Source organism: Pinus tabuliformis, chromosome 1_1 (assembly GCF_031772625.1).
Source record: "Pinus tabuliformis cultivar Carrire ecotype Pingquan chromosome 1_1, CPIR1, whole genome shotgun sequence".
Lineage (NCBI taxonomy): Eukaryota > Viridiplantae > Streptophyta > Pinopsida > Pinales > Pinaceae > Pinus > Pinus tabuliformis.
The window spans coordinates 345,260,209-345,332,297 of NC_142297.1; positions in this window are offsets into that span (position 1 = coordinate 345,260,209).

Sequence of the window (72,089 nt, forward strand, 5' to 3'; positions counted from 1 at the left end):
AATATTCAAGCTTTGAATATGACATGGGAGTCATTGGTTGGGTGGTACGCGGAAGTCCCTAACTTGATTGGCTTTTTCATATGGTTAATAAGAGATCAATTCCTCTCTCTTTTGAAGAGTAAATCTACTTGTTATTATGTATATTAAATGGTTGTTCTATCATTTCTATTTATCTCATTATATGTTGGTTATTAAAATATTTAATTGACAGATCTGAGTATGGATCTTATCACATTTCACTCAATGAATGTCTGGTTCATGAATGTTTGACCTAATTAACGTTATGCAAACTAATGTGAGAAGGAATTGGCCCTTTGATCTAGGTGGATATTGGTGGCCACCCTCCTATTCCACTTGGACATCAAACACTGTCTCTTTCAATTTTTGAGTTTTCTTAACTGTAGCACAATTTATAATTTCTTGTAGTTTTTGGGGTTCTAAACATCTAGAGCCATTTTGAGGGCATAAATGACATTTTTAGGGAAATTAAGACACCAATAGTCACCCAAATGGATTTTCCAATTCGTTTTCAGCCTACTGTTCAAGATATTCGAAATGAGGCATTATGATAACCAAATGGAGATCGTATGGAAAAGTTACAACCCCAAAAAGTTAATGTACCAATTTACCCAAACGGGGCCCATACTTTTGGTGCTTTCTCTCCTAGGGTTACGTTTCAAGATGTTTAGGGGATTTTGTTGTTTCTAAATAATAAACAGACCTTGAAGCCTCATTTTACGGTAGTTCCGAGGGATGTAGCCACCACATCTCTTCTTAGAGATAAGATATCATAGCCAAAGTTATTTTATTTCCATTTTGTTTGTAAGGATATTTCAATATTCTGATATTAATGAAATGAAGTGTTATTTCTATTACATTTTTGTATTTATGGTTCTATAATTTGTTATGTTCCTATTTAAATTTTGGATCAGTGGTATCAAAGTAGTCTTATCTTTCTATCTTTTTCTTTGCATGTCCCCAACGAGGTCAGGGTATAAGGAGTTAGGGCTCGATTTGGTTGAACCTTTGCTAGACCAACCTTGCAAACATCGATGGCCTCCCATGGTGAAAGAAAATAAAATAGAGGGGTTAGGAGATATTTTCGAAATATTTCTTGATGAAGCCCTCGAGCAACAGACGAACACGATGATGGATAAATTTTCCTATATCCTTTGATGACTACCCATAGGCGACACATCCTCATCGAGGAGCCACTCCTTTCAAGGTACAAGTTAACTTTGATATTCCCATATTTGAGGGCCAAATAGATGTAGACACGTTAGATAAATGGTTGAATCAATTGGTAGGATATTTTTCAGATCATGAATTTTCCAATCGGGAAAATATTACTTTTGCACTTCTCAAAGTTGTCCCACACATCAAGGACTAGTCGGAAACCTACTTTGAACAAAAGGACGAGAGGGAATCCTCACTATTTCAGCCAAACCCGCTTGGGATTCTTTCAAAGGTGTCATCAAGGAATAATATTACCCTATCAAGAGATATGAAGATAAATACATAAAGTCGACCACACTATGACAAGGAAGGGACCAAGATGTGTCGTAGTTCACAAATATTTTCCATACCCTCCACACTAAGTTGGGTATCAAGGATTCTAAGCAGCATTTGGTGCATAAGCATCGTGGTTCACTACAAAAGTACATACAGGACAAGATGGAGTTACTCAACATCTCCTTGCTCGGCACAACATATCAATACACTGTCAAGATTGACCATAATTTTAAACTGAAGAAGCAAGACTTTGGATTTGCAAATCCAAAACAAGGAAAAGGCACCCCAAAAACATAGAGAAAAGGCCAAAGACAAGGAGGGATAGCCTAGGACAACACATCGAAGTTGCAAGCAAAGAACAACACCACAAAGACAGAGAAGGACACAAGAAAATGGTGTGAGTTCCATAAGATCTCCACTCAAACGTAAGTGAGTGTCAGGGCAAGCAGTCACTGGGTGGCCTAGTTAAAGGATTCTGAATCAGACGCATGTTCCGACTTTGAGTCAGAACTCAAAAAGTGGAATGAAAAAGGAAAGTAGATCATTGATGCGAAGCTTGGTTCCACCATGGCCACAACAAAAATCCAGAGGAATGAGCTTCAAGATCTAAAGGATGGGGAACGCCTTTTCCACCCATAGATGTGGGTGAAAGGTTCTCTGCCATAGTTCATTTTTGGCAGTGACAGCCAAAAGAACCTCATTATAGCATACATCATGAAGAAGTTGGGCCTACTAATGAAATTACACCTGCATCTGTACATCATTGGGTGGCTTCACCAAGGACGAGATCTATGCATCAGACATCAGTGTTTCCTTCCCCACAACATCAAGCCCTTCACAGATGAGGTATTGTGTAATGTTTTGCGTCTTGAAGTTTGTGATTTATTATTCGGTCAAGCATACTTGTGGAAGCGACATCTTGTATATGAGTCTAGACATCACTCTTTTATTATTACATTGGGAAATACATTGTACAAGATAGCAGAGGTAGACCTGCCTACTACCATCTCTTTCAACACTACAAAAAAATGCACTAAGATCATGGGAATCCATCTCCATGGACTACATGTTAGGCCTTCCATATACCAAGCATGGCAATGACTTTGTTTTCGTGGTCGTCAACAAATTCTTTAAGATAACGATTATGGTGGCATGCAAGAAGGGTATCACAATAGAGCCCACTGCTAAGTTCTTCTTTAAGTGAGTGTGGGTACACTTTGGGATCCCAAAGTCGATTGTTTCTGATTGGGACAACAGATTCCTAGGTACATTTTGGTCATGTTTTTGGTCGATGCTGGATACCAAACTCACTAATTCCACAAATTTCCATCCCCAAAGTAATGGCTAAACATAAGTCATTAACAACATTATCATACACATTTTGCACATGTACAACTTGAAATATCCATGCACATGCGATGAAATCCCCCCCATGTCTAGCACAACTACAATAGAGCTCTCCACCACTTGACGGGCCACAACCCCTTTCAGGTTGGGCTGAGATTTTAGCAATTATGTCTGATTGATATGGCCATAGCATTTGTAGCTACTTAGGCAGATTCATCTCATGTCTAGTATCAAGCCAACAAGGCTAACAACTTCATTGAGCACATTCAACACATCCCCCAGTAGGTCCATGATATATTGTATAAAGCCAATGCTAAGTACAAGAAGAACCATGATCAGCATCAGCTACTGCACAAGTTCCATATGGGCGACAAAGTTTAGCTACATTTGTAGAAGGAGCACCTCAATGGACCCCATAACAAGCTTTGCCTACTCGGATATGGGTCATGCACCATCACCAAGATTTTAGGGGACAATGTCTTTGAGCTCAGCATTCCATTATTCTTTGGTGCACACCTATTTTTCAATGTAGACTAACTTCAGCCATATATTTCACCATTGCTTGACACATCGAACATTGCAATACAACTCACACCAGCAAAGACAAACCCAGATTGCATGTAACATGCCATAACTGGTTGGGTGATGGAGACATAGATCAAGAAAACTTTCTAGTAGAATATCCAACTATATCAAGTTTTCAAAGCCAACCAACTCCTACACTAAGGCAAGTGGCTCACCAAGGACCAAGTTCAACAAAAGTTTCCCCATCTCATGGAGGCACTGCATGCAATGGGGACCATTGCTTCCTAAGGGGGGAGGACAGATCCAGGTGGATATTAGTGGCCACCCTCCCTTTCCACTTGGACCCCCAAAACTATATCTTTCAGGTTTTCAGTTTCCTTAATTGTAGCACAATTTACTATTTTTGGTTGCTTTTTTAGGTCATGGACTTTCGGAGCCGTTTTGAGGTCGTAAGTGATGTTTTTATGGAAACCAAAGAGTCTATAAGGCCCCAAATGATTTTTCCATTTTTTTATGTGAGCTATTCTTTTATATCTTTGAAATGAGGTCTTATGATATCCAAACAGAGATTGTATGCCAAACTTATGCCTCGGGAAATTGATGTACCAATTTACCCAAACAAGGCCCACATTTTTCGTGCTTCATCTCCTAGTGTTAGGTTTGTAGATGTTTAGGGTTTTGCATTATTTCTCAATAATAAATAGGCCTTGGAGCCTCATTGTAAGATAGTTCAAAGGCATGTAGCAACAAAATCTCTTCTCAGAAATAAGCTACCATTTCCCAAGCTAGTTTATTTCCATTCAGTTTGTAATCATATTTCAGTATTCTGATATTAATGAAATGAAGTGTTATTTCTGTTGTATTTCTATAATTATGGTTATATTTTTAATTCATGGCATTCCTATTTAAATTATTAATCACCCTTCATGTTTAAATTAGGATAATATTTCAAATTCTTATGTTCAAATATGCATTCTTGACCTGCAGGTTGCATGTTTTCCATGTGTTTGATAGAATGCCAGTCCGAGTTGGGAGGAGTCAGTTCAAGCCTCTGTTCAATTTCTGGTTTATAATCTTTGTTCCTATGTCATTTATCATTTATGGAAGTTTCACTAAATTTTGAACAGAGGCCTGAGTTATGTCCCTCACGACATGGCTTAGAATTTAGGGTCGTTACCATAAAACTGACTCAAAACGTCCACAATCACATGGAGGTATTCTTATCAGTGTGACTAGAGGGCTATGGTGGCTTGCATGTCATTAAAAAGAAGTTGAGGCTCTAGGTTACTGATAAAGTGAGTTATCTTAGGGGTTGGACTCCTGGAGGAGTTGGGTTGCTCTTGGAGTTCATGTAGCACATGAGGCAAGTTAGTAAGGTCTTAAGTTGTTGACTCCATTTTCTTAAGGTCATATATGAAGTTTAACCTTATCATAGTGACCCTCATCTCATGTTTACCCCAAGAAATTCAATGAAAGTGGGTAAATGTGGGAGGAGATAGTTAAAATGCTATCAAAGCCCACAACAATGACACTCTTAGAATTGAAAAAGTGTGGAAAAAGTACATAATCAAAGAAAGCCACACATATCTGGTGAATGTGAAAATAGGGGGACAAGAAAAACATAGAGGCAAATAATATTGAAGGTAAAGGACAAGTCAAGGAGCATGAGGAAATTTACCTGAAGGAACAAGACTAAAATCAAAGTATAGAGAAAGAAATTCGAGTGAGGTTTGGAGCTGGAAAAGAGTTGAGAAACTAATAGGTAACTAGTATGTTAATTGTTAAATTTTAAGAAAGAAATAAACCCTTGCAAGTAGAAGAAACAACAAGAGTTGTAAATAATTGTAGAATTCTTAGAGAAAGTGGTAAAGAACCCTTGTGGTAAGAGAGGATGCTAAAGAATAAAACCTTCTCACACTTGGAGAGTGAAGTGCACAAAGGAGGTCCTTTAGAGAAGAGAAGAATAAGAGTTTTCAAGATGTGAGAAAGGTGCAGCACAATCCATTGAGGAGCAAGGAGCGATAAAGGGGTTCCAAAGGAAGGAAACAAGGGAATACCAATAGCCCATGTTGAGCAGAAGTAGGTATGATGTTCAATTAATAATAAATGGAGAAGAATTATTGTGGGGGCTCATATGAAATTCACAGTGGGCAAGTGGAAGCTCATCAGAAGGCAGGAAAATATATTTCTATGGATTACCATAATCAAGGTTAAACAAAAGCCACTACAGATGAAAAAATGATGCCAAGGGAAATGGTGTGAGGATAAAATTAATTCAAGAGGAGTTTGATAAGGAGATGTTTGAGCTAAAGGAGAGGATCAATTTAGTGATGGTACTAAAAAGGGATGACTAGAGGTAGAGATGGAACCAAAGGATAATGCTCAAGTTATTGGTTATATAAAAGAGTTGTAAGAGGAAAAATCTCAAATCCAAAAATATTTAGAGGAATACAAGTTACCAATTGAGTGCATAACTAAGAGAACATGAGCTTAGAGAAACTAAGTCTAAGGATGCAACAATTTAAATATTTTGAACTGACATAGGTCATAACCCTTAGAGGAGGGGAAGATGTTAATGAGACACTATTTGAATGTATCAAGGAATGTGAAGAAGGTATTATTTAAGGTAAGCAAGAATAATTGTTAGTAGATATACTAAAATGGGTTAGATGGCCTTTTGTCTTTAAAATTGGTTATTTTGATGTGAATGCAAGCTAGAGGTATCGACAGAATGTCTAGTAGAGAAGAGGAGCTACAAGAACCATTTGTCAACACTAAGGGATAGAAAAAGGGTAGTGTTGTAACTAGTTGCAATAAATATCCATGATAGTAAATGAGGAAAATGATGATGATGGAAAGGAACAACCCTCAAGAGATATTATAAAAGAGAGGAAAGGTGACAATGAGGATAAAGATGAGAGGCTAGTAGAAATCCTCTTCTATGGGAGATGTTTAGGATGATGAATATGCCCAAGAAAACAAATGGCACAAGGAACATATCTACAACTATACATGATAGATAATGAACAAGGTTCAAGTCCAAGACTATCGACATGCATAGGAAAACAAATCACATGAGGAGCATCTCTACAATTGTAATGGCTATATTCTAGGCATGGTTCAAGTCAAGTGTTGATTGGACATGATGAAGAAATTGTGTTTCTTGAATAAATCCAACTAAAATTTGATGGAGGAGAATGGAGGATAGAAAATGAGACTACAACTTTATTTCAAATTAGTTTTGATGATTTTTATGAGGAATTTAACTCCCTACGGGGGAGGATAGCTAATTTGAAGGTGCACATCTATTTCACTAAGCTAGAGCTTGAAGAAATTGTAACTGGAATATTTAGAGAAAAAAAGTTGTAAAAAGGGTTTAGAACACTCCAGCAAAAGAAATGTCATGACTGGAGGATTAATCTAAGAGAGAATTTAGATTGGGACGGAGATTTGGGTGCAGAGATTTCAAATGTATGCAAGTTCTAATAATAATTATGGGGGACAACCACCCACAATTGTCACAATATCTTCCCAAGACATGGAAGGAATAAGGGAATTAGAATCTTTCATAAAGGAGGATGACACAAGAATGTATCATAAATGTTATTAGGAGAATGAACTTCTAAAGAGGAAAACCTAGGAGGTTGGAAGTCATCATGTTTTGAAAATTAATATACTTAAGGATGTAGGTTTCATAGCATCCAAGGTTGAGTATAATGTACAAGAGGATGAAGAGGAGGAAAAAGTATTCCAAAGAGACTGGAAATGGCTTGTTAAGGAAAAATACATTCAGGAAGACTTTATTTAGTTGAATGAAGCTATGACCAATACCTTGATAGGGAGAGTACAAACATGTCTGGGCGCAATTATAGATCTTACTAAAGATTAATTTGTACTTCACGGAAGCTACATGGAAGAAGCAACCACCCAATGGTACCCAACAATTGTGAAGTTTTTGGCAAAAGAATATGATGGAAGGACCATTAGTATTTTTGAGAAAGGAAAACAAATTTTGTAAAAATAAGAAAAGTAAAAGAGGTGTGAGACAAATCTATCTCATGGAACATTATTTTATTTTCCAGAAAAGAGTATAGGAAAGGTAATTGTTTCGAAAAATTACTAGCAATTTCAAAAGGTTGAGAGCTATAATGAAGAAAAAGTGAAAATGTTTTTTTGTTGTAGGTTTGTAGAAGATAGAAGTCTACTCTCCATAAAGTGTCCAAGGAAAAGAATGTTAATTATTTTCAAATATGGAGTTGAGGCTGGAACCCTAAAGGTATTGACGAGGTTGACTATCGCTAAAAGTTGGGACTAGCTAGAGATGTCGATGAAACGATTACCATAGGAATGGTACAAGTATGAGGAAAGCACAATCAGTCTTACTACATGGATGAATGTAATAGGTTTTATTAACATGGAAGGTGTGAGACAACAAAAAAGAAGGATTATCCCATGGAAGGATAAGGGAAGCCAATAGAAAGTTGAATTCACAAGATTCCCTTGAAAAGGCAAGTGGAATGTAGTAGAATGAAATTTTGGATCTTGGCATAATGAAGTCACGACTACAACAACAGGATGATCAGGCATATGGACAACAAAAACACATTTTATGGGACCCACAAGGAGCGAAATAATGGAAAAATCATGACTAGGAGGTCGTGGAAAATTTTAACCTTGGGAGTCTAATGTAGGAACATCAATCCCAACCAACCAACATTTTGAGACCCAAAGGGTATTACGAAAAATGATTTATTTCCTAGTTATAATTAGTATAAATTAGAATTAAGAAATCATAATTTGGAGATAGGTGACCTAATTATGGAATAATATAAGAGTAATATGTAGTTTGTTTATTTGTTGATATGGTGTTTTGTTTGATGAGTTAGTGCTTTGGGGATAATAGGGAGTTTACAATTGTAATAAACATTTTCTAAGTTATTAGGGAAATTGGGGTTAGGATAAGTCTCCAGATAAATATGTCAATTCATCGCCCTGTTTATATGCATATGCATATATTTAATATACATAATATTTTTTTGACAGAGATAGAGCTTAAGATCTTGAATAGTGAGTCCACATTTCACCAAAAATATATATTTTCTATTTAATATGATTGACATGATTTGTTGTGTCTATTCATTAACAAAATATATGCTAATTTCCTCTAAAAGGGAGGAAATTCCTTTTTCTAGTAAAGAGCATAGGGAACTTGTCCGGGGATAGGAAGCCAAAGTGATGTCATTAGAGGGTTAATACTTTTCATCCAAAAAAAGGAGCCAGTCTGAGTGGATACAAGTATTATAGTCATTGATTGCCAAAGGGATCAATTCCCTTGAATCCCCATTAGAGAGATTGAATTAGGAAATCACTCATGGATGAGAATCATTAAAATCTGTAAGCATGGGAATAATGAAGGTTCATATGATATTCTTTATTGTTTTGACATCCGTGTGACTTAATTCAAATCCGCATCAACAAAGAAGGCTCTCGCGACAACAAGCATAAGAATATAATGTCCTATGAAAAGATTAAGTAATCAAAAGTAAAATAATGTTAGTTAAGCATTTTTTTCCACTTGGGTTTGTGGAAGAGTCCCCTTAGTAAGGGGTGGCATCCATTTGGATTCAGTCAGCCTTGAAAGAGTCAGGTCAAGAGTTAGTTTGGCACTTTCAAAGGGATGTCAACTCCGACCTTGGAAAGACCAGTCATTCAGTTGATGTACATAAAAGTCAGGAACACGTGGGATAATTTTGACGAGAGAACGGAGGCCCAACTTCTGACCTGATGTTAGGGCTAATTCCCCAACCATAAAAAATTCAAATATTTAAATCTAGGTTATATTTTATGAGATGGGGTTTCAAGTTAGTTTGCAAGAAAGGAGACAATGAAAAATAAGAAACTACCTAATTAGGAAATCATGGAGAGGTTAATGTGGCATAGCTGAATGGATTTTGAGTTTGGTGTGGAGGTTTGAGGATCTAGAAGAGTTTTTCTTCAAAGGATTTTAATTCAAATGGGAATTCACATAAGGGGAGAATCACCACCACGTTTTCTATGTCAATCAACCTAATATGGTATAGGGCATAAACTTTTATGTATGGAGAGTAAAACTTATAAGCTCATTAAAAATAAATTGTGCTAGTAAATTGCTTATATTTGTAAGGAATATTGATAAGGGCATGAAATAGTGTTGATGCCATGAAAATATCTACAACAACATGGGGGATAACCACCAAGTCTGGACCTTAAAGAAACTCCTTTTCCATTTGGGATAGTGGCTCCAATTGGATATAATGGGACCAATTTTCCAATCAAAAGTGATAAAATGCAGATGAAATTATTATAATGTGATGTAAAATATGGATTTGGAATGGTTTATGACTAAAATATAAAATATAAATAATCTACTCAATACCGGGGTTATTTCTCAACAGTTTGATTGTGATCTAGAATAATTTTTCTTAGTAGATGAATGCGAAATTAATCATTTACTTTAGAATTGAAAAATGATTTAAACTAAGAAATTAATTAAAAGAACTATGATAAGCTTATATCACAATCAAAATTTTATTAACTATCTTTGATACATGCCATTAAAATATTGTAACGCTTAAATATATTCACAAGTGAATTTATGCTAATGTTGTTTTGCATAATTGCATATAACACAATACATAAATAAACTAAAAACAATAAAAGAGAATAGAATCGCTTTAAAATACTAATAAAAATATTGTATCCAAAAATGCTTTCTTTCAGAAAAATTAGCAGTCTCGACCTTTTCGCCTTTGCTCCAACGATTTAAAGTAATATAGAAATGCAACAACTATGAAGATTTTTTACAAAAATAAAGAGGTCACGATCCAAAATTTTTATTCAAGAAAATACTTAAGAAGGAATGTAGAAGTGAAAATTCTTGCTTAGGATTTCCCTGTCAAGTTCTCAACACTTAAATTGATCCACCATTTCTGTTTAAATAATAATACAATTTTTTAAAAATATTAGGTTTGCACATAGCGCTTAACAAAATTAAGTGAAGTTCTTCGAATAATGAAAAATAAAAGAAACTTTCTGTTTATGGCTTATTATCCTTCACTTTTGATCTAAATATCCTCGCTTTCTACAGATTCTAAGGAAAGAATCTTCCTTTTTCTCTACACCACTATCTTCTCCTCACTGTTCAGATCTGTTTATACCTAGAAATATAAGCCATGAATAAGTAAATCATGAATCAAGACTTGTATTTTTTCAAATACAATTAAATAAAAAAAATAGGCAGGCATTTTTTATTAAATCAAAATCATATCTAAAACAGGGAAGTTATAATCAAGCGAGACCAAATCGCAATTACTATGAAATCAGGGATAAAACCTAAAATAATTGCATCACAATCAATGGGGTTGAAGAATGGCTTAAGTCCGGTGGATTTTACGATTGCGATATTGCTATCGCAAAGAAGGGATGGGTTAATCGCATCGAGATTATGTTGAAACTAACTATAAGAAGTGGTTGAAGGATTTTTCGATTGTGATATATTGGGGTAGACATAGCAGTATGAGTGATGTGGTAGGTGATGTAATGTATGTCATGATAGATGACATGGCGTCAAACTACAGGGCAGAGGAATGAGTCTTTTTGCATATCGAAATCACATTTGACAAGGGATTTTTGAATGGGTGACTTGGCCAATAAAATTGTGATAGCCATAGATGCCATATTTTATTAAACTGTGTTTTATAATTATGACGAGTCTAGGAGGATAAGTGCAGAGTGATATCATTTGGAACTTGCGATTGCGGGGATGCAGGGATTTATGAACTGGCACATATAATCTTGTGTCTGAAATGATTGCAAATCGCATTGAGAAGGGGTAGAGTGCTTATCCTTTGGCTTTTTTGATTGCATGGATGAAACGGGTTATGAAATGGAATTAATATTGTTGTTCGGTCCATCCTTGAATATTTCAATCACAATGGGCCAGTGGAGGCACATTAACCAAGGTGTGTTGTTTATTTGCGATGTCGAGAGGATAGGTCTAGGTTTTAGTTCCAATAGTTGAAGTTTGTAAAAATCCATCTAAAACTATGATTTTCATTATTATTCTATTTTAACAACCCATATGTGTTTAATACATAAGTATTTTAAAGCCTAAGTATCATCTTGGTCTCATGGGCTATTAAAATTGTTTTCTTTATGAAATAAATAAATATTCAAAATAAAAAAATGTTCTTTATTTGTTTTTTGTGTTTTAAAACTTAAAAAGGGTCCCCTATTTTTAAATAATTTATTTCATAGGAAATTATTATATAAAAATTGGGGGTTGTTGAATAGCACAACACATCATTAGAATAATGAAAATGAAATATGTTCCAAGGAAAAAGAATATCCTTAATGCCCAAAGATACAAGTTAGTTAACATGTTAGTGATAAAGTAGCTTTAGCATTAATGATACAGTGTGTACTTTTTGTTCATAGTCTAGTGGATATTTACATAATAACAATTGAATAATCTATTTGAAGAAAATAAACATGAAAGTGGAGAAAAATCACTTTACAATAATTTCCCAATACGAAAAAACATAATAACAAATGAATAATTTATTAGAAGCTAATAAATGTGAGATGGGAGAGGGGCAACATGAAGAGGAAGAATTCTTTATGGCTTTAAACGAGATAAAGTTGAAGAGTATTCATGGTGCTTCAGATTGATGAAGAAAACCCAAGTTGAAGCTTATTCCCTCTACTAGAGAATTTAGTAAGACAAAGAGAAACAAGTAACTTCTCTCACTATTTTGAGAGACTCCCTCCTACTTATTCAACATTTAGTGAAAGGCTGCTCCTCGAGGGAAAAAACATTAGAAAGAATTATGAAAATAACTAGGAAATTATCAGAAGATCTCTTTTCAGTAACATATTTCCATGTGATCCATGATATCGATAAAGGTGTAGACATGTGCGCTAATGAAGACTGTAAATTAAGAATGTGAGATATTAAAATAAATGGCCAAATCAAACCTTTTGCTATTCCTTAGAGCTAAATGGATTATCATTACGTTTATGAAGAATTGAGTTATTAATCAATTTTAGTATGAAATGTAAATCTTATATTTTAGTGGGTTAGTTTTGTAAGGTGTATACCTATAAAATCCCTTCTTTTGTTGTCTAATTTAGAGTTCCTATAGAAAAAACTGTAGTTTTTCTAGATAATAGAGCTTATGATTTTTTTTTGAAGATACAACCATGTAATAATGAATGGATTTTTTGTGGTCAAGGCCCAAATTTGCATATAAATACAAAATTCTCATTGTAGTTAAAAAAAAACATTAAATGTCATAAAACTCATCTTACAATCATTTCATAGTACAACAATCATGATTGAGACATGGTTATTAAATAAAATTTGATGGATTTTTTTTCCATTTTGTAACATCTCTAAATCTAGTACAAATGTTGAAAAATGCAACAATAAATTCTGAATTTGATTTTTCCTTGATTAAATTGAGAAAATTCAAATTTCCACATTAGAAGAGAACTTGGATGCAGTTAACTTATGTGACATGGATTGTGTCATCCAGTTTACTCAACAAATTTTAGTTGAAGGAGTTAGAGTTGAGTTGAGCATGTGTTATTTCTAATTTGTAACAATCAAGGTCACTTATCTATGGTTGTTTTCATTTAAACTAGTTCCAGTTGTTGGAGGAATTAGTGGAGGGTCAAGCTGTGTAGTGGGACATTAGTCAAGCTTAGAGATCATCTAATTAACTAAAAAATCAACCCAGGATAGTTAATGCATGTAGAGAATTTGAGTTCGCCGAACTTCGTAGAGATTCCAAGCCAGTGTAACATCGACTATAGAAGTCTTGAGTGTAGAGGTGTTTCATGCAGTTGGATGATCAACCTAAGGAATTACACAATCCATTTTGGAAAATTTCCTAAATAGTAGTGGAATAATTTCTCAAGGAATAGTGAGAGGAAATAGGAACTCAAGAAAACGAAAAAATTGTCTATAAATGGGTCAGATCTAATTAGTGAGAAGAGAGTGGTAGAGAGATAGGTTATGAACTTGTACGTTGTTCTCAATTGAGAAAATAAACTATAATACATCTCTTTTCATTTGATTAATGCAAGCAGATATTGGGTTTTTTAGTAGATTTCCTTCACCACAAGAAAATACTTGTTGGATGTGTGTTATTCTTATTGCATGAATGACATTTTTGTTCTAGATTGTGAATTACTTTCTGTGAAGCAGTAGAGTAGGTTATTGTCTTGTGATTTTAATTAAAACTTTATGAGAAATTGGAAATCTACACGATAATTTTTACATGGTGTCATATTAGGATTCACATTAGAGAAGGAACTTTGAAGTTGTTTCTCAAGAGGTTTGAATTTGAATATGAGTGTAGCAGGATTTCTTTAGAACTAGGAATATGGCTTTCAATCGATTAAGGATAAAGTATGCCTTGGAAGACACCTCTAATTTTTTTGCATGGAAAGATCACATGGACGCGGTATTGGATGAAAACATATTTCTAGAATACATCAAGTTGTATGTTACAAATCCACCCTCATAGTACAACCTTAACTTTACCCTCATCACATGCATGGCCATCATAATTATGGGGAGTGTGTGGTACTTGGGCTTAGGTGCATGGTTCCACATGAAAGGGTCTAGAGAGTTTTTCACTTGCCTAAAGGAGAAATATTTTTATATGCACATTGAGCTGGGAGATGATGGAAGGTACATCACGACTGAGGTTGGTACAATCACCTTTCAGAGGGAGTCAGACTCCCCTCTCAAGCTCAAGGATGCCATTTTCATTCTAGGCTTAAAGAAAAATATCATCTTTGTTGCAATTTTGGAAGACTATGGTTATGAAGCGATCTTCAACAAAGCAAATGAATTTTAGAGACACATAGCCATGGGACTGGTGAAGCAGATCAAGTTTCGTGTGAAGAACTTGTATAAGCTTGATGTGGAGGATTGTGCTGCATTAAGCATTAAGGCAGAAAAGGTGTGAAGCCATGATGTTGGTGAACTTTAGCACATAAGGCTTGGCTATTTTCATCACTGCACCCTGAAGATCATGCAACAAATAACCATTAGACTCCACAAAGGAGGACTTGAGTGGTAGGATACATGTAAAGGATGTATCTTATGGAAGTACACAAAATCTACATTCCATGGTCAGGACAACAAAGCACATGAAACCCTTGAAAGGATCCACTTTGATGTCTTTGGACCTTTTTCAATATTCTCTACTGGGAGATGAATGAAGCTACATCATGATCATGGTTGGTACAATCACCTATCAGAGGGACTTACTCTCCCCTCTTAAACTTGAGGATGTCATGTTCATTCCGAGCCTAAAGAAAAATATCACCTATATTGCAGTTTTGGAAGACCATGGTTATGTTGTGATCTTCAACATAGGAAATAAATTTTTGAGACATACAGGCACAGGCTAGGTGAAGTAGATCGAGTTTCATGTGGAGAACCTTTATAAGCATGATGTGTAGGATTCTGCTGCATTAAGCACTATGTTTTAAAAGGTGTGGAGCCATGATGTCGATGAACTTTGGTACATAATACTTTTCCATTTGCATCATGGCCCCCTGAAGATCATGCAACAATAACCACATCTCTCCAAAGGAGCACTTGAGTGGAAAGATACATGTAAGGGATGTATCTTGGGGAAATACACAAAATCCACCATGATCGGGACAACAAAGAACATGCAACCCTTGAAAGGATCACTCTGATATCTTTGGACCTTTCTCAATAGGATCCACTTCCAGACACAAATATTTTTTCATTTGTAGTGATGAATTCTCATGGAAGTGTTCGATCTTATTCATGCGAAAGAATGATGATACATTTTACAAGGTCATAGTGTTGGGTCCCTATAATACTAGTAATTACCCCATTACTATTGTAGTTATACCCCTTATTTATATTGTTGTGCCCCTATTACCCCCATATTGTTATTTCTGTGCCCCATAGAATCCCTCTATTGTTATTTTTGTGGCTTTATATTATTATTGTTAGGTCGGCTGGATTATATGGTGACTCCTTAGACTCCTATATATAGAAAGGAGGTTTTGTCATTTGTATCATCCAAGAATTGTTCATTTATGTAATGTAAAGGAGGTTTCCCCCTCGAAGAGGCTGAATTCTAAGGTGTGGATCTCTCTTTTCTATCTTGTTGTGAGCTGGTTTCATAACATTTGGTATCAGAGCTTTGGATTCTAGGGTTTCGCTACTCCAAACAGGTCATCGTGGCATTTTCGCTATAACGTTTTTTCTGTGACGTTTCAGAAGTCGCAAAAAAAACCTATTTGAGAAGAATTGGCGATGAACCTTGGGTCCAAATTTCAGAGCTTTTCGCTATATTTTTGGAGATATGATCTGAGGAAGTTGGCCTTTTTGCAGATTCCTAAATTACATTCAAAACAGGTGACCTGGGGAAAATCGTCATAACTCTCTCTCTGAGGATTAGATTGAAATTTCGTAAAAAGTTACAGAAAGAGGACGGACTGTAGTTTCTTGTGTGTGTGTTTCAGATTCAAAGGTTGAAACAATGACTCGTGGCACATCGTACAAGTTTGATCTACTGAACCAGTCTAAAAGCAAGTCACTGTGGGAGATTTCACATAATTCTTCCTTGGAGAATCCAATTTGGCTCAAACCTGTGGCATTGGAAAGAGGACACAGAAGGCTACTACAGGTAGCAATTTCAGAACTGGATGATCTGAAATTACAGAGATACATCATATTCAATATCAGGCTTCTATAAAGTGAAAAAAAGTGTGTAGTTTTTTTTAAATTTTTGTGTAAGCTTGGTTTAACGGAATTCAAAGGGCATAGTAAAGCATTATTATTGGTAACTGATGCCCCAAGGAAAGAAAATGCAAACACCTAGTAAGGAACCTGAAAGCTCTAGCATGACTCATGAAGAATAAGAAGAAATGCTACATGATATATCAAAATTACAAGAACAAGTGCAACAAATGTCACGCTCACAAAAGCTAATAGAAGCTAAGGTAAATGGCGTGGAATCTAAGATAAAGGGCATGGAAGCTAAGATGGATGGCGTGGAAGCTACGGTGAATGGCATGGATGCTAAAATTGATGGCATGGATGATAAGATGGATGAATTGAAGAAGTTGCTACAAGAAAGGGTCACTAATGGTGAAAAGGTAGTAAAGGAAACTCATGATGAGAACAAAAGAAATGTTAATCATGATTCCATAGACTCTAATGTTGGATCGAAGACTCACCATGTTCCAAAAATCGATATGAGGAAGTTTGATGGCAAGGATCCTGCCACATGGATATTACAGATGGAGCAATTCTTCGATCTCCATAATGTGCAAAATGCACAAAAGGTACGTATGGCATCTGTATATTTGGAACCAAATCAGTTTGTATGGTATCAATGGCTTTGTTCTCGTAAACAATTTATCACTTGGGCAATTTTTACGGAAGAATTGATAGCACATTATGAGGATACAAAAAGAAACACTTTTTTTAGCCAATTGATAAGTCTCAAACAAAAGGGTTCAATAATGGAGCACATTGAGGAGTTCCAAAAATTGAACATAAGGGTAAAAGATATTCCAGAGGAGCATAGGATTGATGTGTTCATAGGGTCTTTAAAGGATAATATCCAACATGATGTACACCTTTGGGAACCTGATTCATTAGAGAAGGCATTCAGGTTAGCAAGAAAAATGGAAAGCAAAATTATGGCAACTAGGAAGCATACCATTCACAATTATAAAGACGGAAGTGTTTTTGCCCATAGTCTTCCACAACCTACAGGATTGACACCAAAAAAATTGGAAGAAAAAAGAGCAAAAAGGGCTTTGTTAAAATTGTGATAGAAAATACACAAAAGGTCATAAGTGTGCTGAGAAGAAATTATTCTACATAGATTGTGAAGAGGAAGAAGAAAAGGAGCAAGAAAGGTCAAAAGAAGAGGATATATTCCAGGAACAAAGCCTAGATGAAGAAAAAATAAATCCGACCATATCTTGTAATGCATTGGTGGGAATTACCACTCCTCAAACCATCAAGATAGAAGGACAAATCAAGAAGAAAAAGGTAATAGTGTTGATTGATTCAGGAAGCACCCACAATTTTATTCATTGTAGGGTAGCAAAAGAATTGAATTGCTTCCTATATCCAGCACCAGAGTGTCAAGTGATGATTGCAAATGGAGGAACAATAAATTTCTCTGGAAAGTGCCATAATATCAAGCTATCCATGGGAGAATATGTATTGACTAGCCCAATGCTTTCCATTCCAATGGGAGGTGCTGATGTTGTACTAGGAGTCCAATGGCTACAATCCTTGGGTACAATAGCTTTTAATTTTCAAGAACTTTTCATCAAATTTTCTTGGAAGGAAAGGAAGTTGAATTAAGGGGTATTGCAGGGAAACCAGGAAAGATAATCAGCTCTAATGGTATGACAAAGCTTCTAAAAAAGGAGCAAAGAGGTGTAATTGCACAATTATGTTCGCTAGATGTTTCCACATTGGAATCATCTATTTCTCCAGATCTCCAAAAAGTCTTGGACAATCATTCCAAGGTATTTGAGACTCCCAAGGGTCTCCCACCTATGCGTGATCATGATCATGCTATTCATCTGATTCCAGGAAGTGTTCCTCCAAACATCAGGCCGTACAGATATCCCTATGTCCAAAAAAGTGAAATTGAACGTATGGTTGCAGAAATGCTAGAGGCTGGTATAATTCAACCGAGTCAAAGTTCTTTCTCAGCTCCAGTAGTATTGGTGCACAAGAAGGATGGATCATGGCGCATGTGTCCAGATTATAGGGAGCTCAACAAGCTCACTATTAAAGATAAGTTCCCCATTCCTGTTATTGATGAATTACTGGATGAATTGCATGGATCAATTTACTTCACCAAGTTGGATCTTCGTTCGGGATATCATCAAATCAGAATGAAGATTGAAGACATTCCAAAAATGGCATTTAGAACTCATGAGGGTCATTATGAATTTTTGGTCATGCCTTTTGGCCTTACCAATGCACCTTCAACATTTCAAGGTTTGATGAATTCAATTTTCAAACCATTCCTTAGAAAATTTGTGTTAGTATTTTTTGATGATATACTAATCTACAGCAAGTCTTGGAAGGATCATGTTGAACATGTTGACAGGGTGCTACAACTATTGGAGGAGAAACAATTATATGCAAAAAGATCCAAATGTTTCTTTGGAGTCCAGGAGGTGGAATATTTGGGTCATATTGTATCTCATGAAGGAGTTAAGGTAGACCCTAGCAAAATTAAAGCCATTAAGGAATGGAAAATCCCCACATCCATAAAGCATCTGCGAGGATTTCTTGGGTTGACAGGGTATTATCGCAAGTTTGTTAAGAATTATGGGAGAATAGCAGCACCTCTAACAACATTATTGAAGAAAGATTCATTTTCATGGACTCCGGAAGCAACAAAGGCCTTTGAACATCTTAAAGAGGCAATGTGCCAAGCACCGGTCTTAGCTACACCGAACTTCACAAAAACCTTTATTGTGGAATGTGATGCTTCAGGAAATGGAATTGGTGCTGTTCTAATGCAAGATGAAAGACCCATTGCTTTTGAAAGTCGTCCAATCAAGGGAAAGTTTTTAAGCAAAGCTATTTATGAGAAGGAAATGTTGGCAATACTCCATGCACTTAAGAAATGGCGACCCTACCTAATGGGAAGACACTTCAAGGTAAAAACGGATCATGATAGCCTTAAATACTTTTTAGAACAAAGATTATCCTCTGAAGAGCAACAAAAGTGGGTCACAAAGATGTTGGGTTATGACTTTGAAATCATCTACAAAAAAGGGAAGCAAAATGTGGTGGCAGATGCACTCTCAAGAAAGGATGAGGATGTGGAAGCATTGTTGTGTGCCATTTCTATTATCCAACCAGATTGGATAAACGAAGCAAGGGAGGAATGGAAGAATGACGAAGAAGTGTGGGCACTTATTCGAAAGCTACAACAAGATTCCAGTACTTCTGATACATTTAGCTGGAAAAATGATTCGTTATGGTACAAAGATCGCTTATACCTCTGTAAGAATTCCCAGCTAAAACAAAAGATTCTTATGGAATTGCACACTTCTCCCTTAGGAGGGCACTCAGGATTTTTAAAAACTTACCACAGGGTTAAGAAGGAATTTTTTTGGGATGGCCTTAAATCAGATATTCAAAAGTTTGTGGCGGAATGTTTGGTTTGCCAGCAAAATAAAGTTGAAACAATTAAGACACCAGGTCTATTACAACCTTTATCCATTCCAAGCCAACGTTGGGAGGAGGTTTCAATGGATTTTATCACAGGTTTACCCAAGTCTGAGGGAAAGAGTGTCATCATGGTGGTAGTTGACAGACTTACCAAGTATGCACACTTTTGTGCATTATCACATCCATTTAAAGCCAGTACAGTTTCTACTGCATTTATGGAAACAGTTCAAAAGCTACATGGAAACCCAAAGATTATTGTAAGTGACAGAGATCCCATTTTCACTGGAAATTTTTGGACAGAATTATTTTCTTGTCTTGGTACTCAGTTAGCTCATAGCTCATCTTATCATCCTCAATCTGATGGGCAAACTGAGATAGTAAACAAATGTTTGGAAGGATATCTTCGTTGCTTTGTATCTGATAAACAAACACAATGGGTCAAATGGTTGCCTCTGGCTGAATGGTGGTATAACACTTCCTTCCATACAGCAACAAAAATGACCCCATTTATGGCACTTTATGGGTATCAACCACCATCCATCACATCATATTTAAGAGAAAATTCTAAGGTTCAGGCAGTGGAACATCACATCGAACATCAACAACAAGTCCTCCAACTCTTAAAGGATAACCTCGTGTTGGCACAAAATAGAATGAAACAACAGGCAGATCAACATCGCAGTGAAAGAAGTTTTGATGTAGGTGATTGGGTATTCCTACGGCTACAACCATATAAGCAAATGTCCCTAAAGCAAGCTAAGAAGGATAATAAATTATCACCAAAGTATTATGGTCCATACAAGGTGTTGCAAAAGATTGGTACTATGGCATACAAATTGGAGCTTCCTGCAGCTTCTCGATTGCACCCAGTTTTCCATGTTTCATGTTTAAAGAAGGTTATAGGTGACAAGCTTCCAATTCAAACAATATTGCCAAAACTTGATGAGGAAGGAAAAATTATATTGGAACCGGAAGCAGTCACAGAAACAAGAACTCGACAGCTACGAAATCGATCAATTTCAGAGTATCTTATCAAGTGGAAGAACTTATCCGCTGAAGATTCCACATGGGAGGATGAGAATTTTATGCAGAAGTATCCAGAACTACTCAAGCGTTGAGGACAACACTTTTTTGAAGGAGAGGGGCATATCGGGTCCCTATAATACTAGTAATTACCCCATTAATATTGTAGTTATACCCCTTATTTATATTGTTGTGCCCCTATTACCCCCATATTGTTATTTTTGTGCCCCATAGAATCCCTCTATTGTTATTTTTGTGGCTTTATATTATTATTGTTAGGTCGGCTGGATTATATGGTGACTCCTTAGACTCCTATATATAGAAAGGAGGTTTTGTCATTTGTATCATCCAAGAATTGTTCATTTATGTAATGTAAAGGAGGTTTCCCCCTCGAAGAGGCTGAATTCTAAGGCGTGGATCTCTCTTTTCTATCTTTTTGTGAGCTGGTTTCATAACACATAGAATTCGAGGCACTAGTTGAGAAAGAAACTGGAGAAAAGGTTAAAGATCTAAGGAACAATAATGGAGGTGATTACATATTGAATGAATTTAAAAATTTATTTGTGAAAGAAGGCATTCGATGAGAATTGACAGTACCTAACAAATCACAACAGAACGGGCTGGCTGAGAGAAAGAACCATAGTATTATGGGAGCAGTAAGGGATATATCACATGACCTAGTCCTATCTCTATATTGGTGGGCCGAGGAATGAAACACAAAATTCTATTTGCAAAACTAGAGTCGTAATTAGATTATAGGCATGATTACACTAAAGGAGGATTTCTTATGGAGAAAGAAAGATGCGTCGTACTTTAGGATTTTTGGAGCCTCTATACACTGCCAGGTCTCCAAAGAATCAAGGAAGAAGATAGAGCTAACAATACAATTGTGGGTATTTGTGGGTACACAAAAATTCCCCATAACTATCGGGTGTACTTGCAATCCCTTAGAGTGACATTTGTGTAAAGGCATGTATTTTTTTATGAGGAGGAGGTGATGTGCTTCTATCTTGAGCGAGAACCTCAGATCCCATTAGAAGACAAGATTTCAGCTCAAAAGGAGGAGACTTAGGAAGTTTTGGAACAACCACAAAGTGAGGACAAGAGAATATAGACAACCGCTCAAGTAGAACCATCCAAAGAAGGATCAAAATTGATTACAGAAGCTGAGAGACTTATGCAGGATGCGAGGGAGAATGCAAGTGCTCCTTCAAATCTACATAGATAGAGATGGTCACCAGATAAATACATTGCCTACGTGGCTCTATTTACTGATCTTGTAGAGACTAAGCCATCATGTTTCGAGGAAGCATTAGAGAAACCTATATGGGTTGATGCAATGGTGGAGGAATACAAATGAATTATAAGAAACAATGTTTGGGAAGTGGTCCCAAAACTGACAGATAAATCAGTTAGGGTTTACGATGGATATTTAAGGTAAAGAAGGAAACATATGTAAGAATAGAGAAGTACAAAGCTAATTTTGTTTCCAATGGGTAATCTCAAGTTTAAGGAATTGATTATGAGGAGACTATTCTCCTATAGGAATGTACTCATCCATTCTTGTTCTAGTTGCATAGATGGGATGGAAGATCCACTAGATGGATGTAAAAACAACATTTTTGAGTGGGGTCATTTAAGAGGAGGTACAATTCGAGCAACCAAAAGGTTTTAAGACTTTTGATAGAGAGTCTCATGTTTCCATACTCAAGTGAGCATTGTACAGTCTCAAGCAAGCACCCGAGCTTGGTACACCAAGATCAATAGCTATCTCATCGGTTTGGGCTTCACCATGGTGAAGAAGATGCAAACTTATATCATATTTTATTATAAGGTAAATTTTTTATTATTTTCTTAAGCGTTAATGATTTAATTTTAATTGGTGATGAACAGTTGATTAGATCTTGCAAGGAGGAGCTTTCAAGAGAGTTTTAAATGAAGAACATGGGTCTCATTCACTACTTCCTTAGATTGGAAGTATGGCAAGGCAATGGGGAACTATTTCTCTCTCAAGGAAAGTATGTAAATGAGATACTATAGATATTCCACATGGAGAGTTGCAAACCCCATGGAGACTCCTCTAGCAACCAACTGGAGGAAGGAGCATGTCACTTGAAGTGATAATGTTGATGCTATTATTTACCAACAATTAGTGGGTTCACCGATGTACCTTGTGAAGGTACGAAAAAATATGTTCTATGAATTCAACTAGGTGAGCCAAAATATGGTTAGGTTAACCAAATTATTTTGGAGGCAAACTAACGATGTTTTACAATACCTCAGAGGCACTACCTAGTTTGGACTATGGTACATATGGACAGAGCGTGTCAACATGTGTGGCTTCATAGATGCAAATTGGGTTGGGATCCCATTAGAGCGAAAGAGTACATCAAGTAGAATTTTGAGTGTTGGGTGAGAAATGGTTTCCTACTACAGTATGAAGCAAATATCTATAGCACTCAGCTCGGAAAAAGAAAAGTGCATTGTTGCAAGTGAAGCAACATTGAGGTGATCTGCATGAGAAAGATGCTTGTTTGATTGTTTGGCTAGATGATGGATCCAACTGTGTGTTGATGAATCTAGGGCATACATAATTAAGGATTTTCTTCATTACATGATAACAATTTGTGAATTTTTTATGCAATTTTATCTTAGATTTATGTTTACTTTATTATTAGCATGTGTATGTTAGCTTCATTAAAATACTATAAAAAAAGGAGATAAGAACACAAATGTTTGGATTTCTACAAATGCCAAAACATTTCCCTCTTGGAGAGGAAAACCCATGCATAAATTATACTTATAAAGATTCCGTTAATGAATAACATGACCATGACCTTTAACACAGTTATCCTCTCCAAGACCAACACATCAATCCTCTCAACTATTACTATTGATATCTTCATGATTGTTGCACCTATGAAGTCCTCACTGCTTCATCTCTCACACATCACTAAGATCTATTGACATCTATGTTCTTCATTATCTATTTAGGGCTTCATTATCACAATCCTTATGATGATTATTTCACCATGCTTCATTGAACACTAGGATCATTACCATACCTTACTGATCATATGTCAGGAAATATGTTAATACAATAATCCTTTTTATGCCAAGACAATATGTATTTTACTATCATATAATTACATCCTTCAAGATAGTGATCCTAATAATGATCCTTTTATTAATGTCGAGAATGTGAAGAGTATCGAGATTACTATTGTCAATATTATATCTTCGACATTGAGATAAAAATATACTTCGGTCTGATGAGGGTATGTGAGGAGGTAATATACCCTTATATATCTATGCCAAGACACTAAGCCAGGTATGTAGGTATACTGTTTGTAGACAAAATCACTTATGTTCATTACATTTATGTTGTTACAGGAATGCCACAGAGTTGAATGAGATAGAACTCTCATAGAAGATCCAACCACACTGTATTTTCAATAGAGATCTTCACTACTTCACTCATTCGAGATCCTCAATGGCATGCTGAAATCATTAGCCTTCAGTTAGGCCAAGACTGTAGAGAGGGTTTCACCACAGATCATTGTCTCATCTGAATCCTTGCCTATAGCTATATCATGTTTGAAGTTGCACCTACCTACACCCATATAAGATCTTCGACATGTAACCCATATGATACCTAAGACATGCCTTCCTACACCCTATACCCATCCACATTTCAGAGGATAATGTGAGTGATTTCTGACTTTACCCTTTGTGGATAACTCAATAAGGTATTTATAGTGGTTTGTATCATCTATTTGAGCCGACGTGAACCATGAACCTTTGTGTCTCTTACCAAAGCCGACATGAAGGCTTCTTCATAGATTTCGCTTGTAAACTTGTTTGAGGGATTATGCTTGGTATTTGGAGGGATTCTTCATAACTTTATGGACTAAATTACATTTACATAAACTCATGAAGAATTTCTATACACATGACATGACTCTTTGACATAGAAATAAATCATAAATACATCAAGAAGAAGTCTTTCACCTAGTGACACTTCTTGCTCATGAAACCCATGTAGCAATAGTACAAAAATAATTTATTCCTTTTATTACATCAATTACAAGCATCATGTAATTATGAAGACTGAACCTAGTTACACTTTCTTCAACACTCCCTCTTAGTTAGGGAAGTATTCATAATGGTACTAGGTCATTCTCAATCTAAATAATTTCTCATAAGAAGAATCATATTTGCAATCCATCTGTTATGTCATCATTTCAATAAACATTGTTTCCATATAGAAAGGCCTTGACTAAAAACTCCATCTCTCACTTATATCAAAGCACAATGTTCGTGAGACCAATGATTGATAGACACACATCATCATTGTCTCTCTTAGAGCCATACCCACCTGGGTGTTCTCTGAGTATCCCCTACTAGGACTATTGTCATATTGGGTTCCTAGCCAACAAGAATATCAGTCCTCTTGCCCATGCTTGTCTTGAATTCCCTACCACATCCTCAAATAGTTTTGGATGCCAGATGATTACATAATCCTCCATTCTTTCTTCCAAGTTGAAGACAAGAATTTTGTGTCTAACTCTCCCTTTTAAACAGGGACGAGTTCCAATTTTCTCTTTACTCAGAAAACTTATCAAGTTCCTTTGCTCATTGTAACTTCCTAGAGCTCCCTCTTATCTAGGGAATCTATCATCAATGTTTTATAGGGTCTTCTAGTTGACTGATGATCCAAAACATCTATGTCAACATTTTCTTCACATGTATGGTTCAACCATCCATCACTTTCCTTCATCATGTCATTCCTTCTATCCAGGAAAGTATCCTCCTTGGATTTTCATCTAGGGACTTCCTTCATAAGGTCATATATCTCTACCTTTTATTCAATGGTGATTTACAAGGTACATGGTTATGACATCCTTCACAACTCTTCTTACATTGGCCCTACACACATGCCTGGAATTTTCCAAGAGGTCAGACACCAAAGATAAATCACATATTACCTTTTGGTGATGGTATTTTACTAGTGAAAGCTTTCTTGTAGGTATCCACATCCTACATACATGTTGACACATCTCCCAATGATATATGTTATCAAGGATCTTTATCCTTTCATACTTTCATCAGAGCCTTACATCTTTCTGGGAGATTTCTTTGTCAAGTCTTCCTGATCTTCTAGATGTTGATTGACTTTATCAAGGTTTCATACTTCATGATCTCTTCCATCCTCATATATTTCATTCCCGAGACCTCCCAGAGCTCTTAAATTATTGCCAACTACCTCATACTTCATATGAGGACATACTATATTGATTTCATCTAGTTTGACTTATGTCTTTCTGCATCCTTTCATAGAAGAATATATTGTCCCTTTTGATCACGGTTGATCTATTTTATCTGAAACCATATGACATTACAATATAAAATGGAAGTACAATCATATGTACCTAATTTTTCCTTCAGGTTTCTTTCATTAGCTTCCTTGATTGAAAATATCTACAAGCCCTTGATCTACTTCATTTTTCATGTCATTGAATCATCATCTCATGAGTTCCAAAAGTTGGAATTCCTAACGAGATATTTGTTGCCTTCCTGGACTAGGAGATCTTCTGTTGTGATTTCTATTAGAGATCCTTCATGATCTAGTATATCCCCATATGGAAAAAAATTCCTCTAACCTAGATGACTTATTCCTTTCCTTTAATCTACAACAAGATTCCCAAGAGTTATGTTCTTCATGATTACATACAAGCTCTTGTTTCCATGATACCATAGTGCATACTCTTACTATGATCATATCTGCATGGACTTATGATAGGATCCTTTTGATAGGGAGACCATCTCATTCATAATGGTGATCTATTATTCCCTCTTTCTTTGATCTTTCTTCAACTTCCTCCACCCTTCTAGTGATATGATTTTCTCTTCCATAGTAGTATTCTATCTTGTCAACCTTCCTTTACTTATTTACACTTATTTGTGTCCTATCAAATTGAATTTCTCTATCTCACAAAGAGACCGCAGATAGTTGATCGAGGTAACGTTCTTGTTCATGGACATTTGTTACCTTACTTATCAATTTCAATATCAATGGTGATTATTTTCTCATCATTTTTTTCAGATCTCGTAATTGGGATCTCATGAAGATATTTCTTCATCCTTCTTTAGTACATTTTAGATAGTATATCCTCTAGCATTTCATGCATCTCATTTCTTACTTTATAGAACCTTATGTGTTTTCATGACTTTAAAGGAGACCTTGATGTACTAACTTCACTACTTCATAATGATTCTGTTAATCCTATTGTAAGCGCTTTTGATTACCCATCCAACTGATAGATATTATTGCAATGATGAAGTCAACGAACTAAACTTGATTATAGAATAAAATATACTTACTTGATACGTGAAGACAAAATCTTCGCCTTGATTATGTTGGCTATTGTTGAGGTAGAGGAATTGATGGTTCCTTAAGATATGATCCTTGATGAAGCTTCTCTTCAAGTCCTTCAAGAATAATTGACTTGAATATCTAGTCCTTGCATCATCAACCTGAGGAGGCTTTCCATGATGTAATTGGATAGTACAACATCTGATTTGATTATTTTCCATATTCACTCCTATATGCCCTTGAATCAAGTTCAAAAACTTTAAAAGATATTTGATCTGAGATAGTGGCTATCACTGAGATGTTGTAGGTGTAGCTGTGGGAGGCATATGTTGTCATGTACCCTGATATCTCAAAATTATTGTCATTCAACAACCCTTACTGTTGCAGAATTGTTGTTGTAAAATGACTCCTTGATATAAGGTTTTATCAATATAATTCTTTAATGTAGGTCCTCCCATCCTTAAACTTGCTTTGAAGCTTGAGTTCTAATTCTTGCATATCTCATTTTTGCCCTTCCTTTCAATGATGAACCTATCCCTCTGATACAATGTTGAAGAATTTAGGGCCTACATTATTAAGTTGATTCTCAGTTACATGATAACAATTTGTGAAGTGTTTATGCGATTTTATCTTAGCTTGATGTTTAATTTATTATTAGCATGTGTATGTTATCTTCATCAATCTGTTATCAAAAATAAAAAGGAGCAAGAATACAAATATTTGGCTTTCTGCCAGTGGCAAAATCTCTCCCTCTTGGAGAGCAAAACCCACACATAAATTCTTCTTATAGAGATTTTGTTGATCAATACAAAGACCATGACCCTTGACATAGTAGCCTCTCCAAGACCAAGACATCAATCATCTACACAATTACTGATGAGATCTTCATGACTGCTACACCAATGAAGTCCTCACTGCTTCATATCTCACACATCACTCAAATCTATTGAGATCTTCAGTATGTTCTTCGTTCTATATTTAGGGCTTCATTATGACAGTCCTTAAGATGATTGTTTCACCAAGCTTCATTGAACACCAAGATCATCACCATACCTTTCTGATCAGATGTCAAGAATATATGTTAATAAAATAATCCTTTTTATGTTAAGAGAGTAACTCTTTTACTATCATATAAATATGTCCTTCAAGATAGTGATCCAAATCCTGATCCTTTTATTAAGGTTGAGACTGTGAAGAGTAGAAATCAGTCCTTCACATTAATCACACTGGAAGGATTAGGGTGACATTTTGAACCAACTAATTTTGTTCATCCACAAGACCTTTTCCTGAGGATGAAACACATTAGTTGGTTTGAAATGTTGACCCAATGCTACCGATGTGATTGATTCGAAATACTGATTTCTACATTATGGATCACAAAAGTCTTAGACCTAACTATGAAGAGTAATGAGATTACTCTTGTCAAGACTGTATCTTTGATATTAGGATAACAATATACTTCGGTGCGATGAGGATATGTGAGGAGGTAAGATACCATTATATATCTATGCCGAGATAGTAAGCCGAGTATGTAGGTCTACCGTTTCTAGTTTAGATCACTTCTCTTCATTATGTTAAGGCTGTTACAGGAATTCCATTGAGTTCCATGAACTAGAACTGTTATACGATATCCAACCACGCTTTATTCTCAACCGATATATTCACTACTTCACTCATCTGAGATCCCCACAGGCATGCCGATATGATTAGCCTTCATTTAGGCTGAGACTACAGAGGGGGTTTCATTGGAGCTCACTGTCTCATCTGAACCCTTATCTGTAGCTATATCATGTCCAACATTGTGCCTTCCTGTGCCCATAGAAGACCTTTTACCTGCAACCCATCCGAGACCTAACCCATTCCTTCCTGCACCCTATACCCATTGACATTTCATAGGATAATGTGAATTTTGTCTCTGTCATTTATGAATAACTCAATACAATATTTATAGTGGTTTGTATCCTCTATTTGACCTGATGTGAGCCATGAACCATTGTTTCTCTTACCCAAGTTGACATCACTTTCATTAATGTAATTAATTCATAATTGGAGCCGACATGGAGACTTCTTCATTACTTTTGCTTACAGAGTTCTTTGAAGGATTATGCTTGGTCTTTGGATGGCTTCTTCACAACTTTGTGGACTTGATTACATTTACATAAACTCATGAAAAGTTTCTATACGCATGACATGACTCTTTGGCATAGAAATAAATCCTAAAGACATCAAGAAGAAGTATTTCATCTAGTGAGACTTCTTTCTCATGAAACCTATGAAGAAAGATTACAAAACTAATTCATTTCGTTTTATTACATCAATTACAAAGATAATGTCACTATCAAGGATGAACCTAGTTACAATTTCTTTAGCATTATGATCTACTTTGATAATTAGAGTTGCATCAAGTTCTCTAACAATCTTGTTTTTCACAATCAATTCAAGCATATAGATATCTGGTATCACTATTTACGGTACTATTGCAATGATAAATAACATTGTTCTAGTTATTTTAACAGAGGAACAAGATGTTGACATTTTTACAAAGGCCTTATCAAGATAGAAGTTCAAGTTCCACAGGCTGAGGATAGGGGTGGCTGATGATCCCTTTTCTGCTGAGAGGGAGTGTTGACAAATGCAACAATAAATTTTCAATTTGATTTTTCCTTGATTAAATTGAGAAAAATTGTATTTCCATATCAAAAAACAACTTGGATGTAGTTAACTTGTGTGATATGACTTGTGTCACCTATTTCACTTAGTAAATTCGAGTTGGAGGAGTTAAAATTTAGTTGAGAATGTGTGATTACCAATTTGTAGCAATAATGGTCCATTATATAAGGTTGTTCTAGGTTAAACTAGTTCCAACTATTGGAGGAACTAGTGGAGGGTCAAGTTGTTCAATGGGACTTCAATCAAAGTTAGTGATCATCCAATTAAATGATCAAACCCAAAATAGCAAGAACATGCATAGAATTCGAGTTCCCTAGCCTTGGTGGATATTCCAAGGATGTGTAAGATCAGTTGTAGGCTAGTCTTGAGTTTACATGTGTTGTATCCAGACGGATGATCCACCTAAGGAATTGCATAATCCATTAAGGAGAAATTCATAAGTAACAGTGGCATAATCTCTCAAGGAACAATGCAAGGAAATAAGAGCTCAAGCAAGGAAAAAATTGACTAATTCTAGGCCATATATTCTCAGTCAGCAGAGAGATACATTATGCACTTGTAGGTTGTGCTCAATTGAGCAAAGCAATTGTAATACATCTATATTCATTTGATTAGTGAAAACAAGCATTGGGATTTTTAGCATATTACTTTCCCAAAATAAAATACTTATTTCACGTGTTATTTATTATTTCATGTCTAAAAAATTTTCTCTATATTGTGAATTACTTTCTATAGGGTAGTAGAGTAGCTTTGTTCTTTTGATTTTGATTAACAATTCATAAGTAGCTACAAATGTACACCATAATTTATACAACAAATACAACAATACAACCACTATTTTTCTTTTCAATATTTGATATATTCTACCTTCACTCTTAAATAAAATCATATGCACTAGATAAAATCCCATGACCAATTTGTAAGGCATCGCCCTCCGTATTTATTGTGTGAACTAGTGTGATATTAAAAATTGGTTATAATTCTAGAGTCTATATAACTTTAATGTCCTGACCTACCAACCATCACTTGACTTTAAAGTTCTCTACCACCTCACCCTTGGTTTCCCTTATGTAACGCTTCACGAATTGATGCATCATTAGAAATGGTCGAGAAAAAAACTCCACCCTCTATTGGAACCTTAATTATATATATGCAATAACCCATGTGACGATGTTTTTGATATAATTGTATGTAGAGTAATAAAAGGGTTTATCATAGAGTATGATCATAATACACTCGTGTATTGTGCATTAAACCATATATTCACCATTTTATAATAAATAAGAAATTTACTATGCTCCTGAATGCAAATATCTATATGCATATATGGTTTCATGACATGGATTTACCATCCTCCACATAATTCCCTTAACTAAGCATGCAAGTAGGTAACATATAATCTTTTTATCATCATAATATTAGTTGATAGTGAGGTTTTTATACTTATCCATGTCAAATCTACGATATGGATCTCCACTAAAAATATTTAATTGATTATCTATGTAATTTACTTTATTATGGTTATTGTTACATCATGATCTATTGATACATTACCAATCCTATGACAATTATGCTAGATGAAAGCTTAGTTGACTCCTTGACACATTTTTCATGCTATAATCATTCTTCACTCTACCAAATATTACTATAGTTTCCCTCCAATCAAGAATTGTTTCTACTTAATGATATATCATAGTATACTAATCCCTTGGGATTTGTAGATGTTATAAAGGGTTTAACCTACAACTTGCTTGGGCTCAAGGTTTCATTTTTTTTTCACCGGGGATTTCTATTCTCTCTATACATTTTTTGTAATAGCTACAACCACCCTCAAAAAATTTTCCTTAGCCTGTTTTGGAGCCTCCCTACCAAACTTACATAGCACGTTGTCTTGCTTTGTCAAGTACTCAAGCTTCAATGTTTTCCTTGCACAAATGCAGGCTGTCGATCACAGTCGACCCATTCCCCTCACAAGTTGCTTATCTGGACTTGGTCTAGTTGGAAGCTAAGCAGCTACACCTTGAAAATTGTGCATTCCTTAAGGGAAACCAACCTTCCCTCTAGGAATTGCTCAATCCTCTTTGATAGCTTGCTAGGCTCTAGGATTACACAATCCTGCCAGCCAACCCTCCAAGCAGGTTTTGCGCAATTCTTCCCAGCAGTAGGTTGTTCAGCCCAGGATTTGTGTAAATATGGGTAGCAGTCATCTACTTTGCCTAGAAATTGTGCAATCCCCTTGGACAGTTAGCCCAGCCCATATGCAAGAATGTGCATTTTTCCCGAGCAGTTGAGCACTCACATGCATGAACACTCTGGTTGACCAATTCCAACCGAGACCGAGGATACTTGAATTGCATTCATGCATGACTTGATCTTCTCGTAATAGCAAGAGACAACATGAAAAAGGCATCCCATGATCCAGGGAGATATTTTTAGTAGTTGGGGGTTACATGCAATGTTTTTTATAAGTTTCCCTCCAAGTGTCTCTTCTTCCTAGATTTGTGGAATGGACTTCATGAGACCAAACTTATTTATTCAATGCATCAAAGCTCATTCACTCACATCGATATTGGAGCTCTGACATCCCACAATGCATCCAAGACTCTTCGACACATCTGACTCAGCTATTCATGGGTAAGTGGCCTCAACTTGTCTTTTTCAACATTTCTATCACTTATTGTGTATTCGCTTGTGTGAGTGATGTTTCCTTAATTTCTTTGAATGCCTACTATAAATTACATGTATTCTAGCTTGTCCTAGCTCTGTTTTAGTTTTCATCGCTATCTCAATATTGTCGCATGCATGAAACTGTTTTGCACGAATGTTCGCCCAACCGGAAAACGACCTTACCCACATGGATGTTGATATGTTTTTTGAATCTTCCATTCATGTTTTTAATGCATCATTTATCACTTTTTTTATCACTTAGTGTTGCCATGCATTTCATTGACTTAGTGTTGCCATGCATTTCATTGACTTACTTTCTTTCAGTTGTCCATCGACTTGTCTATCCAACCTTGGTTTGGTCTTTGCCTTCATCAAGGCTGCATTGTGTAGTCTGGGGAAGGAAGGCTCACCTTCCTCTTCATATTTGTGCATTCTGGCCCAACATTGGCCTCCTAGACTATTTTGATCATTCTTGGAGGATAGTGGCTACTTGGCCAAGGAAATTGCCCAAATCTGTCTCCCAGTTATGTGTTGTGTGCTTCCCTGGATTTTCTTTGTTTTCACAGACATATTTCTTGCCATGGATGCTATTTGTTTCCAGTTATTTCAAGTGTTCATATGTCTCAATGGCTTCCAAGAGAACAAGATCTTAGGACACTGATGGTATGGCAGTTAGAGCAATAGTTGAGCAAGGACATCAAACTAAAGTGGCAAGAGGTGAACGAAACATTCACAAGTACTTTTGGGGAAGACCTTGAAGACTGTCAGGTGTAGATGAGAATTCAAAAGTCTGGCTTGTACCAGATTGCATGCAGATACCCCACATTCCCATGCACGGACATGATTCATTGGATCGTCTATCACACTAATCCTAAGATGATTTTCTTGATCACTGTCAGTGGGATGAATATTGCAACCTTCTAGGCTCTAGACAATTATGAGATGGATCAGATGGCCGATCTCATGACTTTCATGACTCCCCCATTCAGCTTTCCCAACAATAGAGGCCACTCCAAAGACATTCTGAAGGATTGGGTAAAGGAGCTAGCTCGTTTTAGGAGGACCCCCAATTTGATCTATAAGACGAAGATATTGAGAAATCAATACCAAAACATGGTCATATTCACATGTCGACTGAGTGGCCAAGAGAGCACTGAGGCCTTCCACCATAGTTGGGTGGTCACGTTGGACCAATTGGACAGAGAAGGAAAACTATGCAACTAGTCTCACATACTGGCTCATCAGTCGAAGGAGCAAGTCACAAAGGCTTGACAATCACCCAAAGGCATGCATGCAGAGATTTACATGTTTGCCTACATTCTAGATGCATTTTTTGCCCTAAATGCATTCCGGAGATTAGAGTGGGCATGGTCACCAGGGGAGACTGTTGTGAGCACATATTTCAAGTTATTGTCTAAGTGCAGTCTTAGAGGAGTGATCATACAGCTATCCAACCATCTTTTCACCCCAGTGTACAAGCTAATATTTGAACAGGATCAGAAGAAGCGATGAAAGCATTGTTAGGCATTAAATATTGTTATGCCTCCCTGGCCGACACATTCATCCAAGTGTTTAGTGTAGAGAAGCCTCTGCATGTTCTGCGAAAGTTTTCTTTGGATGTTCTTATCATGCAGGAAGTAGCGTATCATATCTCTGTAGGATTGACCACTAGGCTATAGTGGAAGTAGGGGCCTTGGCCCACTCTTTCATTGTGGAATGGGTTATATGAGATCCAGGGCATTAAGCAAACAGATGTCAAAGATGAACAGATGAATAAGTACATATTCGACCTCCAAAGCTTCAACTCGTATGACCAACATTTCCTTGTGAAGGATCATTGCACGAGAGTTCAGTACAATTGGATCCTTGGGGCATTTCATGGGCTGAAGAAGACTCATGGAGATACTGTTACAATTCCTCCAGACCCAATGAATAGGTCATCTTTGTCATAGAGTGGTTAGCAAAGCAACATGAAGTAGCACCACGGAGAGCAGCAAAAATAGTAGCAATAGTGATAGAGGCAACAGAGCCAAGCATACATACGCACGATAAAGCGAAGATAAATATTGTCAACCGCATGGAGGAGGAGCAAAGCTGAATTTTTTTAGCATATCCACTTGTAGACAAGTAACTATGGCTATTCAACATAATAGGTAGCAACATGACAAGCAAATTGTGTGAAGGTAGAGAGATAAGAAGAATGGAAGAAGCAGAGAAGGAGTTGTACAAGCTCAGGGAGCAACTCCGGAAATAACAAGAGTTGCGTCACCAGGAGAAGGAAGTGTAGTAGCAGTAGATTCAGCAGGGGGCACATCACGTTCTTACAGATGAAGCAGCACAAGTTGTTGATTCTTCTAAAAAACTAGCATCGGGAAAATAGGGTGAACCATCATAGGGGAAGACTTTGCTCATGAAATAGAATAGGCTCTTGAATATTTGGATGTAGACATGGAGCAGCTGGAGTTTGAATAGGACACTGACCTCATGCCTCACCATAGAGAGGTTGACTAACCTACTTCAATGCATCCAGACGATGAGCAAGTCTCAAGTCACCAAGGATGCACTGAGATCCTTGGTGGTCAATCGGAAGTAGAGATGCGCAACATCTACTTTGATGAATCTCACCATGGAGTTGCGCAGTCTCCCAGAGTGCCAACTCCGGAGGACCAAACATCCCCTATGCAAGTTGAGGAACAAGTGATGATGACTGATGTACACCAAGACCCAGCTACTTTGGCCAATGCAACTAGAGTGTATGTTGAAGCCACTAGCTCAAGTGTTTGCTTCCTCATAGTTGAGAATGAGCGAATGGAAAAGGAACAATAGGTGGCCAAGCAGGGAGGATACTTGGTGACATTATCCACCCAAGATTTACTGAAGAAGGAAATGCTAGATGATGTATTTTCCTTGGACACAATCATGCGAGAATTGTACTCCAAGTTTGGTACTATGCATCAACCAGTTGTTCATCTCCACGAATGGCAGCAGCAATGTGCAAAAATAATATGCATAGTGAAGAACATAAATATTGTTTCTGATAACATGCAAGAATGGACGATGAAGTAAAAGGGAGCCCCACATCACTTGCCAAAGATGATGAAGACCAATGTGATTGAGCTGCAAGCACGTATATGGAGTCAGATCGGGAACTATGAAGAACTACCACAACTCATCACTATCATATAGGCTTCCCATACTAGAGTATTCAAAATCATGGAGGTTATAGTGCACACTCATGCGATCCCATCACCTTAGACCCTCACCTAAGCGAAGACCAAGAAGCAGGTCAGTCAAGAGCTTGACTCGTACTTTGACGAGTTGATGCGCACCGCCACCAGCCCAGACTTGACTATCAGTGTAGACATCATGCACAAGTACGTTCCTAGTCCATCCAAACTAGAGACAATGATGTGCATGCTCAAAGACGAGTTGGATAAAGGAGCCCAAGCAGTGTACCTAGATGTTATGGAGGCAAGGTTCAAGTTTGAGAGAGATCTCACAGTAGAACACACATACACTCTCAATGACTACCAATATTGGCATCAATATGTCATTGTTCATCAGCATGAGGATGTTGAACAATTGGACTTCTATGGTTGTCTAGGTCCGAATGATGTCTATTTTGGCTTGTCTAAGCCATTATTCACATGGGTACATGTGCATTGTAATTTTATGTCATGTCAAGTGTTAGTCAACTGTCAAGGCTGCATGTAAGTATCATAGAGTAGGTGAAGAGTCATGAGGGTAGTTGAATGGTAACAAAGGCAAATGTCAAGGGCTACCCCACCCTTTCATATAAATAGTCCATCATAACTCATTGTATAGGATTTTGGTTAGCCAAGCTTCCACTACAACTATTTTAAAGAAGTCTTGGAGAGTATTGTAATGTGCCTTGGCTTCTCCACTACACAGAGCTAGTAGATCTCTTTGGAGGAGTAGGAAAATGCGGCTATAACATTCCACTGTTGGGTTAGCAAGTTTACATGGATGTATTCTATGATTGTGACTTTCACTTCTTTATATAATAAGAGCCAACACATTTTCATGCATATGTTGTTATTGTAGTTTGACTATTCTAGTTGCTTTAATGATATGTGTTGTTTGACTTATGTACTTGTGTATGAAATGATCCACATGAAATTATATGAATCTTATTGTTAACATATTGCATATGTTGTTAATTTTGTCACTGTCTACATCGACTGCTCTTCTAGACATCAGATAGACATTTCACTTGAACCTTTCTATAACAACCATCACACTCATCTTGGACTGTTGTGAGTGTTTTACATGTTATCTTACCTCGTATGGTGTGACTGATGCATCCGAGTGGACTTTTACCAGGGAGATCCCCTTTACATGCTCATAGGTCTAGCTCCATCAACATATCTACTGCTAGAAGGAGGGCCTGATGAGAAGCAGGGTCCTCTCATCCAGTTTTGTACCTTTGCATATCTTTCATGGAGTCTTGCATTCTTCTTCCCCTGAGGAGTTTTTCAAATCATGAATATGTCTCCATCTTGAGAAAGATTTTTGATATCTTGTCCACTCCCACATATGATGGTGAAGGCACAGTGGCCTAGCGTGAGCACTTACATAAATTTCTCTCCATGATTCATGGGGAAGATGAGTTTATTGATGAACAGGCTGGTTTGTTACTTGCATTCAAACTTCACGAATCTCCATTTTGTTGGGTGCTCAGCCTACTGGCTGACACCGTGCACTCATTTGAGCACTTTTGTGATCTTATTGAAGACACATTCTATCATTTTGATCCAATACATCTTGACCGAAAACTGTTATAGCAACCAACGGCTCTGCATGAATCCATTATTGATTTTTTTTAGCACTTCCATGAATTACAGTTTCAAGCTCTGAGTAGCCAGATGAAGTTTGCTTATCTCTGGGACTAGTTCGAGTACTGTCTTAAGACATCTTCCCGTTGCAAGAGAAATATTGATGTCAATCTTTGCTCAGTCTTCCCCGTAGATGGAACTGCACAATATCATGTTGTAGCAAGCATTGTCTCTATAGACTGTTTGTCTCCCTCTCATTCAATGGTTCCACCATTGCCCAGTCATGCTAAGGATCATGTTTGCACTTTATCCTTCACACTCTCCCAACATCACTCTACTCCATTTTGGTTGTGATTCCTTTTATTTCCCATGTGCATTCTTTTCTTTGGCATCCATCTTTGCACTTAGGTGTTCCTCCAGATGATGTTGTCTTGTATTCATCCATTCCGAACTCTTCACTTGTTGTAAAAAAGGAACAACCCATTGAAAAACTTGGTGTTTCACAACCATCATGCATTGTCATTCATGAAGACTATGAGTGGGAGCTTGAACATCAGCACTCGGTGAACGATGACTCCCTTCCATCCAAGCACCCTCTGTTCTTTCCTAGCCTCTTTGGTGAACCTGCCATCCATGATATTCCATGTGCATCTTCATCCATGAATGAACCCATTATTGATCACTCGCAGGACTCACTAGATTTTAGTCCATCATTCAACAATGGAGAGGGTAAGTTATTCGTTGAATATGCAATTGATCCTTCATCTGTATTTTTGGAAACACAGAGGATGAGTTCGTTCTCTATTCATATAACCCTCTGTTTGACTCATCTGATCATGAGGATGCCAAAGAATTCATTTATTTTTCTAATCGTGGCAGTCACGATCCATTTTCTTCCAATTTTGATCACAATCTCGAATCTATCATAGTTCCTCTTTTGAAGCCACTAGTGTATGATGATCTATCTGATGATGAAGTTGAGACACCTAAGATTGTTGAGGTGCTTCAGTCCAAGCTGATGTTAATGTTAGGCCCTCTCTCTCTTGAGGTTAGTCTCACTTTCGATCATGAAATCATTCAATTGCCCAAGGCTCCTCATCACTCATTTGTATGCATTGAAGATCCATCTCACACACAGATAACACTTCCTCCACTCGCACTTCATGATCCAATTTCTCATGCTTTGGAGGAGTCTTACATTGAAAGCACTATTTTTCGATGCAAGTTTTCTTTGTTTATTTCATTTGCTTGCATGTCATAGTCAAGAGTGTGCTTATGCTTCTAGGTTGCCCATAATTTCACATAGCACCATGAGAAGTCCACGGATTTTCCATCATGCTCATGCACTCACTTATGTCATGTCGGCACTTTGAAACATGAAGTGTGGTTGTCCTCATTGTTATATCTATATTTCTTGCTAGTTCACACCACTAGGTTGCTCATGGACCAAGCCCTCAACAACATGGGTCTAACAATGTGCTTGTGGTTGCATTGGAAGTATCACTTCACGTGATCAGACCCATGCATTGTTAGTATAGGAGTAGGAGTAGTGTTTCCTTTCAGTTGTTTTCTTGCATGCTTAATTGCTTCTATGCTTTGTTTGTGTCTCTATTTTCTTTCTTTTTTAGTTACCTGCTATGCTTTCACTTTAGCTTTTTCTTTTGCTTTTCTTTGATGTTTCTTGGTTCGTTTGTTTCATTTGTAGGTTAGCCCTGCATGAAACCATGTATGACTCTTGAAGCAAGCTTGGTAAAGTACAAGAAGACTTGTACAACTATCACTACATGGTTATCCATCATCTTACCTCTGTATGATGAGCTTGTTACTCTTAATCCATGATAATTTGAAGGAAAGTACGTACCCTTTGAATTTAACCTTGGTGTAAGCACAACACTTGCATGCTAACTAACGTCAACTTTCCTAGTTTATTGTTTTGGGTTAACCCTTGTCAGCTTAATCCAGTAGAGTAAGGTGAGGGGGGAAACCTTAACAGGAACATTAGAGTTATAATAAACTACTTCTCTTTTGGAACAACCTCCTCTACTCTCTGTAATTTAGAATCCCTCTTTTGCCTCTGAAATTAGTAAGTGCTATACACATTGAAAATGAAAAATGAAAAGTGAAAAGATTCAAAATGAAAAATAAATAAGTTGAAAGAAGAGAAAGACTTCCTACGTAGGGAGGTGATGCAAGTAACTATGTCGAGGTACTGACAAGGCTCATTGGAAGCAGAGCCATGCTTATGGAGCAACACTAGAGATGAAACTAAGACTCTGATGACTATACTTCTTGTGCACTTATATACCCCTCAACCCCAGTTGAAAAAACTATGTTTCCTTGGCTTGGAATGTGTTCCAATCGACCAATGGCTTGGCAGATGCTACATCTTATAATAAAGTTACTGTGAAACCAGGGTGAGCTAAGAACTAACAATACTTCCGAAGGTGTTAGATATTCTTTTCACAAACAAGGTCTATGTAGAGAGCTAGAGTTCTACTACTGTGTCAATAAGTGTTGTAGTAGCTACAACCACCCTCCAAAATTTTTCCTTAGCCTATTTTGGAGTCTCCATACCAACCTTACACAATAGTTTTTCTGTCTTCCTCAAGTACTCAAGCTTTACTATTTTCCTCGCACAAAGGTAGCCTATCGATCACAGTCAATCTATTCCCCTCACACGCTGCTTACCTCAACTTGGTCTAGCTATAGGCTAAGCAACTTCCCCTTGAAAATTGAGCATTTGTGGAGGGAAACTAGCCTTCCCTTCAAAAATTGTGCAATCCTCTCTCATAGCCTACTAGGCTCCAGGATTGCGGAACCCTGCCAGCCAATGCTCCAAGAAAGATTTGTGCAATTCTTCCTAGTATCAAGTTGTTCAGCCAGGGATTTGCACAAATCTAGGTAGTATTTAGTTGCTCTACCCATAAATTATGAAATCCCCTTGGACAATCAGCCCAACCCACAATAAGGAATGCACATTTTTCCCGAGCAGTTGATCACTCGCATGCATGAATAGTCTGGTTGACCAGTTCCACTCGGGACCAAGGATACTTGACTTGCACACATGCATGATTTGATCTTCCCGGAATAGCAAGAGATGACATGCAAAAGGAATCCCATGATTCATGGATCTATTTTTAGCAGCTGAGGGTTACATGCAAAGCTATTTTAGAAGTTTTCCTCCAAGTGTCGCTTTTTCCTAGATTTGTGGCATGGACGTCATGAAACCAAACTTATTTATTTGACACATCAGAGCTCATTCATTCACATCGATATTGGAGCTCTAACATCCCACACCACATCTAGGACTTTTTGACACATCCAACTCAGTTATTCATAGGCAAGTGGCCTCAACATGCCTTTTTCAGCATTCTTTTTGTGTATTCACTTGTGTGAGTGTTGTTTTCTTGATTTCTTTGAATGCATGCTATTGTTTACATGTATTATAGCTTCTCCTATCTTTGTTCCAGCTTTCATCACTATCTCATTATTGTTGCATGCATGAAATTGTTTTGCATGAACGTTTGCCCAACCAGTGAAGAACCTCACTCACATGCATGTTGATTTTTTTTGTAGAATCCCCCAGTCATGTTTTTCATGCACTATTTATCACTTCTCCTATCACTTAGTGTTACCATGCATTTCATCAACTTACTTGCTTTCAGTTTCCCATCGGCGAGTCAGGCCTACCTTGGCCCAGTCTCTACCTTCACCAAGGCTCCATTGCGTAATCTGGGGAAGGAAGGCTCACCCTCCTCTCCATATTTGCACATTTTTTCCTAGCACCAACCTCCTGTACGACAGTTGTTTCTTGGCCTAGGAAATTGCGCAAATTAGTCCCTGGGCCAGCAGTCCTTCCTAGCTGGGATTGTGTATTCCCAATAGCTAGCTGCCCAACTTGATTGTGCATTTCACAAATCCAGTATCCAATCCAGCCTTCCAGATATTCCAAAATTCCTTTTGCACAGTTTTGGCAGTCAATCACTCAGATTCCCAGGTATGTGTTGTTTCCTTCCTTAGATTTGCCTTGTTTTCAATGACATATTTCTTGTCGTGCATGCTGCTTGTTTCTAGATATTTCAAGTGTTCATCTATCTCAATGGCTTCTAATAGAATAGGATCTGAGGATGCTGATGGTATCGCAGCTAGAGAAGTAGCTGAGCAGGTGTCCTCTCATTTTCTGATCTATGAAGATACGAAGCTATATCTAGACAAGGACATCAAACTGAATGAAACATTTGCAGGTACTTTTGGGGAAGACCTTGAATATCATCAAGTGTACATCAACATTCATAAGTCTGGTTTAAACAAGATTTCATGCAAATGCCCTGTGTTCCCATGCATGAACATGATTCACTAGATCGTATCTCACACTCACCCGAAGTTGATGACCAATAGCATAGTCGAAGGCATCTATCTCAATCTCAAATGGTTTTTCTAGGTGTTGGGCCTAACACTTATCCTTAAAATACATCCACTTTCTCTCCATTCACATATTTTCTCACCTCTATTCCACCACCATGTCATCACATTAGCTTCACTTTCATCATTAAATGGGTTATCATTGTGTTTTCCAAAACATTATTAATTCTTAGTATTTTTAGAGAATTTGTGGTTAAACTTTAGAAAATAATATCCATATCCTTATACCTAAAAATTAGATTAAGTTTGATGACATGCGTATGTACAAAGGAAGCTTCTAAGGCACCCTGATGTGGCACTCTGTGTTGAAATTCGAATTTGAGAAGATCATGGACCTCATGGATAAGATCATGGATCTCATGGAGAAGATCATGGAGGATAGGCTTATGTGTCACCATTGGTTGAGAAATATGTGGATCAGAGGGAATAATGGATCATCATTGTGAGTTTGTTTCACATTTCGTTATATGATGCACGATCGGGCAATTGGAACCAACCTTGATGCTGCCCCATCACCCCACCTTCCGACCCTCCAAGAACCTTACTTATTTTTTTCAGACTTCAGGATAACACATTCCTTCTTCCAGCCAGGAGATCCACCTTATGTTCCCATGGCCCCAAGAACCTTCCATTATTTTTTTTTTCATAATTCAGCACATCACAATCCTTCTTCAAGCCAGGAGTTCCACCTTCTGTTCCCGAGGTCCCTAACCCGACATCGTATAACAATATTTTGTATTAACTAAAAGTTGATTTTTTTATTTTTTTTTACCGGAGTATATGTATACAGTCATATACTCCGGTAAAAAAAAGAAAAAAAATAAACTGTTTAGTCAATACAAAATATTGTTATATGATGTTGGGTTAGGGACCTCAGGAACAAAAGGTGGAACTCTTGGCTTGAAGAAGGATTGTGATGTGCTGAATTCTGAAAAAAAATAATGGAAGGTTCTTGGGGCCTCAGGAATAGAAGGTGGATCTCCTGGCTAGAAGAAGGAATGTGCTACCCTGAAGTCTGAAAAAAAATAAGTAAGGTTCTTGGAGGGTCGAAAGGTGGGGTGATGGGGCAGCATCAAGGTTGGTTCCGATTGCTCGATCGTGCATCATATAACAAAATGCAGCAATCATTTTGTTATATGATGTATGATTAGGCAATCGGAACCAACCTTGATGCGGCCCCATCACCCGACCTTCCGACCCTCCAAGAACCTTACTTATTTTTTTCAGACTTCAGGATAGCACATTCCTTTTTCTAGCCAGGAGATCCACCTTCTGTTCCCGAGGCCCCAAGAACCTTCCATTATTTTTTTCTAAATTCAGCACATCACAATCCTTCTTCAAGCCAGGAGTTCCACCTTCTGTTCCCGAGGTCCCTAACCTGACATCATATAACAATATTTTGTATTGACTAAACAGTTGATTTTTATTTTTATTTTTTTTTACCAGAGTATATGACTCGGCGTATACAATACAGTCATATAGTCCGGTAAAATAAAAAAAAATCAACTGTTTAGTCAATACAAAATATTTTTATATGATGTCGAGTTAGGGACCTCGGGAACAGAAGGTGGAACTCTCTCATCTTGTTGTATAAATAGGAGTGTTATCTCCTTCGTTTGTAATCTTAATTTTTAGAATTTAGAAACTTAGTTCTTCATTTGTAATTTTAGATTTTAGAATCATTGTAATGTAGAGCTTAGGACCTCTTAAAATGTAGAACTTGGAGCTTGTAATTGCAATTTGCAATTGATGAGAAATGAAGTCGATTGGATTTTATTCTACATTTGACTTCTTTCTAAGTGTGCTTGTGGAGCTATGGAGGGCCCTCATTGCCTCACTTACATGCTCATTTTGTTTTGGTAAACTTTCATGTCATGTTTGTTTACGAATTTCATTAGATTAAATTGTTGGTTCATATGTTTGAAATATTAACGAATGACATTTCATAAGAAAGTATTAATGTTTCTTTCAATGAATCTGATTTGTTATTTAATGTTTGATTTCATTAGTTTAAGTTTATGATTCATACGCTTGAGATATAAGTGAATAGTCTCTTGTAAGAGAGATTTAATATTTCATGCAATCAATCATAATTAGGTTTTAGTGCTTTAATTTCATTAGTTTAAATAGTTTGTTGATTAAGATGATTATAAATATTAATGAACAATCTCTCGTAAGGGAGATTGTTTATTTCTTACACTTGTCACATTGTCTTTAGATTTCATTTTGATTAAACGACTAAATAGGTGTTGGAGATCCCAATGAAAGACCTCTTGTAAGGGACCTTTGGCATTTCTTCTAGTTTAGTTTATTTTGTCTCTAAGTCCATATATATAGGATGATCCTCGAATTTTACTTACCCGGATTGATGGTAAATGAAACTCTAATTTGCATCCGCATTTTAGACCCAACATTTTGGCGCCGTTTCCAGGGAGAATGACTTGGAGATAGACTTAGGAAGTTTTTTTATTGCAATTTCTTTTTATGGACTAACGTGTGAAACTTGGTGACAACAGGATCTTAATAATGGAGTTCAAATTTGAACATTTTTTATTTTGATACTTAGTTTAATTTCAAATTCAATATTTTTAAGCCCCCATTTGTTTCTAATCCATCTACGGATGAGAAATTTGAAGATGTTAAACATTTACTTCTTGGAGAGCAAGGACAATATCAAAGATTAGTATCAAAAGAACCTTGTGCCGAATCCAAGGATCAAACAGGTTATTCACATGCTTGCAAATGATAAGGTAAAAATTTTAAATCTTGATGTGAGCATTTTCGAATTCTTAGTCCATAGGTGGCTTCATTGGAAACATTATTTTACTTAGGAAACAAAAAAGAAAGAGTTTGAATTTAAGGTAGAATAGATTAGAAAAATAAAACGAGATCTCATAGTGTTTTCTTTTAGTCTTGTCTTAAAAAAAACAAAAAACAAAAACAAAAAAATAATAAAAAATAAATCATCAACATTTCTCATGAATAAATTAGTAAGAGCCACTTCATCCACACTAACCTGGAAAAAAAATATCAATCAATAGAGTAGTATGCTCTCTTCCTACACTTCGAGTGATCAGGAAGATCGGAAAATCTACTGACTTATATTGAAAAATAATATAAAAATCTCTTGCTGGGAAATTGCACAAATTATTAAAACTACATCATTATAAGAAATCAAAATCATTTAAAAGAAAAAATAATTTCAATTTCAAATTTAAAAATAAAATCTATAGTTTAGTGATTTGATAAAAAAAAAAAACATATTTCCTCTTAGGTTAGTTCTTGTATGCACTGGGACCATTTCTTCAAGCAAGCCAAGTCTACATATTAACAATTCAAAGAGGAAGTTGAAACTTCTCTACATTTACTTTGTTCTCTGCTTCTGAATTTTTGGAACTCATAATTTCTGTAATAATGAGATCATTCTTTGCATTCGATCTTAATTATGAAAAAAGTGTGTCAGGTTGGGTTGCATATCTAGGTCTCTTGGATCCCTTTCCTTTCATCCAATTACCAACCCTACTTGATTTCTCATTTCAATGGTCAACCTCAATCCCAACATACTTTTCACTTTCTTATCAATCTTGTGTTTGATTTTGTTGTGACTCTCCCATATGGGCATCGTTGTTGTCTCAATGGGTTTCAGAGTGGCATTTCATGTTACTGTGAACTGGATTCCTTCCGATGTAGATCACAATTTATAGAAGAAGTGATGGGTTTGGAATCAAGTCATGACCTAACTAATTTGATTTTTTTACATCATTGCCAGAAGATGCAACAATTTTGACACGTTGTTTTGAAACATGTTTTTTGATCAAACCAAAACAAATATGGAAAAACGAGGACATAGGTTTTCTCTGGAATGGAATCAATTACATAATCCAGAAATTGTTTCCTTGGATACCTAACAGTTTGAGAGGAAATCTTAGTTCTTCGGGACCCTTCCATTCATGCTTGAGTAAACGTTTGGTGTGAATGTGCTTAAGTAAACTATGAAACTTTTTGTGTCTAGTGAACTGTTCAACTTGATTTGTAAAGTATTATTGGGTTCCTGCGCTCAGTAATAATTCCAATATCACATCAGATTCACCGAGAATGCTAGTGTGCAACCCAAAGATTACTATGTATGTGAAGCCAACTTCTACAAGTTAGAAACAGGTAGCTTGTGAGGTTAGCTTTGGAGCTTCGAAAGTGGACCTATATTGGGAAGTGCATAAGAGAATTTGGTGCCTCAGCTTACACTTTCTTGCAACAGAGTGATCGCCAGCTAGCTATGCAAGAAGAGGAATTTTCACTTTGATGGTGATTGCATAAGAGCACTAAGAAATGAAGGGGCAATGCTAAAGGCTGTTGAGATGTCATTGACATGGAGAAAAGATTCTAAATTAAACTCTGCTTGGTGTTTTCTGTTTGTTGAATTAAGTAAAGGGTTTCTGCCAAATTGGGCGAGCTAAATTAGGTTCCATGGAACAAGATCCTTCCTTTTGTCTCTTACGTCAGTCACTGTAGCTCTATATTTGTGATTAGCTTATCTGGTTTTTCCTCATTCTGTTATCTCAACTTGCCTATCTGCTAAATCTGCACTTTCATTACACAATCTCATTTCATTCGTCAAGTCTTGATTTTAACTTCTTTCAGTTGATCCATTTTTAGTTATTTCATGAATGCATATAGATTTTGTGGCACAATTTGAGGGATTTGATGATTTGATGATTGCATGTAGATTTTGTGAAGCTACTAATTAGAAAAGATATCGATCTTGGCATCTGTTATTAGTTTTAACCAGGAATTCGGGAACTGAAAAAAGTACTTGTTGGAACAAAGAACCTTGTGTTTCCTTCCAAATAGTATCAAGATCAACATGCACTTTCGATACATCTAGATGCGACCTTTGCATGGCTTCTAGTTTAAGCCTCATATTTTGCAAACCTTATCAATGTTAAATGCCTTTTCAAAAGTTTCACTGAAAATTTGATGTATGCTTGTTAAAAGCCTGTATACTTATCGACATACAAGATTTGTTTTGTTGCATCCCTAAAAACAATCACATCAACAATAGCATAAGTACAGTGAAGACGATCTTGGGTGGCATTGCTTTATCTTTGAAATTGTTGTGTGTGATGAATAATGCAAGCTATGTCCACATCTTTTTTTTTTACGACTCTTTATAAGCTCTATTATGCGTTGAATGTAAGTGTTTCTTGTAGCCACTTTAGGAGCATTTTCAAGTTCCACAGATAGTGCAAGGCTGAGTAGAACACTGTGTAAGTGTCAGAACATGGATGGGAATTGGACAACCTTGCTTCAAGAGATCCAGTTCAAGATGTTCACCAAATAAGGTTTTGAATCAATTCAAATTAGAAATAGTCATCCAAGGGAAGTTTTACAATTATGTTCTTAAGGCCATAGGGTCCCTTATTATTAACGCTCAACTCCCTGCAGTTATTGGAATTTTCATGAACGAGCATCTATTGAAGAAGTCTTTGTTGTTTGAAGAAGTCATTGTTGGGAAGAAGGTTGAGCGAGTGAGCGATTGCGTTATAGGAATTTTTCTTTTTAAATTCATGAAGTGACAACCCTGGTGTCAATTTTTAAAAATTTTGAAGCGTCCAACGAATTTGGCACAGAGGAGAAAATGCGTTGATCATGGAGAACTTAAAATATTAACAAAACTACAATACATCGCTGCATGTCTGTGTCAGGAAGAGTGATGTAGTGTAAACATTTGCGATTAAAAAAACATAGAAAGAAAAACTGCCACCTCCAGTTGATGTTCGATTTCCAAAGTCAACGGCAAGGAAAGGTATTTCCGATACTTTTGTGAAATACTTATCAAAATCCCTCATGCAATTTTTATCAAAAGGGAATATAATGATATTTTAGAAAAATACCCATGCCTTGAACACCGATCAGATAACTATTGAGTGCCTTTGATATTATTTGAAAATACTTTATGTAATTAAAAAAAAAACTTTGTTATATATTGTATCGAAACAAAGGTGAATGGTTTATTCTCCAAATGAATATCAAAGTTTCAAAAAAAAAAGTATCAAAGGTTTCATTCTTGTTTTATGAAATGCTTTTAAAGGGACAAAGTTTGTTAAAAATAAAAGAGCCTAAAGGTCCATTTATATTTGGGAATTTTATAGAGAGTATTTTTTTTTAATTGAAATTTTGCAAAAGGAGTTTGTAAGAAGAAAAATACATAATGGTAGAAAGTATTTTTTTTTAAATTAAAAATTGTTTTGCAAAAGTATTTTTGGAAGGGTTGCTTTTGTGAGAATTTTTGATAAAGATAATAGTAAAAGAGAATCTATTTGTGATTTTTTACTCACGATTGTTGCATGCCACCACTATGAGTTAGATTGAATGCCAGAGTGAGAAACAAATCTCTAATACCCAGCATTTTTCCATGCACATACTATGAGCCATGTGACACAAACAGGAAATAATTCATTTTTCATGGGTATTTATTAAAAATGGATTATTATCAACACCATGAATTGGACAAAAATTACGCCTTTGATTTTCCTTAATTTGTTTCATTTTGGCATACAATTTTTGCATAAGAATCAGGAAGGGAGTGACCATTTCTTCTTGAACACACTTATGTTATTTATGCCAAGATTTTTTGCAAGTTTCTGGTGATCAATTGATCATTAAGGAGACTAAATTGTGTCGGTGATTGGCCTTCAAAAGACTAATTTCATGAGAAATTATAAACAACAAGTCCATGGTCATAAAACAAAATTTCCAGAAAATTACAAGTTCTTGCAACTTCCTATAATAGCTTAATGGTTTGACATGTTGCATGATAGATTAGAAAATTCGAAGATCTGGGGTTTGTTCCTAAATTTCCAAGGATGGTGAAATACCTATCCACTTTTGAATTTGAAGTCTACAGGTAGCTGGTCAATACTACTCAAAATCAACTATTTTAGCAAAAATTATAGAATTAATTAGCAAATTTGCTATACTTGAGATTTTGTATGCCAAAATTCACTTTTCCCAGCAAGAATCATTATCCATTTCTCATTATCCACATACACTTCACTACATTTTCATCAATCCACCAATAAAAGCAAGAAATCTTTTTGTTCCACTTTACTTATTCATTGTCAGTTTCCTTCTTCCTACCATTGCAAATAACACTTTGTTTCGCTACACCATTGAGTCCATAGTCCTTGAGCCTAAATATTTTTCTAAAAGCACCTTGAAGCTTGCATGCCTTAAGGGCAAACTATCATGCCGATAAACAAAGGGAATACACCAATGTGCCTTGTTCATCGGATATTCTAAGTATTCGACAACAACAAATTCATTCATACTTAGAAACATGTGTTTGGGCATCTTGAATCTCGTCCACATCAAACATGGGAGATCTCGTGTTCACTAGTGGCATCCATCAGTGGCCACTAAGTTAACAATTTCTTGTTATGTTTGACACCAAAAAATTTATTCACATGACAAGAATTGTACAAAAGAGCATTGAAGACTTAAAGACCAAGCATTTTGTAGCAGAGGAAACAGATTTACTTTTATTACTTTTCAGTTTTTGATGTAAATGACTTGAGGAGAATTTAATAAATATGGCTATGCAGGCAAAGTTTAAATTCTGAATTTTATATAACTTCCAATTCTTATACATTTTCAACCACATTCAACAGCAGATTCCAAACATTCAATATAATATCCAGCAGCAGATTTAGCAACATATGCAACAAAAATAAAAGGTTCACTTTTTCGACTTCATCCACCATTTCCACAACCAAGTGAAGAAGACTAGGATCAGAATTTTGCAGCCATGCATGCACAACTCTCATCCATTTTTGAAAGGGTAAGTTGAGTTATGAAATGTTCTAACTTTTAACCATTTCATTCCATGAAAAACTAGAATGATAATTTTTGGAAAAAAAAAAAAGCCTTACTTTCCTCATTTCACAAAATTGCCAAAACCATCAATTTGGGGGAGGATACACTTACATTCATACATTGTCACCTTCATATCTTTCCATATCCATATATATCACATTCTAAAACCCACATACTTTCAAAATATATTTACACCTACATCATCATGAGCATAAAAATGGCTTTGTAAAAAGTATTTCAAAGTTAATTCGATGTCAACACAATCATGGTTGTTACACAAGAACCAACCATGATGCATTCTAATAAAAATAATTTACAATAAAAATCACATTACCAATATACAAAGATTATACATTGAAATTGAATGCAACAAACAAAATATGGTTGAAACACAACAACCAACCAAGTTGCAATTCTTCAAAAACACTTTGCAAAAGTTAAGTAAATAATATCATGCAAAGTTTAGGCCAAAGCTCAAGTATCAAAAGTAATGTAATAGATTTCATGAGGACATGCAATAACTTCAGGATGGGGTTATGTTGGGCCTAAGACTTATCCTTAAAATACATCAACTTTCTCTCCATTCACACGTTTTCTCACCTCTACTCCACCACCATGTCATCACATTAGCTTCACTTTCATCATTAAATGGGTTATCATTATGTTTTCCAAAACATTATTAATTCTTAGCATTTTTAAGAGAATTTTTTGTTAAACTTTAGAAAATAATATCCATGCACTTATACCTAACAATTAGAATGAGTTTGTTGACATGTGTAGGTATAAAGGAATCTTCTATGGCACCTTTATGTGTCACTCTATGTTCAAATTCGAATTTGAGGAGATCATGGACCTCATGGATAAGATCACGGACCTCATGGAGAAGATCATGGACGATAGGGTTATGTGTCACCATTGGTTGGGAAATTTGTGAATCAAAGGAGGGAATAATGGATCATCATTATGAGTTTGTTATCTCATCTTGTTGTATAAATAGGAGTGTTATCTCCTTCATTTGTAATCTTAATTTTTAGAATTTAGAAACTTAGTCCTTCATTCGTAATTTTAGATTTTAGAATCATTGTAATGTAGAGTTTAGGACGTCTTGGAATATAGAACTTGGAGCTTGTAATTGCAATTTGAAATTCATGATAAATAAGGTGGATTATATTTTCTTCTACATTTGACTTCTTTCTAGGTGTGCTTGTGGAGCTATGGAGGGCCCCCATTGCCTCACTTGCATGCTTGTTTTGTTTTGGTAAACTTTAATTTTATGTTTGTTTGTGAATTTCATTAGATTAAATTATTGGTTAATATGTTTGAAATATTAACAAAATACCTTTCGCAAGAAAGTATTAATGTTTCTTTCAATGAATCTAATTTGTTATTTAATGTTTGATTTCATTATTTTAAGTTTTCTATTCATATGCTTGAGATATAAATGAATAGTCTCTTGTAAGAGATCTTTAATATTTTATGCAATCAATCAGCATTAGGTTTAAGTGCTTTAGTTTCATTAGCTTAAATAGTTTGTTGATTAAGATGATTAGAAATATTAATGAACAGTCTCCTGTAAGGGAGCTTAATATTTCTTACACTTGTCACAATGTCTTTAGATTTAATTTTGATTGAATGACTAAATAGGTGTTGGAGATCCTAACGAAAGACCTCCTATAAGGGAGCTTTGGAATTTCTTCACCTAGTTTAGTTTAGCTTGTCTCTAAGTCCATATACATTGGATGATCCTTGAAGTTTACTTACTCAGATTGGTAGTAAATGAAACTCTAATTTTCATCCATATTTTGGACCCAACAATAGCTATGGTAAAGTGAGCATTGATGCAGAGTAGAGGCGATGCTTCAACTCAACAAATGCATTTTATTGGTTTTTCAACCAATAAAATGTTGCTTTCGCTCTGCCCTTGGTAACTTAAGTTAAAGGCCAAGTGGTATGAGAGAAACCCAACATAAACCTATGGTAGAGATTGGCAAGACCCAGAAAGATGCAGAGCTTTGTTAGAGTGGTTGGGGCTGGCTAATCCTGAATGAATTGTATCATGGTTGGGTCAACATGTGCACCCTTCTCATCAATGATGTGCCCAGATATTGAACCTTGGTCATGTGAAAATTGCATTTCTCTGAATTGGCAAAAAAGGTGTGTTTTTGTAGGGTTTGAAGGACATGTCGAATATGGTGGAGGTTCTCTTCCCAACTCGTGGTGAAGATCAAGATGTCATCTAAATACAACACCATGAATGCATTGATGAAGGGTCACAAGATGTCGTCCATCAATCACATGAATGTTTCGGGGGAATTCGTGAAATCGAAAGGCATGACTAGACATTCAAAAAGGTCCTCCTTCGTTTTGAAGGCAATCTTCCACATGTCAGAAAAAAACACTATTGTTGTCGTCTTTGTCTTATTCTTTTACTGTAATGAAGTGTATTTAACTACATCATGGTGTTGTACTAGCTCAAACTCTTGCTAAAAAGTTGCCTCATACCTACAGGAAGCTACATACTCCACTCTTTCTCTAGCACCCACTAGAATGGAGCTACAACTCCCTGATATTGTTTACTGGATCCTTATCAAAAGGGATCTCCTACCCCCTCACTAAAGGGTACAGCCGTAAATACCATGTGGACCACATTTCATAATATTTCATACTATTTACACTGCCTTAAACAATCATCAAAACTTGTAGGCCACCTTTCATCATATTTTCAAAATGGACCTACTCGAACAATAAGCTGAAACCAATATGAAAAACTGAAATACAAAATCTCATAATATGAATCACTAAAACATCGTAAACCAAATGAATCACTGAAACATCAAGCCTCTGAATATTGAACCAACCACTGCAACTAGATCAAATCAATGTGCAACTAAACCACAACAGATACAAACCATCATGATCAAGTAATACTTGATGGACAATAGAAAATACAACATAACTCATCAATTGTCATCATTAAGAAGAAATTCAAACCCTTACCAAATTTAACTCAGAATATATACGTTATGGTTATTAATCATACCTATGTATATACACCTTGACCATGTCTTAAACAGTCATATTTATTTTAACATATTGAATATATTATTATAGAGTTTATAGAGGGGAATTATAATTCTGATCCTTGTATGTACATGGCAATACTGAAGAAAGCATCCATCCAGATCTTAAACTATTGTATCAAATCTTCGTTGTAAATCACAACGTCTGTCAAACCTAAATCTCAATGCACATACTCTTAAAGTCACATATCACTACATTCATATCATACCATTATCATAGCTATATAAATAAGATAATTAGCTACAAACATAAATATATTAAGAAGGTATATTCATTAGTCTTCAATAGACTTTCAGATCGATCAGATATGAGACATCTCCTTTCTCCCTGGTGCACAATTGTTCCTGATCAAATCACACGTGAATAAAACATTCCATTGCACACTTAGCTTCTTGATCTCCATCTCCTTAGATATATATATATATATATATATATATATATATATATATATATATATAGATATATATATATTTCCTTTCCAATACCATAGTAAAATTCTTTGGCAATGTTGATGGTATTCACTTAACGGGATCAAAAAGATGTCGCAGTCACAATATTATGGACAATTGCCACAGTAATAGCTCTTGGTTTCCTTCTTTCCATGGTTCAAATTATGTACATGACTTTTGTTCATAGAACCTACATATGTAAGTGAATCTTCTTCACAGGAACCACGTATACTTCTCATAATTGAAAATCTCCATGCTTTTTGTGACTTACTTGTTAATTTTCTCCCACTTCCTTTTCAATATCTGTACCAATATTCTTGATATATACATTAGTTCCATAACCATCATATCATAACCAAGTTTACTTTAAGGACATATTTGACAAGAAGGTTGCCATTAAGGAAAACACATTGGTTATACTGCCAAATAGAAATGTATGTAGCCATGGTCTTAAAATGCCATTCCTTGAACATGATTTAAATGGTTTTGGTAAGTTTTCCTTATCATCCTTGAACTATGTATTTTTCCTATTTACTATATGGTTTTTGTCACATCTTGAACAAGGACCTAACATTGAAACCCTAACCTTTTCTTATTGTAATCTAGAGTATGTCGTAGTCTTCCATTTGGACCTCATGCATCTCACTCTAGTTCTAACAATTTTATATTGAATGTATTAATTGGGACTTTTCAACTTTTTACCCAACTTTATCTTGGCTCAATATGAATGCCATGTCTAATATGGGTTGTTCTCATTCAACTTATTTACCACATATTATAAATTTCTTGTTATGAACTTAATATAAGGATTGTGTTGTCCTTAATTTATATTGGCTTGTCCTTAATTTTTCTTAAATTACTTTAATTCCTCAAGTGGAATGACCTAACATATAATTGCTTCAAATACCATCTATTAGAATTCACTAATTTCTACTTCCAGTAAGCCTATATGTTTCCTCAAAGATAATTCTTCTACAATTTTTTTTAGTTTTTAGACTAGGGAATTCATTATAATAGTAACGAGCATTCATGATTTGTATATAAACATGATTTTTTGAGGTCAATTATTTATTTCTATAGCCCACATTGGCTTATATTCTAGGTTGTCGATGAAACTATTGACTTCCATTGGCCCCTTTACTTCAAACATTAATAGTATATACTAGAAAATTACAACGGAATGTCCATATTAATATAGTACCATTATATTATTATTCCCTTCTTGGATAATTCTCCTCAGATTTATAGCATATTTTAACTTATACTGCACTAATTATTCCAATATATATGCATTATCCAAAATTAATTATTCAAGATATTAATCTTGGTTTCCTCAAATTATTGTTTTGTATAGCCATCGAAGGTAGGGACATTGTTGAAAAATGGAATAATTATATTCTCTCCAACTTGATAATATTTATCATTTAAACTTACAAGCAGAGTTTTCATATTAATAATGTTTACTAGAACATTATAAATATTCCATGTTTTCTTATCAAATTTTATTGACCACATTCATCTACAAGAACTCACAAGTCCAACTCCTTCTCATCAAGGAAGTATTACTTTATTAATTCTAGCCCTAATTCATGCTTCTAATGTATGCCACAAATGTTGAACTTTACCCTTATTCTTTTCTAGGTTAGATACTCTAAAAATATAGGTATTTATATTCTCCTTCCAAAATCTAGGTTAGTATTCCCCCTAATTCTTAGAATATAAAAATTATGTGATATATATATATATATATATATATATATATATATATATATATATATATATATATATATATATATCTACATATATATATATATATATATATATATATATATATATATATATATATATATATCTACATATATATATATATATATATATCTACATATATATATATATATATATATATATATATATATATATATATATATATATATATATATATATATATATAACTTTGGGTTAAAGATATAATCATGCATTAATAACTAATATTATTGTGAAACATGTGCATATATAGTTTTGTTCTTAATAAATTACTCTGCCTATGCATGCATAATTCATTTCGTATCAATTTACTCTAACTAATATCCATAGTTAATTCCTTGTATAAATCAACAATTAAAACATAAATTTAATAATAGTTACAATAAATAACATTAGCAAATATATAATTCAACATTTAATTTTAAAATCACAATCATCTCATCGTAACCAACTACTTGGTAACCCATAGGGAGAGAGAACTTTCCTCCCAACCAGTGAATTGTCACCAACAATTCCTGACAGACTCAGACTTATTGCATTTAGGAATAATAACCCTCTCTATATTTCGTAGTGATATTCTTATAGTTCTTCCCATCATCCTTTTCCTTATCAATGTCGTTGTCTTAGGGTTTTCACTCCTTAATTACCTAGGCTTTTGATTTCAAATAAAAAAATGTTTTCCTTTTCCCTCTAAAGGATACCATTCTCTCAAGATGCGTTGTTCTTGTATTAGCAGTTTTCTCATGGGTTTTTTAATAGAATATTTGGGAAGGTCCACTATGTAGCCTTTACCACATAACACTATTTTCTAAATAGAAATAATTCTCTATTACTCATGTTCCCTTCCCCTTTATTTCAATGAACTCATTTACTCAACAATTGAAATTTAATTACATAATAAATTAATTTGTGTTCTCGCTTCCATAGTCATTAAGTTCAAACAATAATTCAATTGTCTAAAAAGAGTCATCACTTCAAAAAGAAAAACAAAGGTGTGTCACACATTTAGTTCCATTTCTATTCTAATGATTTTCGTTGAATCAACTATATCTATCCACTCATAATATCTAATAGGTTCGTCGTATTTGTTCACAATATTTACACCTACAATTTAGTTGGCCCTTATCATTGTAGTCTTTATGTCTCCTTCTTTTCATCATCATTCCTTTGTTCCATGGTTTATAAAAAATATGTGTTACTCCTATTCATTGACCGTCTTTGACCTAGTTAAATTTTTCATGTTCAATTCATGGTGATTGTTCAGGTTTTCCATATTTTATTCTTCATGCAAGGTATATCTCAAGTTTGTTTCTCATTTATAATTGGCCTTTATGTCAAATCTAATTCCATTAAATTTATTATGGTTGTATATATAATTTTAGTTCAAGGGACATTCCCTTTTCCTTTATCTAACATATATGGCCCTAATGACTATAACACACTTACACTATGAGATTGATTTAGAGGCCCTCATACCATGTTTTTTCCTTGTTTATAGCAGTGGACTTATATCATTAATCCTTGATTGGATAGTTTCTTCTAGTGCTTCACTTCAAAATAACCATTGACGCCCTATCGTCTCCTATTTGTACCTTCATAACCATCTTCCTCATTTCTGGGTTACCTTGATTTCTAGTGTGATCCCATTATTTCTCAGTGACCAGATGATTTATACCACACTAAACAATGTCTTTTTATCACATCATGGAAAACCATAATTGATTGTATGAACATTCTATTTCAAGTTCAATCCATAGGACTAAAATTAGTTATCAACCTTTAGTTTATTTTTTCTTCAATGAAAAATGAACATGTTCTAAGCCTTCTTATTGTGGGCCTCTTATATCAAACTTGTATACCCTCAAGTATGGAATTGTTTTATCTCTTGCATTGGAACAAATGAGGGTCATTGCAAGCTAATGATGGTTTGTCATGATCCATTACTCACAATGAAAACCTAGGAAAAAATAAAACTATTAACTTGGAGTTATTATTATAGGTACCTAATTTGAAGATAATGTAGACAAATGAAATGTAGGAAAATAAATTAGCTTTCTAAATCTATAGTTTGTATTTATATAAATTGAGTTTTACTATGTAAATTTTAAGTTTCCTCAATATTAATACATTGTATTGGTGCAGGAGCATGAACCCCAAATCAAATATGATATTTGTAAACCTCTAGAAAATGTATTGTGGCACGAGGACAAGATTTCGTCATTTTCTATAAAATGTAAAAAATATCCATAAGCCTCTAGAAAGTGTCTGTCACATGGTAAGAGGGTGTGATTCCTCATATTTCTCTAGGCATTGTTTTCATTTGGCTATATAGGCATCCTACTAATATCTCTTGAAAGGAAGCTAGTACAATTTAAATTCAAGCCAAAAGGGCAGAAAATGTGTGCATATACACCCTGTTAGGTTGACTTCTTGGGATGTTCTTGTTATTGCAGTTTGAAGAGGGAGTCAGAAAGTCATCAGAATGCCTAGTAGAGGGTTGCCCCAACAATTTTATTTCGTCCAATGTTTCTGGGCAAAATATTATGTGATGTTACTGTGGAAGGAGAGGCATGAATGCAGGATGTCCTAATGTCGAGGTTTAGATTTGGCACACATCAAAATGAACTAAGTTGCAAATATTTTCAAATGATTATCCATTTTGGGACTAGTCGAGCTATTCTGGTCCTCGGAAAATATAGACCCCTCGAGAAATCATCATTCATAAACTATTCTAGACCACCAAACTCGAGTGGATATCTGAGTTAATATTTCTCTTGGGAGATACATGTGGTGTGGGATCCTCAATTAATCTACCAGAGCATTGGAATCCCAAACAACCAAATTGAGCCATAATTTCAAACTGACCCAATGTTGTTTTTGAATAGAACCACCCCAAACATAGACCCCTCAAAGACCTCACAATCCACAAGCACTATGAATATGTAATTTTAAATATCTTATATAAAATACAAACCAAAACAAAAACATAACGTAACGATGAGAATGACACATTCAACCAATGAACCATTTTATATACTAGTATTTGTACATGACAGTGCAAATGAATATCGATGTTAAACGATTTATTAATATCTAGTCATTGATCAACTGAAGAGACCCTCTAACCTATGGTGTTTAGACAACCACCTGTAATTTATAAATTTTTATATAACTTTAATTGATATGTTTTTAATTATTATTAAGTTTATTTCTAATTATATGTCCATAGATTCATTTTTTATAGTTTAATATGAATATCATTGTAATATATTATATAACTTTAATATGAATATCATTGTAATATATTATATAACTTTAATAGATATCTTTTTAATTATTATTAAGTTTATTTCTAATTATATGTCCATAGATTCATTTTTTATAGTTTAATATGAATATCATTGTAATATATTAAATTATAACATAATTTTATAGTTTAATATGAATATCATTGTAATATATTAAATTATAACATAATTTTGAAAAGAAGTTATGAAATCTTTGTATTCGCATCCAAAAACATCTTAGAAGAAAAATATCCAAAAAAAGCGGAAAATGGATAAATCGTCATGAATAATAATTATAACATAATGGGGTTTACTGCACATTCTTTAATACGCGTATGAGTAAACACTTAGATTTTAAGGTTTTGTAGCTCTCTTAACAACAATAAGAAAATTATTAATAGCAAATATTATAATAAATCAAAAGTAAGAACACAAGATTAGGTACCTTGGAAACAAGTCATCAAATCTGTACAATGAAAACCGACGAATCTCTACATTAGCAACTCATAGAACCCCACAAGAAAACGCCTTCGAGGTAAATATAAAGATAATCAGCTCCATCACTTTTCCCACCAACAATTTTATGATTGAAATTTTAGAAAAATTTGAATAATTAAATTAAAAAAATATATATTGTTTTTAATTATAAATTGTTTAAAATACATAATGTCAGTTGTGAGCTAGGCCGGTAGTATCGCGTCAGATATAATCTTACGTAATTAGCGACATTGTTTTTTCTTACCAACAACCTTATGATGAACTATTTTTAATCTTATTATGATATTTGGTTGTTTTAAATGTATTTTTAATACCTCAATAAATTCAACATTTTAGAAAAATTTAAGCAATTAAAAATAGTGAGAATAGCACAAAAGAATCGTAACATAAATGTGGTGAAATAGATTCCAACTTGCTTGAAAGTCATAAATTAAGCATTATTACGCTAATACATATGTTAATTTAAAAAACATTATACTAATAGATATTTCCAGATGACTTCATAAACTACATAAATATTTTGGTGCGGTTAGGTGACTTGATAAACTAGATAAATATTCTGGTGCAGTGGAAGCACGTTAATACGTTCGACTACTTAAAAAACAGTATACTTCCGGATATTCCAGGTTGAATTTTCTTGCATCACCAAGATAATGCAAGATGTTACAATGAATGATAGGCAAGTTTTTAATGATGTGGCGCCAGCTTACAGTGCACGGTAATACCCAGATGGAAATTGCCTAAATCCAACTCACGACGCATAACATAGACCCAGTTGGCAATGGACTAGATTCATCTTAGAGTTCAAAGAAGTAACACAACTTACAATATATGATGGGAAGAAGACAGTAGGAAGACATACTTTCCATCTTTTTTCTCCCTATAAATTGAGAGCATCCTTCAAAGAAGTAACACAACTTACAATATATGATGGGAAGAAGACAGTAGGAAGACATACTTTCCATCTTTTTTCTCCCTATAAATTGAGAGCATCCTGCATCTCATTGCATTGGAGAGTGAAAACAAGATAGGTATTCTCTATGTGAGTTTCTAGTTTCCATTGTTGAAATAGATATTATTATTACTCTAAGTCATTATAGGAATTTTGAGGTCTAAAACGGGCCTCCTAGAAAATTATAAATTAATAGTGGAAATAATAAAATAAGATTATATTACATCATCAAATTTTAGATGGAAAAAAGAAAAAACTAATTTTTCACCTTGTATTTTGAACTTATCTCCCTATGGGTTCACTTAGAGTTGAAACACATGTTGGATGAAAAACTTGATTCCACATCCAAGGGGTACCCATGTTGCATAATTTTGATGGACTCTACTACACAAAAAATGAGAAATACATGAAAAACGTGATTGCAATAACATTTTTTCATGTGTTTCTCATTTTTCATGTAACAGGGTCCATAGAAAGTATGGAACATGAGTATTCCTTGGATGAGTAATTAAATTTTGCATGCAACGAGTAATCTCGCTCGGAATTTGAGTAAAGCCTTAGGGATATAAGTTAAAAATACGAGTTGAAAAAGTAGTTTTATTATTTTATTATTTTTTAATATTTTTACTTTTTTTACTTCAAAAATGGTGAATCATCCCCAATCGATTACATCATCATCTTGAATCCTATTGGTTCTTATAAATTTTACTTTGGCTTTACATTTTTCTTAGGAGGCCCATTTTAACCCTCAAACGTCCCCTAATGGTAGGCTACTCTCATGGCTTCTAAATGTTGTCTGTCTCTTTTATATCTTGTGATGATAGTACTACCTATTCCAGTAAGAAGTTGTCTTTTATCGATGTTGAATTTCCCCTTGCATCTGCATGTTTATTAATATAACTCTTTCTTCCATAATATAGTTAATTTTCTTCTCTAAAGCAAAAATCTCCTGTGCTTTATTCTTTCACATCTGGTACTTGGAAATTCTGTTAAATATATTTGATTGACCTAGAAGATTGACTCACATTTGATTAATGAATCTATAGATGTGTGCCGAAGCTATTGATATTGAAGCTTCGACAACAGTTGCGATGAGAATATCTCTATTGTTATTTCAATTTTATCATATGTGAATAATTCATTCATAGATATAATTAGGAGGCCCAACTTTACACATATTTAATTAATCACACATCGTTAATGTTTTTTCCTAATTTAAGCTCCAAATACATGGAATCAATAGGAGGCTTCTGCAGATCATAGGTAAGTGCTCTGAAAGGGCCACATGATATTATATTTTATATAATTGTTGAACCAACTGTTTTAATTGTTTCTTGTTAATTCAAGCCAATATTTTCTTATCAACTTCTTATTGTTGCTGCTAATGCTTCTTTAACGTTTACTTAGCGATTCCAACCTCATTTAGGCAATTATTCGATGTTGTTGATGACTTAAGTTCTTCTTGTGGATTCACAACTTGTCTTTTTAGGTTATTTGTTGTTATGTTACTAAGGTAGTTTGTCAAGTTCAATGCTCATAGAAATTGCTTATCTTTGATATCCTCACTAGTTGTTTCCACTCCTTATGTGAAGTCCAAGGCTTGCTTTAAGCATTTGTTAGTTTTTGCATCATTATGTTGTTTCTGTTGTTCCTTTGTGTATTCCCTTTTGAGGTCAATTCTTATATTGGGCATTTGTCGTTGGAGCTTTTCCTTGTGAATGGAGAGAAAATCTTCAGTATTTATTTGTGATGTTATTTCTCTTGATATTTTGGCTTTTGTGGTGAATTCCAAGCGCATCTTTAGCCTTTATTGGCATTGTTATGGTTTGCTAGTTGTTTTAGTTTTCTCCTATGAATTCAATGTTCCGCCTTGGCATCACCAATTGTTTCTTGGATTGATTCATGTAGATTGCAATGCAACATGTGGAGAGAGGTGAAAGGAGGCATCCCCCCATAAGATATGTTTAAGATCTTGTGGTACATGTTGTGCCAAATGAAATGCGTCCCTCATGGTACATATGGGAACCATGATCTCTACCCCTCCTACGCCAACCAAAAGGCTCATGGAAACAAGCATAATTTCCCTTCAATATGATATATCTGGTACACATTACATATATGTCCTATCATTATAGCATTGAAAAGACTTGAGACATATATAATTATCAGATTTTACTAGAGGCTTAGAAATAATAAAGAGAAAATGTGGAGCACATGTTTCTCTTCACAATATTCAAAATAGTTAAATAAAATACATAGAAAACATCAACAATAAATCACTGGAGTGAAACTCGACTAAACTGAAGTAAAATCGAACTCTCTATGACACCTATTACACAACTGAATCAAATGTGATGACACCTAGTATACAGCAAGATTAATATCTCAACATCCCCTCCTTATCTCAACTATTACAAGTAGAGGCACTTAGAATGCTTAATTGCTTTCTTTGAAATTCAAATATATTGTTTCCCAATGGCTTTGTGAAAATATATACAAGTTGATCTTTGGAACCACAAAATGTAAGCACTATGTCCCCATTTTGACAAGCTTACAGATGATATGAAAATTCGTCTCAATGTGCTTTCTATTTTTGCAAAAAAAAAAAAAAAAAAAAAATTGATAAGAAAATTGTTGAATTGTTATCGCAGTAAATAGGACTTGGAGCCTTCTAAACATTTGAAATATATTTCAATAATATTCTCGACCACATTACTTGACAAGCTACTGAATCTGCTGCTACATATTCTGCCTCTACAGAAGATATTAAAATGATTGATTGTTTCCTGGCTGCCCATGAGATCAAATTGGTTCCAAGGTGAAAAGCATACCATGAGATGATTTTGCGATCATTTAGACTACTTGACTAATCGCGATTTTTATGACCTAAAAGTGAACAATTTTTAGAATATGTATAGAACAAACAATAGTCTATGGTCCCTGCAATATATCTTAAGATCCTTTCTCAACCTTCTAATGAGTAATATTTGGTGATTGCATAAATTTGGAGACAAAACTTGCTTCAAACAAGATATTTTGTCTAGTTGTAGTGAGATACAAAAAACTACCAGCTACACTTTTATACAATATGGGATCAACTAGTGGAGCTACAACTTCTTTTCTCATCTTGGTGCCTTGAGAAATTGGCGTATCAATTGGTTTGAAATCGGTCATTCTGAACTTTTGGATAATGTCAATGGCATATTTTTGTTGACCAATAAAAATTCCATTAACAAATCGCTAAATTTCAATGCCCAAGAAGTATCTCATGACCCCTAAATCAATCATATCAAACTTTGTCTGGATTTTTTCTTTCAAGTGTTCTAACATCATATTGCCTATATAAATGAGATCATCTATGTGAAGGCATACAATAATAATTTTACCTTATCGAAATTTTGTATACAAAGTTGGCTCTTGGCTTCTTCTAAAAAAACCACTTTTGATGAGATAGTTGTCAATGTAACTGTACCAAGCTCTTCGAGCTTGTTTCAAGGCATATAATATTTTCTTCAATCTGTATACCTTATTCTCCTGTCCCGGGACTTCAAAATTAAGAGGTTTCTCTACATAAACTTCTTCCTACAATATACCATTTACAAAGAGAAATTTTACGTCAACCTCATACACTTCCCATTTATGTTGAGTCGCTGTGATTAAATGGTTCTGACAATGTCTAACCTTGGTACTAGGGCAAAGGTTTCAGCATAGTCGACACCAAATTGTTGTCTGAATCCTTTGGAAACTAACCTTGCTTTATGTTTCTCAATTTCTCCCTTTTTTATTCAACTTGGTCTTATATACCCATTTTACACGAATTTTGGTTTTGTCTCTTGGGGGATCAACTAATTCCCATGTTTGGTTCTTCTCTATGGAAAAGATTTCTTGCTTCATTGCATCTACCCAATAATTTTCTTTAACTTCTTATTCAAAATGGGTTGGTTGTGATGAATGAAATGAAAACATATTTTGATGGTCAAACTCACACTCCTTCTCATATATTTCTCGCATGGTTTTTTTTTTTTTTTTTCTTCTGAAGATGTTGAATCATGGGTCGAATCATTGCTTGAAGATGTACCATTTTCAGAATGGTGTGGCTCTTCTTGAACCTGCAATACTAGTAGTTATGGTAGATAAAAAGAATGATTTGAAGCTTCATCAACATGATCATACCAAGATTTATTTTCAAAAAAATTAACATCTCTGCTTAATACAAACTTCTTGGTAACTAGATTGTACATTGTGTAGGACTTTGACTACTCACTATAGCCTACAAAAATACATCTTTTACTCCTATAATCAAACTTCTTTCTTATCTACTCAGGAGCATGTCAAAACGCTACTGATCCAAAAATTCTAAAGTGAGATACATTTACCTTTCTACCATCCCATTGATGGTGGTGGACCCGCCAACAAGTTAGGGGATCTCCCTAGTAAAAATTCCCAACCAGACCTTAGACCATTTGGTGTAGGAATCCTAGCAATGGGTAGTACGGTATCACCTTGACTGCGGTTACATGCAAAGGTAACTAAGATGTACTTGTTGGTAGCAAGGGTGTGACCTTTGCAACAGGTCAAGGAAGGTGCATGAAAGGCTCTAACAAACAAAATGGGAAGCGACTGTGCCCCTTAGAATCTTGTGATAGCACGTAGCTTGAAAGGGAACACACAAGCATAAATACATCACAAGATGGAAGGTAGGATAACCAATGATCCAAAGTGATGGTTATACCAACAACAAATTTTGACAAGATTCATACAAACATATATAGAATATTCCATGCGTACATGCAGAAACAACAACTACATATATCATTAAAGTACCCAGGATAGACGAACTACAACAACAACATATGCATGAAACGTGTTGGATATGTTATATTAATAAAGTGAAATATCCAATTACACATACAACTGTGACCAACCACTAGTCCCAATACTTGAACATTACAATCAATGCCTCGTGCTCCTCCAAAGAGATGTACTAGCTCTACACTCTGGAGAAGCCAAGGCTCGTTACAGTACACTCCAAGCTTTCTCTAAGTTACAACTATAGGAAGCTTGGCTCCCAAAAGCTTGTGCAATGAGTTATGAGGTTATATAAATAACAAAGGGTGGGGTTACCCTTGACATTCCCCTTTGTGACTCTTCACCTACCCTTATGAATCTTCGACTACTACATGACTGTTACATTCTATTATCGACACTTAGATTTTCACTCTTACAACATGTTTACATTACAATATGCACATGTACCCATGTGAGACAAAAATAGTCTTGAAAAAGCCATGCAAGACATCACTAAGACTCAGACAGTTGTGGGAAGACTGACTCTTTGGCATCCTTGTGATGATTGATGGTGGTGACCTCATGCCAAGCTTGGTAGTTCGTGATGGTGTCTGTGTACTCTGTGGTGACATCCTTTTGAAAGTGAACTCTTGCCCCTAATGCATCCGGGTAGATTGCTTTGGAACCTTTGTCCAACTCATCTGATAACATGCCCATCATAGTGTTGAGTGCAACTGGACTAGCAACATGTTGAGGCATAGTGTCTGCACTGATCTCCAAGTCTGCACGGGTGGCTACGCGCATCAACTGATCAAAGTACATTTCCATCTCCATTCAGACTTGGTTCTTTATCTTTTCCTTAGTGAGTGTGACAATGGATGGGATCACATGCGTGCACACAATGGCATCCATGCTTTTGAACATTTGTGCATGTGAAGTCTACAAACTGGTGATGAGTTGCAAGATTTCCTCATAGTTCCATATTTGACTTTGGATGCATGCCTTCAACTCTACCGTCTTTGCTGTCATTATCTTAGGGAAGTGCAATGGGGCTCCTTTGTATCTCATTGTCCATGTTTGCATGTGATCAACAATAGTGTGCAGATCTTACAAGATGTGTGCTCTCCTAGCACAATGATGTTGCCAACTATTGAGATGGACAACCAACTTATGCATAGTGATAAATCTGAAGTAAAACTTCCACATGACCATCTCAAGAGATGATACTTCACGTAGTGTCGATCTCCTCAACTCTACTCTAGAGGATGTTCTAACCTGCTATCCTCCCTGCTTGGCCACTTGTAACTCCTTAGCCATGCGCTCCTTCTCAGCTATCAAGAATATAACACTCAAGTTGGTGGCTTCAGCATATGCTCTGGTGCCGTCATCCAATGTAGTTGGATGTTTGTGCACATCGAATACGATCACTTTCCCTTCAAATTGTGTAGTATATACATGGACATTCAGAGTAAGCACTCTCCGTGACTTCACAACTCTGTGTTGTGACTCATCAAAAGATATGTTGTGCATCTTCACTTATAGATTGTCTTCAAGGATCTCAGCATCTCCTTGATTGCTTGGGACTTGCTCTGCTTCCAGATGTGGTGAAGTGGGTGGGGTGACCTCTTAGTTTTGAGGCATGAGGTCAATATCCTGATATAACTCTAGATGAACCATATTCGTGCCCATATTCTCTAGCATCTATTAAATCTGTGGAGGAAATCCCTTCTCCTACGACTTCTCACCCTCTCTGCTCTATGCCAACTAACGGATGATTCTGTAACCTGTATGGGCACATTTTCATCAATCTGTTCATGTCGTGCCTCCTATTGTATATGTCCTTGATGTGCTTCCTTCTCTATTCTCTCCAGCTCTTGTTCTTCTCGAAGTTGCTACTTCAACTCTTGTAACTCCTTTTATGTTTCCTCCATCCTTTGTTTCTCTCTTTTCCTTTGTGTGATTCTCATGTCGCACTGTTGCCTGTTAGCCTTAATCTCCAAATATTCCTTCAACACAAGTGGAACCTTTTTGAACTTGTAACTTTTCTCTAACTTTGCATTGTCAACAACCTTTCTCTTGCCTTTGTCACATGTAGGTCTACTACCCTCTACCACTACTGATGATGTTGTTCTCTAAGATGCTACTTCCTTTTTCTTTGCTAACCACTATACAACTATGTTGACCAGTACGTTGAGCCTAGAGAAATGATAACATTATCTCTGTGGCTCTTCCTCAGGCCAAAGACACACCCCATGGATTCAAGGATGTTGTACTATGACATAGTGGTCCTTCACTAAACAATGTGGGTCATACGGATTGAAACTTCTGATGTGGAAGGTAAATCTTTTGACTCCTCTGTTTCAGCCTTAGCATGATTGAGATTATGAATCTCATAAAACCCAATCAGAAAAGGAAGAGTAGACCAAGGTGCCTTGTTCTTCCTGTGTAGTCTAGCTGACAACCCTGTCGAGATGTGATATGACACCTATTTAATGATGAGCTTCTCCATGGCAAACTTCGGTAAAACATACAAATCCTTCTCCGAATTGTACATCCATATGAAGGTGCCAAGGGCTGATGCATACCAATCTGTTATGTCAACCAATGCCTGCATCGTTTCCTGCGACATGCAAGGTGGATCCTACTCAAATATCATCATATGCACCGAGGTGAAGAAGTGGTCTGATAACTCTATGATAAGTCCATGGTAGCTGCATTTGGAGAACAACCTACAATGAGTGGACATAGAGGTTTTCGAAGGTGTCCATGCCCAACCCAAGCATGGGAACTGCTAATGGGCACAAATTGCATCAAGTATATAAGTGGACATGTATATCTTCACTTGCCGAGCGTTGGGTAGATGTTGGGCTTCTAGTACATGTTCCTTCAACCTGAGAGCCAACATGTCAGACTAGTTGCAAGGTCTTCCTTCGCTCACCAATCGATCAAACACAATCACCCAACTCCACGGGAAGATCTATGAGCCCTCTTGGCCATATAAGTAACATGCAAAGATGACCAAGAGATTGTATACCTTTCATAGTTTCTTCATCTTGTAAACCTGGTTGGGTGTTATCCTGAACTTGGCTAGATCTTTCGCCCAGCTCTTTAAGATATCTCGTGATTTTCCACTGTTGTTGGGCTTGATGAAGGGTGTATCGAATGTGATCACTAGATGTGGTAAGTGATACATCTCCTGAAAATAGTTCTCCTTGAAGGTGGCAATTTGTGTTCCACTCACACTTCTCAACAACATTATGTTTGGATAAATATGCAAGACAATCTAGTGGATCATGTCTATGCATGGAAACGGAGGATACCGACATTCAATCCGGTACAAGCCAGACTTGTGAATGTTGACATAGACATTGTGGTCTTCCAGATCCTCCTCAAATGTGCCCGAGAAGGTTAAACTTTTTCCTGAAATTTCAACTTTCTATCCTTGTCTATGGACAACTTTGTGTCTTTATAGATGGGCATGCTCATAGACTAATCTGATAATCACCCTATGAGTGATTTCGGTTAAGAATTATTAAATGGTGGTATTACAAACTCATGTGCTAGTGTGTGTCTAGGTTTTTAAGCAATGGATCGATCAAATTGCAAATACATAGAAACTTGAAATGGAAGACATCAGCAGAAACACAGTAAGCAAATATAAGAACACAAGAAATTAGTAAGGAGTTCACCCTATCCTCCAGGGCTACATCTCCAGTACAACTTTCAGTGGTGGCCTTCTTTTATTGTGTCTTAAAGCAGAGAATTACAAAGAAGGAGCTCAATATGAGTCTCCTGTCACAGGATAACTTGGCAGGGTGGTTCTTGGTTTTCCCAAGCCACTAGAGTACATAGACTCTTGGTCTTACCCACTTTTTGACCTCTCGGGTCTACAAAGGAAGGAGCCCAATGTGGTGCTTGGTCTTGATAGATCCCCTTCATGGATGGCTCGAATTTCTCAAGCTTTTTTGTGCTCGATGCTACCTTTTGTCAGCTTGGCCCTCTGTCTTCTTACGACTTTTTTCTCTCTCTGTCTGCTTTTTCTTTTCTTCCATGTGTGTGTGGGGTTTTTTTTCTTCTGCTGGTCTGTGCATGGATTTAAAGCCACTCGAGCTTATGGCTATTTGATTCCTCTTCCAACTCTATTAGATCGCCTACTATAGCTTCTCTTGGAGTTCCCTGTCTCGGTGTCATCATCAGACTCACAAGGAGTGGCCACTTGTGCTCCTTCAAACTGTGCCAGCCTGCTTTGTCGGTTCGATTCTTGAGTTACGTCGGGGAATGAGTGATCTACCACCTTGGCAGTCAAAGTGGACCTCAAATTCTTTTAAATCATGGCTTAATCCCTCGTTACATCCAGTCTTACCATTGGGTGTGATATAAACTTAGATCTAGATCCCCTAGATCCAACGCCAACTGCTCATTTCGCGTGGTTGACTTGCTCGACCATTAGCACGTGATGAGCACTAGTTTTATCTCTCCTCTGCTTGCCACGCATCAGGCGCTGAGTGGAATCGCTCCATTTTCACCAAATCTACTTACCACCCAAGGGTGCCCCCAATGAATACTGGCGGTTTTTACAGCGCGGGTCCTGCCATAGCCTTTAGCCTTTTTCCCCACAGTTTTCCTGGCTCCCATGTGATCGTGCACTCGAGGCCCCTCCATTTCAAGGGCTTTTCCCAATGATATGCAATTAGTGCTAAGCACTAATCACGCATCAAAAACTCCCTCCATTTCTGAATCCGGGCCTCCTAGGGGCTAGTTTGTCCTACTGCACAGTCTCCATGGGCCTCGGTCAGCGTGCTTTGACTGAGGTCCTCATCGTTCCACGCTAGCTGCCAACTACCACTGTTTTAGAGGTGTTTTTGATCACTGCTCTCAATTCTTTGAATTTTGTCCTGATCTGGTACAACCATGGTTCTTCTAATTATTCTTCATGGATCCAATTTGGATCATAGACACTTCCTCAACTGCATCTCTAGTTACACTCTCAATGATGTCCTTTGACCCTACTATCTTGGAAGACATTGTACATGTACTGTTGAGAGATAGCAGAACACCTATGATACCCGAGGACATAGTGACACTCATTGGAAGGAATATTTCATATGAAAACAAAAATAAATTTGAGGACTGACAAGCAACATACCTATGTGACTTGTTAGTGTCAGTCTTTGTAGCCTTCCTCCAGTGATCAAACATGCTCTTACAAAGTGATTTTAAAGTGTCAAGGTCAAATTTTGTCATTTCAGTGAGTCTTCAAGCAAAATTTGGTCACTAGGCATTAGGTCTAGGGTTTGATTTTACCCTTGTCAAAGTTGTCCAAATGACATTCCATGTCACCATTCAACTGAGTGTACCATCATTCAAAGGTTTTTCATCATCATGTCAAGTTCCACTGGGCCATTTTACACCTTGTTCATGCTTCAGTTGCGCCTAGGCAAGGTTCATTTCCCTCTCCCAACATTTTGAAGATAATTTCTCTTGGATGGTCAAATCATCGGAAAAACTTGTATCCTGATGTTCATACACCTTTCCCTATCCATAATGTACCTTATTAAACACCTCCCATCACTAAAATCCCCCAAATTCCTCATTTTCGCACAAACCCTAGTTTCTTGCTACAACCTGGCAATTTTCTAGGTTGGACCTGTGTTCTGCCTTTTTTGACCCCTTCCCCTCACTCAATCTCTGATATTTTACTTTCCCCTACTTCCTAATATCCCTCCCTACTTCCAAAAATTTCCTCAAGAATTTAGAAGCTCCCTATCCCCTTCATTTCGCTTCATTTCGACAAATCCCTTGTTCCACAGATCAGGATAGGTTTCACTCAAATGATGTTTCTGAGCAATAAAAGATTACTTTCGGAAAACTGAGAGAGGTTTCTGTCCACAACATGCCAAGGAAGAAATACCTCTTTCACTTTTTACACAGGTGTCATGGTTTTGGAGAAATGTCAAAAATATAGTTGCCTCGGGAGAATTGATGCACCTATAAAGTGACCTTGGGAAAATCAAACTTTCTCCTAGATTAGTTTTCCAAATCACTTGCTTGATAAGTCAAATGATAACTAGACACAAATGGCTTTCCAATGAGCTATCATGAGCTCAATTTGGAGTTGAGGAAGGCATTCCAAAATTGACTGTAACCGCACTCTATCTTTAGGCAACCTCATTTGGCACATTTTGACTAGTCTTGGGAGATTTGATTTTTGGCAGAGAAAATAAACTCCAAATTGAAAAATTCTAGTTGGGTTGGAAATCAGACTCAAATTCCTTTGCAACGAGCTATCCTGCACCAAATTTCTACACTAGGAAGGCCTCCAAAAGTCTCATGCAAAAACCACTATGCACAGGCTATGTGCACCGCGCCTCAAGCCCAGTGCGTCGCGCCACTTCCCTGTGTGCACGGAACTAAAAATCTAGAACTTAAAATGAGGAATGGTTTGCACTTTTGGATTCAGCATGAAAATTCATGACTACTGGTGTCCGGCCAAGAAATTTGGGCAAGATATGAGTCTCCGAAAGGTCAAAAAACACCCAAAAATGGCTTCTCTGCCCCTTTTTTGACACACAGGAAGCAGTCTTGGGAGAATGAATATTTTGAGGGTAAAATGAGCTCCAAATTCAAAACTTATAGTTGGGTTAGAAATTATACAGGACGGGCTTTCCAACAAGCCCACTTGGGCACATTTTGGACATCTGCAAGTGCCCCAAAATAGGCCCCAAACTAGCACGTCGCATAGAGAAAATGGCGCGGCGCACAGAGGAAAAATTGCCCAATTTGCTTCCGTTTCATGAAATTTCGTTTCGCGACATCTCCAAGTGGGACTGGTTATCTACACTTCGGTTTTTTGGCACCAAAGGTGGCATTTAAAGTGTTTTTTCTCCAGATTGGCTTCTATCCAAGTGGCGAAGGAAGGCAAACGGTCACGCAAGCCAAATGTCATGTTTGTAGCGCTGCACCTGTAGCTGATGGTTGGCTCTCCATCTCCATTTTGCAATGATTCGAGTAACTCCCCAACCCTTGGGCATTCTATCTCTTCCTTACACATTCTATAAACTTTATGCATGCTATTTGCAAAGGGTTGGTTGGCTTGTAACTTCTAGGAGACTATGGGAAAGAAACACTATTTCTTCACTGTGTATTTTTGACAGAGAATTAATGAAAGGCAGTGGCTCTGTTTCATGAGATTCTTGTGGTTGTGAGTGTAGCAAATGTATCTCTTATGTGTTCATATATATTTGGTTATGTTTCACCATTCAATTCATGTTCATTTTCAGCAAAATTTTCTGAGTGAGATTAGGTACAATTCAATTTTATTGCTCTTCCTATGGGAAAATTTCATCTTCAGTGTTTTTTCTTCTGTTGAAAAGGATTCATGTAACTATGCCCTGTTCACTCTCTTCAGCAATCTATTCATTCTGTGTTACTACAAACTAAATTGCTACACTTTCTGCTTGCCTTGGCTCACGGAATAATCTGTGCCTTTGTGTTAAATTGTCTGTTCTTTGCTAACCATTAGTCCCATATCATCCCAGAAGCGCGGTCATTCATGAAAATTGTTTCCCGAATCCCTATTCACTTACTAGCCTAAGGTAAATATTTCATTGTAAGTCATCTCAGACATTTTTCGATTATCTATTCACTGAGCGTGACTCGGAGAGAGCCCTCTCCTGTTATGGTAGGGCTAGCTACCAGACTAAGCGTGGTTTGTGGTTACACTAGTTTTTGCCTTCTTTCAGCCTAGGATAGATTTAGGTGCTAACATGACTGACTAGGAAGATTGAGAAATTTTCAGT